We start from the raw sequence: 72,089 nt of genomic DNA, 5'->3' as shown, positions 1-72,089 counted from the left end.
GAAATGAGAGCTCGAGCGCGTGGGAGAGGAGGAAAAAGAAGAATAAAGAAAGAAAAGAAAGAAAAAGGAAAAAGGGAAAGAAAAAGAAAAGAGTAAAGAAACAAGGGAAAAAGAAAAGATGAGGAAAAAGAAATGAGGTCCAATCCTTATCTCCGAAAACCAAAAACTGACCCGACGAAAACGATTTTAAAAAACCATAAAACGACTAAAATAAATTAAATACCACATCAAATAAAATAAAACCAATTAAAATACAATAATTTAAAATAAAATAACTAATATATTAATTAAATTAAAACAACTCCTTCAGTGAAAATACACGTGAAAACGGGTCATCACAATATGTGTTTATTGGTCTTGAAGAAGGCACTTTTCTTGTGGTGGTTTCCTCAAAATTAAATCAGAAGGATGAATTCCAGTTGATTGAAGTCTTAAAAAAGCATCGAGACGCAATTGGTTAAACAATAACCGACATCAAAGGCATTGATGCTGCTGTTTGTACCCACAGAATCCATCTTGAAGATGATGCTAGACCAGTTTGTGATACTCAACGTAGGCTCAATCCTACCATAAAGGAAGTTGTTAAAGAGGAAGTGTTTAAACTGCTCACAGTGGGTATCATTTACCCCATCTCAGACAGTAAGTGGGTAAGTCCAACTCAAATGGTACCAAAAAAATCTGGTTTAACTGTTATAAAAAATGATAAAAATGAGTTGATTCCAACTAGAATTGTTACTGGTTGGAGAATGTGCATTGATTATAAAAAAAATTAATTCAACCTATAGGAAGGATCATTTTCCTTTACCATTCTTGGATCAAATTTTAGAAAGAGTGGCTGGCAATGCATTTTATTGCTTCTCAGATGGATACTCTGGTTATTATTAAATTGTTGTAGCGCCTGAAGACTAGGAGAAAACCACTTTCACCTATCCTTCTGGCACCTTTGCTTTTACCAGAATGCCTTTTGGTTTGTGTAATACTCCAGCTACTTTTCATATATACATGATGAGTATTTTTTCCGACATGATTGATGATATTTGTGAAATATTCATAGATGACTTCTCTGTTTTTTAGAAATCTTTTGATAGTTGTTTGCATAATTTGGCACGTATTTTCTAGAGATGTGAGAAAAAAAATCTTTTACTTAATTGAGAGAAATGCCAATTTATGATTACTCAAGGCATTGTCTTATGACAAATTGTTTCTTCTGAAGGTATAAAGGTCGACAAGGAAAAAATTGAATTAATATCTAAACTTCCTATCCCTAGGAGGATTAAGGATATTCATTCTTTTCTTGGTTATGCTGGCTTTTATAGGTAGTTTATTCAAGGGTTCAGTTCTATTGCAAAACCTTTGTGCACTCTTTTACAAAATGATATTGAATTTGTTTGGACTGATGAGTACCAAAAAACTTTTAATACCCTTAAAAAATCGCTTATCGCTGCCCCTATTATGCAACCCCCGCAGTGGGACATTCCATTTGAAATCATGACAGATGCAAGTAATTATGCCTTAGGAGCTATTTTGGGGCAGCGTGTGGATAATAGACATTTTGCAATTTATTATGTCAGTAGAACCTTGAATGATACCCAGTAAAATTGTACCACTACTGAAAAAGAATTGCTTGTAGTGTTTTTTACACTTGATAAATTTTGGACTTACATTCTTGGTTCTCCTATTACTATTTTCACTGACCACTCTACTCTTAAGTATTTGTTGGCTAAGAAAGATGCAAAACCACGCTTGATTCGCTGGATTCTACTACTTCAAGAGTTTAACATCAACATTAAGGACAAGAAAGAAGTTGAAAACGTGGTAGCTGATCACTTCTCTAGATTGTCATCATCCTCATCTTCAAATGTCAGCCTTCCTCTTGATGATAGTTTTCCGGATGAGCATCTGTTTGTGATTAATGGAACCCCCTGGTATGCTGACATAGTCAATTATCTGGTGACTGAGCGAATGCCTTCTGAATGGTCCACCCAAGATAAGTGTCAATTTCTCTCTGAGGTACGACACTTTTACTTTGATGATCCATACCTTTTCAAATATTGTTCAGACCAATTGATTCGAAAATGCATTATTGATGATGAGTTTTCTTCGATGTTGAGATTTTGTCATATGGGTGCATGTGGTGGTCATTTTCAACAAAGAAAACAATCGCAAAAATTTTGCAAAGCGGTTTTTACAGGCCTTCCATGTTTAAAGATGCTTATAATTTTTTAAAGCTTGTGAGTTAAGCTTCTTGATGCTTTGTGGGCTTATAGGAAAGCTTTTAAAACAAATATAGGGATGTCTCTTTATCGATTAGTTTATGGTAAAGCTTGTCATTTACATGTTGATATTCAGCGTCAAGCTCTTTGGGCTATAAAACATGTTAACATGTCACTTGATGAAGGTTCAAGGTTGAGAAAATTGCAGATCAATGAATTAAATGAAACTCTTCGGAATGCTTATGATAATGCTCAGCTGGCGAAGGAACGCATGAAAATTCTATATGATTAGAAAATTCATCCAAAACATTTTACTCTTGGCCAGGAAGTTCTTCTTTACAACTCTCACTTACATATTTTTCCTGGTAAATTGAAATCCCAATGGAGTGGGTCATACATTGTAAGGAAGGTTCATCCTCACGATGCAGTAGATATTGTAAATCAGAAGAATGAAAATTGCTTCATTATCAACAGACAATGTTTAAAGTCATTTCTGAAGGTTTTTGATCCACACGAAGAGATCTTGCTTATGTAAAATTCCAAGAAAGTGTTTTGATTTTTTCCCTCTTTAGAATTTTCTTTACTTGCATTATTTTTATTATTATTTGTTATTTTGCTTTGATTTTATATTTCATGTTGATTTTTTTTCCTTGCTTATTTCTGTGCACTTTGTTTTCTCTCATTTGATTCATTGAGGACCATGTCTCTCACTAATTGGGGGTAGCGTGTGTGCACAGATTTAAAATAATAATAATAATAATAATAATAATATGATGTGCATTGATACATATATAATTGACACATACTCCATTTCTGGTATTTTGTGAAATCTAAGCATTTTTGTGGAAAAGTTGAGTGGAATCATTTTGTGAAAATTTATTTTCAAGCTTAAGCATAGAGCATGATTTTTGATTCATCATATTTTGTTGATGTATGCCTTGAAACACCGTGGATGCTATACTTATTGAGATAAGACTTGATAAGATTTTTGTAGAACGAATGCAAATTTTGAAAGACATTTTGTACATGCTTACGCTTATAGTGTTCCTTATTTACTATTCACTGATTTAACACAGGAGAAGTAAACTATAGGACTACCGAACCATGCTTCAAAAAAAAAAAGAAAAAAATGAAAAGAAAAAAAAAAAGAGATTTGAAAAGATTAGAAAAAAAGGAATAAATGCGACTTAGTAAACTTTCCTAAGTAAAAGGGCTAGAAACAGTTACCCAAGACTTTGGGGGTTGAGTGTTCAACCTTTAAAAACAGAGTTGGCGTGAAAACTGCTAGTCCCTTGGGATTTGAGGTAGTTAGAATCAGCAATGATTAATCTTAAGGTTGAAAAAATCCTATGACAAATCATGGCTAGTAAGGAAGAACACAACCAATTAAGCTCCACACACAAATTTGAGTTCTGAGACATTTGCCTCAATTCTATATAAAAAAGATTGTTGAGATAGTCTTGGTGGGTATAGCTCCTGGGGGTTGAGTAGTAACGTGTCACTTTTACGAAAATTCAGAATTGTATTTGATTGTTTCTATTTGAATTTCGATCTTTATTCAATATTTATCTCAATAAATTTTCTATATTTTGCTCAAGGATTAGCAAAACGCTAGTTGGGGGGTGTAATTGAACTGAAATATTGCATATTTTATACATTTAGAACCAATATATTTTATTTATTTCATTACATTATTATTGGTTTTAGATGAAAAAAATGATTAAGATGCATAAATCTAAGTTGTGATTTAAATTGATAAATAGCATGGTTTTTGCTTAATATTATAACTTATGATTTAATTAGACAATGTTCCTTTATATGCATAACATATTTTTGATATTTTATTTTTTATTTTTATTTTATTTCTAATTTTTATTTTTATTCTTTTATATAGGCTAAGAAATGCAAGAGACTTAAAGGAGAATTCACTCTTTACTTTTGACTCAGAGACTTTTTGACTCATGCACCAACTTTTGACTTGGGATTAAAAAGGACTTTTGACCTTATCATTTGGGGAGTTCAAGACTTTCGGCAACTTATAATTCTCTTGGGCAAAATTCATGCCACGCATAATTTGATTGGAGACATTGACTTAGGAAGACCTTCTCTCCATTTTAATTCATTGGGCGTCGCACAGAAGCATAATAACTCTTTTCCTGGAGGCTACATGAATAAAAGTGATATTTTTCTTTGGGAGGATATATATGAAAAGGCCGCACATTGAAATTTGACTTTTTGGGGGGACGCACATAGCGCTGTTGAAGAACCTTGAAGGGTCCATTGCCGCTCGCCAGCTTCCTCCACTGCTTTTCAATCTCCATTTCCATTCAATTGGCTTGCTCTTTTCATTCTCTACGTTTTATTTAATTTTAGTTTAAAGTTTATGGAATATTTTTGAGATTTTTGGCTTAAAAGTTTGGTCAATTTATTTGATGTTTATTTATTTCATATTATTTATTTTTCTTAAAGAAGATTTCATTTAACAATGATTACAATTGCTATGGATTAATTTTGAAAATTTGTGATTTGAATACAAGGATAAACTCTAGAATCTTGATTTTAGGGTTTTTCAATTTTCAGTTTGTATTTTGTCAATTACTTTCTAATCTAGTTTAATTCTTAGCTTAGTTTTATTAATCTTTTAGTTCCATTGCATATTAGATTGATTAAAGTTTAATCAATACTTAAATAATTTCAGTTTTATTATTTAATTTTTAGATTAATTAAGATTGTTCAATTTAGTTGATTCTTTGATTGTTAATTTCAATTTGTTAGTCTTTTACATTTCATTTTGTAACTCAAAAATCTAAAAATATGAATTTAAACCATGACTAGTGCCATTTTTCATTCTTGTTACACTGTTCCATCCATTGCACATACTATCATTTTTATTTTCTGTTTGTGAATATTTTCACAATTTTAAACGAGTTTGATTTTAAGTAACTTTTCCTGAAGAGACGATTTAGGAATTTATTCCTAATTATTACGCGACATCCTCATGCACTCTATCACATGGATCTCATGTGACCATACCTTTAATCATTTGAGACTCTTTCCTCGCCTACTAAATATATTTATACCTAATAATTATCCCGTAAATTCTTGTCGCACATGTGTCAATAAGAATTTCTTCCTTTTTAAACTCATTTTTACCTTCTCTTTCCACTTTATTCATTACAAATTTGCTCCTTTTAATCTGGACACTTGTTCTACCCTTGTTGCACACACAATTTGTTTGTTCCTTATGTTTGATGGTTCACCTGCCACCCCATGATTCACCTCACTAAGTATCGTGAAATACGTTGGCTCGTCTGACACACGTCTCCTATTGTAGTGTAAAATACGATATTTGTTCGATATGTTCTATATGCTTTTGACACATGGCATATTTTCTTTGGCTTCAACCACTACTTTCTTTGTCATCCCATTGTCCCATAATCATCATTGTCTTTTCTCTTTAACCTCTTCCATTCCCTTTTCTTGCCCCCAAATGTTTTCTACATCTGATTAACCATCCTTCTCCTTTTACCTTCACGTTCTTCGTGCCTACTTAAATCATTTTTTCTTGCCTTTGAATATTTTCACTCCTTTACTCAAATGGCTCTTAAAATACTTTTTGCTTTGCTTCTCAGTCTTCTTAACCATGTAGGTCCCCAAACAGGTCCCATGATGATGAGTCTTTGCTACCAGTTGTTTTTAGAGAAGTTGTTGGACTACGACCACCACTCAGGTGGAGTTGGACTTCACAAGGGATTGGTATAGTATCCCCAATTTGGTGGATATGATCCTTCCCCACTCTTGCTGCGGCATTGTCAATTTTAAGGGAATTGCCGAGCATGTTGGATTGTACATAGGCATGTTTGCGACGTCTTTGGTTTTTTGGGCATGATCCCTACCCAACTTCTATCCAACACCTGGAGAATTATGTTGTCATGCTACATTGCTTGGAGGTTGTGGGATAGGAGAACCTAGACCTCAATGTTCACGAATTCTTCTATGTCCTTGATGTTAGATGGCATGATGGAAACTAATGTAGCTTCTATTCACGAACGGGCTATAGGGTTGTACATTTGGAGTCACGTTATTCCCATGTAAAAACTGAGATAGGAGTTTTTTTTATTATTCTTGGAGTTCAATTGTGACATGATCCTCATTCAAGAAAACATTGACCGTTTATAGATGTCACCAGATTGGTCACTATTTGTGGCCCATCAAATGCTTGGTTTAGTGGGTCCAAGGCCTCTCGTGGGCGGGCGAAAAAGGTCTGCTCTTTCTCCGTCGAACCCTTAAGGAAAGATGCCTTGTATTTGGGGTGGCAAAGTTCGTGATGGGTCACGAGCCTATCAAGACCCCGCTAGTCTAGAGAAAGGCACTAGGCATCCTTAGTCCTACCGCCCCTTCATCTGGTGGCTATTGAGAAACTCAACACTCACATCCACCGGCACATCTTGAACACATCGCAGATGTAATTAATCAAGGAGCCCAAACCTTTGATTTGATTACCGATGTCTTCCTCCCTTCTCAAGGCCATGTATGAAAGGTTTGAGTCATTGTCTTACTCTTTGACAGCGAGTGGGTCCTTTGAAATGTTGGACATTGGGAGGGAAGAGCTTGTTCCCTCCGCCCCTGAGACTGTGGCAAGGGATGTGAAAGTTGATGTTACTTCACCCTCATAAGAACAAGCCATCATTTCCAATAGGGAAACTCCTAAGATTGTTGGGGAGGTGGCTACTTCTCATGTGGATGAATCTTCACCCATCTCTACTCTTGGTGAAAAAGTTCTAGGGGCTTCTTCCCTATGGGTAGCCTCGCCCATCATTACTCCTGGTCAGGAAGCTCATGGTCCCATTGAGTTTCTGGGGAATCTACTCATGGATAGTTCACTAGGCCCAAGGGCATCTCCTGCTATGGCCTCTTTGATTGCTTTGTTAGCAGATTCCACTGAACAAACGGTCCATCCTAGTGGTGTAAAAAAAAATGATAAACTGGTAAACCAGACCGGACCCTCGGTCCAGTACCGGTTTTAGTTTTCTTAAAACCGGTCAAAATAGGTTCGGTTCTAATTTTTCTTTTTTTAAAACCGGACCGGACTGATTTATATATATTTTTAAAATTTTTATATTGTATATAATATTTATATATAATATGTAACTATATATAAAATAGTTTTGTATTATATGATAAATTACTAATTAATATAATATTAAATTTTAAAATCTTATATCATTTTGTTTATTGTATTAATAGTTATACTAGTATTATATAGTGCATATTAATAATTATACTAAGATTATATCACTATATATTATAATATACTATAATATATCATTATATTATATATTGTAATATATCATTATAGTCTATAATATAATTATAAGATATATTATAATATACTACAATATATTATCACTATAGTATTATATATTATAATATATTATATTATATAATATATAATATAATACATTAAAACCGGACTAAACCGGACCGAAAACAGGTAAAATCGGAGTACCGATTTAAGATGGTAACTGGTGCGTAATCGGTTTTGAAAAATACAAAACCGGTACATATCGGTTCGGTCCTAAATTTTGTCCAAAACCGGACCAAACCGGACCGGTTACACCCCTAGTCCATCCTTTACCTAGTGTGGCTTCTCAAGAGCGTGGTCTTTGCCTGGAGATGTCTGATCCCTTTCTGACTCAACTTTCTTCATCTATTCCATAGACCAGCGACTCTTTAGATCCTTTAGTCATCTGAATTGTTCAAGAATTTGAGTAGTTTCATTCTCTGGCACCTAAACTCATCATTGGTTTTGTTATTTTTTTTTTCTCTATGTGTCATCATCTAACCCAAGTTTTTCATCGCATGTTTTACACTCTTTGGCCCAATGGATTGCTCATCGCCAATCTGGTTTGGAGAGGCAAGTTTAGTCTTTTCGTTCATTCTTTCGACAAGCCATTTATGAGGCAATGGAGGAGAATGAAAAATTGGGGCCGTATACTCCCAATGGGGTTCTCACTCACGTGTCCAAGAGGTAGCAATTGTCATTTTGAAGGTCCAGGTATTTGGACCCTAGTGTGCCTTGGCTTTGGAGAAGTATTCTCTAGAAAGGGCATAAAGTGACGTGGAATGTGAGTGAGAGGCTAGCCGTGCCTCAGCACTCTTGCAAGACATGTTGGAGACATAATGCTATTCTAGTGATATACTATAGTTTGAATTGAAGAAAGCATTGAGGTATGCATTAGAGGCGAGAGAGCATTGCTTTGCGTACACGAAGAGAGTTTCACAGGTTGAAGATGCTTGCCAGCAACTTCATTTAGACCTCGATGTCGCTCGAGGGGAGTTTTGGCCTAAGCTGAGACCAAGTACTGGTTTGTTAGAGGGAGCCTAGCAAGGCCGACAGGTACCACTTTAAGCTCCAACTTAAAACTGAGACTTTGCAGGAGAAATTTGCATAGTCTTAGCAGCCTATTAACGAGATTGATGCCAAGCCTAGATTCTCCAGGGATGAGGTTGTTTGCCTTGCCCCCAACTCTTTGTAGCCCTTTGGGTTCGTGATTGAGCATGAAGGCTAGATACGACCTTGGACTCAAGTCATTAAGAAGTTCTTGTTAACTTATCCCAAGGAAGATTTGGGGACCTTGGGACTACAGACTCTCCTCCATAACTCGACAGCCTTAGTCTTCCTTGATTTTCTTGGGGAGAACGTGATGCATGATGCATTCTTAAACCAGGCGCCTCATCTTTCCCCTCCCCCAAATAGTGGCTCAGCTCCTCAGGTTGAGGCTCATTCCTTGCATGACTTTGTGTTTTGTTTTGGTGTTGATGGACTTATTTTGATCTATATTCACAGGTTTATAACTTGTAAGACACTTGCAATGTTATGTACATATTCCTTTTGTGCTTGATGTCTGCCACCTTTTGTTTGTATTGCCTTTTAAAGGCCTTTTTTCATTGTGATTGCTTTAGAATAATCAATAATGTGCAAAGTCTTTCATCATTTTCATTTTTCTTTTGTTGCTTTTACCCTGTCAGTTCGTTGAGCAAAGTGCCAATTGTCAAGTTTAGGGGAGCTTTGGTCACCAAGTTCATGGTAACCTAAGACCTTGATTGCTGAATTCTTGGTGGCCTTGGTTGCCAAGATTGAGCTAGTACTTAGGTTGGGCTCTATCGATTGGGCATATGTCGGTTGCTAAGGTCATGGTATCCTTTTGATTCGCCATAGTGATGCATTGGTTGCCAAGGTCATTAAGCTAGTACTTAGGCTGGGTTCAATTGATTGGGCTTAAGTGAATCCCCAGGGTCATGGTAGCCGTGGTTGTCAAGGTGATGCGTTGGTCACCAAGGTCATTGTAGCCTTGGCCACCAGGCTCGAGTCAGTACTTAGGATGGGCTAAACTAGCTGGGCGCACGTCGGTAGCTAAGGCATGGTAGCCTTGGTCACCATGGTCATAGTGGCCTTGCTCGCCAGGGTCAAGCCAGTACTTAAGCTGAGTCCAGTTGATTGGGCACACGTCGGTTGCTAAGGTCATGGTAGCCTTGGTCGCCAAGGTCGAGCCAGTACTTAGGCTTGGCTCAATTGATTGGGCACACATCAGTTGCCAATGTCATGGTAGCCTTGGATACCGAGATGATGCATTGTCCCGAATTTTGCTATATGAAATGTCATGAGCATTGTCATAGGGAAAAGCAATCTTTATTCATCATTTATTGGTTACATGCAATTTGTCCAAGAAGAAAATTCTCCTCAAGTCTTCTTCCCCTTTTTTAAATTCCTGAACATAGCATTCTCGTGCAAATACCTGCTCACACAAACCTCCCAGATACCTGCTTCTGTTGGAAATTTCATATTTAGATGGTAGGTAGAGGTAATCACTCTTATGTTGTTTAGATTCGGGGCAATCAACGATGGCGTTATATGATGAGCGAACTTTCACCACTAGAAAGTCCATCATTAAGGTTGTTGTATGAGCCCACTACCTATTGTGCTAGCTAATGCAATTAGTCTGATAGGCTGCATGAGTTCCCTTGTGAAGTCTTTGAGGAGCATGGGTGCTAGACTCAGCTGATCTTGGTCGATGCCCGTCTTCATGAATGCATCCCAAAACAGAACGTCGACCGAGTTCTTGCTATCGATCAAGACCTTCCATGTTGTATAATTGGCAAACAAAAGGATTACCACAAGTGTGTCCTCATGCAGGTACAAAACCCCTTCGCAGTCTTCGTGATTGAAGGATATGAGGGAGACTCTTTCTCCTTTGTTATGCTTTTGGGGCCTTTCCACAACAAAAATTTCCCCATACCTGCCTTTCTAAGAATGTTTTTTTCTGGCGGACGACGATGCGCTCCCTCAGCAAATTCTCCTATGATTGTTCAAGCCTTACTATAAGTTTGGCACGGCTACAGTGGACTATCACAAGGGTTTTTCCCACTCTTGCTATTTCTTTCCCTCCTTGGACTCTTTACGATGTCTTCTTGGTGATCTTTCTCTTCTTTTTCCAATTGCCAGTCCCTTGGACAGACAATCTTGATGGGCAACAATACGCCCCAACTTCCCGTCCTCTACATTCTTTATATGATTTGCTTGATATGGTGACAGTCTTCTATGTTGTGATTCCCTGTTCTATGGTAAGAGCAGTAATGATTGGATTCGTGTCCCTCGTTGCTCCTATTCTTGTCATTTTTCACCCTCGTTTCCTCGTCTCCCTACACACTCATACTCAAGTAGGCCATTCGGGTGCTTGAGTGGATCACATGTGAGCTATTTTCCTGCTTTTGGTCATTGTGCCTGCAACTTTCCCGCTTTCTTTCCTCTTTTCCTCACACCTTGCTTCCTTTGGTCTTTCTATCTGCCTCATTGACTTTTAGTTTTTGTGGGTCCTTCACCGCTCACATAGTGTCTTTCGCATTAACAAAATCATCTTCCCAGTCCATAAACTTACGCCCTGCTTCCTTTGGTTTTTCTATACCTCATTAACTTTTAGTTTTTGTGGGTTCTTCATTGCTCGCATAGTGTCTTTCGCATTAACAAAATCATCTTCCCGATCCATAAACTCACGCAAAGTTGTTGTTTTTTTCCTTGCTAACCCCGTCAAGAATAGACTTATTGACCAGATTCCTCCTAGGAGTGTCACTAGTGTTATTTCCTCATCTTGGTTGCTCACCTTTAGGCGTTCCTTATTGAACCGAGTAAGGTACTCCTTTAGGTTTTCCATCTTCCTGTTGTTTCATGGTTAAGAGGTATGTGGCAAGTCGTCTCTTGAGCCTACTGGCCATAAACTACATTAGGAACTATTTATCGAGCTTCTTGAAGCTTGTAATATAGTGTGGTAGTAAATTTCCAAACCACCCTCTTGATATGCCATTGAGGGTTAACAAGAAGGCCTGACATGTGATCTTTCTCAAAAACCTATACAAGGTCATATGGGTCTTAAAAGTTTCTAGATGGTCGACAGGGTCTTTAGACCCGTCATATAGGTCAATTTACTTTAAATAAGGGGAAGGGTACTACCATAAGCACGCACTGTACATCATATTATTGCTATTGAGCAAGTTATTGACTGATGATGATGTTCCCAATTGCTTCATCATCTCCTCATACTTGTCCACGTGGTTGCACATGCTGTTGTGACCCTCTTCTTTTTCTATTGGTCTTTTGGAGTATGCTCCCTTCACTTTGAGAATCCTTATTGAGTTGTTTGTTGCAATCTTGGCCTATGCCATCTTTAAACCCTAAATCCCTATGTTTTAAGGCTTCATTCTCCCTTTGCAGGGCTTCCATCTTCAAAGACAATTTTAGTATACCCAAGGCGTGCCCTAACGACTTGCAACCGGTAAAAAAAGCTTGAGGAGCCCATTAAGGGATGCTTGCGATGTATTAAGCTCTTACTATAACCAATGAAAATTGTGTCTCAATTGTACGTACTTGATAGGCTATTTATAAAGGTTGAGGTAACCTAATATGGCAAGACATCTCCATAGGTATAATTCTTAGTACCCAGTTTTGCGTATTATCTTCCAGAGTATGATTCGGCTGTTGATAGTGCCCATTCGATGCAGATATCTTGCTCTGGCATGGATATCACGCTTGAACTTATTTTTATGAATCTGTATCTTTTTGGAATATGTTGGTCAGGTTTTCATAATGGTTATGATCTTTTAGGGTGCATTTGATATGGTTGATCCTTTAATAGCCCTCTGTCAAGTGAATCTCACATGACCATATATTTAATCGCCTACAGCGCTTTCCTCATCTACTAAACATATTTATACCTAACAATAAGTTGGAAGTTCATGAGTGGTAAGAAAGTCTCACAATGTATTCTTAATTGACATTAACACTTACATTTCAATTGCACTAATATCATTTGAAGTTTATTCATTCTTTAATTCCATTTAATTACTGTAAGATCGAATCCAAATATTTCTATTAACTAAATCAATGCAAAATCATGCTCAAAAGCTTTCAAAGTATAAAAAATCCCTCAATGTAAATGGAAAGAGGAAAATAGATATTGACCCAAAATAGTTTATAAAATTATATATTCATATAGAAAACATTTATCAGGAATGATATTTAATCATTCAAATTATCAATCTTTTGTGCCTTGATAAGTTGATATCCAAACTATTAACTCATTAGTATCTAAAAACTAATAAGGTAATGTGTAACCTTTGTCCCCTTTTAAGGTCTAAAATGATCAAATTGCCTTCACATGAGTTTTTGTTGAGAACAATAGGATCATTTTAAGTCTTAAAAGAAGCAAATATCATGCACAATGCAGCAATTGAAGTTTCAAGTTACATTGTAAATTATCAAGACCTATCATCCAGAAGTCACATTGCCAAATGAGTGCCATCAAAGGTAATACGTGACCCAATCAGATGCTACCACGTGTCAACCTTAATTTATTTAAAAGATAAAAGTTCTTTAAAATAAATAAAAATAAATTTCTACAATAAAAATATATTTTTATAATAAAAATCCAAAAAATGTTTAAAAAAATATATATTATAGACACAAAGGAATCTCACACACTGATGTGGCACACTACCAATGTGTCACGTCTCGCCCCTATTTTTTTTTCTCTTTCTTTCTCCCCCACCCCCTGTGTCTGCCCCCTGCCCTCTCCCCGCGCCGACCATGGTGGTTGGGGACCACCTCATGGTGAGCAGAAGATGCCGGTGATCCAAACGGCATTGCTGGCATGGAGCTCAGGGCAGCTCGCCATGCACGTTGATGCACATTTCACCGTGTGCGTGGTCAACCCATTGATAGCTTGCATGGTGGCTGGGGTAGTCGGGATCTAAGCCGATGGTTTGCATGGTCAACGATTGTTGTCCGTTGGCTGTCTGTGGTGGTCGGGATCTAAGCCGACAAGGAGGGAAATGGGGCTGAAAGAGAGAGGAAAATAGGGAGGAGGGGAAACGCAAGGGGAGAATGGGAAAAAAGAGAGAGAAAAAAAAAAAAAAAAAAAGGACATGTGGTACACTGATGGTGTGCCACATCAATTATGGGATCCCTTTATATCTCTAATAGCTCCCTTAAAAAAATAGCCTGAAGAGGAGGGGAGGCCACTGTTGCTAGCCTTAGTCATGTTCTAGGACTTGTTGGTGCCAGAAGTGCACCAATGTTGTGGTCGTTGATTTTGGTCTCCTAGTGGTGGCCAGAAACAGCCACCATGTGGGCCACTTCGTTCAAGCTACCGCATGGAGGTTAGGGTGGCGATTAGAGTTGCTCCATAGGCTACAAGATTGGCCAGCAAGTCATCACGGTTTTGTTCACCTCGAGAGTGGTAGGTACGTGGTCATGTATTTCTATTTAGTAGTGATAGACATAACATTTAACATATGGTTTTTTCTCTAAATAACTCATATCATATGATATTATTTCTTAGAAAAATCACACTGAAACTTAATTTTAAATTGGCTAAAAAAGCACATGATTTTGACAAAAAAAAAAAAAAAAAAAGGCACATTCTCATCGAATTATAAGTTCATGGTTGATCTAATGTTGAGATTAAACTCTTTAAGTTGTACCATGGAAGTTTGTAACCAATCCAAAAATTTTCTCGCTAATAAGCTAAGCAATTATAAGGAAGGTCATTTTTTAAAGAAAAAATAATTCGGTCCTCTCGGTTTAGCAAAAATATCTACCCTTCACATATAATTTTCTACGAGACGATGTAAAATTTTATGAACAAAAATATAAAAATAAATTAAAAATGCAAATTATTTTTTAAAGTTATTTTGTGATTTTATTTATTGTAAAAGGTATTACTCTCCAGTTTTATGAATTTATCTCTTCAAAATTATCACTAGGGCAATTGTATTTTTTTAAAATATTTTTTAAATATCCTTAATTGTTAAACAAAATAAATAAAATACACAACTTTATTAATAACCACTTCCTTGAACTATAAAATAAAATAAAATATAGTGCATGTCATTTTCCTTTCTAAAACCCTCGTTTTCAACTGGTAATAACTCGTACTCGTAGCCGTAGGTGTATTTGTGTGTAGATAACGGGGCAACGGGCCTTATTCGTCAGGGGAATCCAATCCGCGAGATTCAACAACATCGTCTTAGAAAGTTGGGTCTGTAAGATTTGTAAAAGTAAGCCTTTTATTTCGAATGTCAGAATCGTACTGAGCCTTTTTGACATTCTTGTTTCTTTTTTTCTTCTTTTACATATCGTTCTCTTTTCTCAAACGGACGGTTAGAACTTTCACCAACTTCGTTTATGGTGTTTTGGTATTCGGCTTAATGGGTCGATTTTCTTGATGGGTTTTGCAGCACGGAGGCTGTTCAAATGGTTATAGCTTGGATATTGGGTACCTCTTACTTTCTTGGGATTGTTGATGTTTTATGATATATGGAGAGTTTCTAGAAGGAAATGGGGTTTATTCTTTTATAGGTTTCCAGGTTACCCCATTAAGCCTATTTCGGCGTGGTTGTTCTTGATGAGGTCCTTATAAGTTGAATATGGTCTTAATTGGAACTCTGATATTTGTTCACAGAAGTGCCCTTCAGTTTGTTGTTTTTGACATGATTGCTGTTCGTGTTTGGGTATAGTTTTGCGGTTTAGGATATTGGTTTCTGCAATTAATTACTACTAGAAAAAAGTTGGAATTTTAGTATGGTTCATTCTGAGCTTAGCGCATAATTTCCTGTTTCAAGAATGATGGCATCGTTAGAATTTTGTGCTGAAAACTGAGACACAGGAAAAATACGTTCCCTTGAATTGGGTTTTTGGTTTATTTCTGAGAAAGTGGTGGCTTTAAGTTTTCAGCACCTTTTTTGAAGTGCAAGTTTTGGAGGTTTTTTATTCTTAGATTCAGGGTTTTCAATTTTGGATTCATGGAAATTGTTGGCTTTGGGATTTTTATGCTGAGAATTGAAACGAAGAGGAATATTTCTGTTGTGGAATTAGGTTAGTGTTTTTTCTGTGGAAGGGAGAGAGGAAATGGATTTGTGGGTGGTTGCAGTTGCTGCTAGTGCTGGATGTTTAGCTAAGTATTGGCGAAATCTGTCAAAGAATACTAATAGCTTACCCGAGTTGTCTCCTGGGGACTCTAATTGTGGGAAACCTGAATCCCCTGGTCATCCCTTCCACAGATTGGCACATATAAAGAAACTGGGAGATGGTGTTTCAACAGAGAAGAAATGGATTTCTGATGAGAGAGTTTCAGATATATACCAAGCGGATGGTGCTTCAGCTGCAGAAGTGGCTTCCACCAGTGGGTTTGATGTTGAGAAGTTGGGATATTTAGACAAATATGAAGATCATAATGTATTAAGCATACTACCAAAAACCTCAACAAATGATGTTTTAGAGCATGAAGCTGGAAATGGGCTTTGTGGTGATATCAGTGATAATTGTGGTAATTCATTAGTGGGTCCTTCTGCTGGGATGGGTCCTTTTCATGGTTCTTCGAGGAATAGAAGCTCTCTTAGACCTAAATGCAATGAGCATTTTAGTAAACCCCTAAGTTCCCTGGAAAGTTGTCTTATGGCTCAGCTATACAAGGAACATGCTAAAATGGAAAATTATGTATTTAGTTCCCTTCCATCACCATCTGCACCAACTACGAGGCCACTACTTGGTACTGCTGGAAGCCAAATACTCGGCAGAGGAAATGATTGTTGTTTCAGTGCACCAATTGGATTTGTGGAAGATAAGGTGCTTGAAGAAGCCTGTTTGGTTAGGAATGAAAATGTGTCTGGCATTCCTCCACTACCGAAAATTGGCTCTTTAGAGTTCTCGAGTAAGATGAAAAGGACAAGAAAGGATGGAAATGGAAGATTGAGCAGCTCCATCAAAATGGCCGGTCTAAAGAACACCCTTTCAGAAGGTGGTATGGATCTGATTTCATTCACTAAATGTTTTTTCATTCAATGAGGAAAGCAATCTTCACTTCAATTGCTTCTTATTAATGCTAAGATTTTTCTCAGCTCTAAAAAAAACATGTTTAGTCTTTTTTTTTTTCCCTTTTTGTTGGTAAAACTCAGGTCCCAAAGAATGGCACGTCTGTTAAGTCTTTGTTTTTTTCTCTATGGTTGTGTAACCACCACCCCCCCAACACACACACACACAAAAAAAAAAAAAAAAAATGAAAAAAAAATTAGACTCTTTTATGCAAAGGAAAACAGTGGAGCTGTTTAGTACGCTTCATTGGTTGGCAAGCCCAAGAAATTAGGAAAAAATGCAAATGTAGAATTTGCATCCATCCCTGAAACAATAAATACTTCTGGTAGATTTTGAGTATCCAGTTTAAGTATAAATTTCTCCCTCACCAGGGAAAGGATTGTTAATGTTTAGAAGACCAATCCCATTTTTCCATTTTCACTTTTGGCAGACCACAAAATAATCCAGAAGAACATATTTGAAGACATAACAGAGATATTCAGTCCAAGGTTTTCTAGACTCTTGACTCTTGGTTGTGTCTTAGAATCTTAGTTTATGTCCATAAGTTTGTATGAAGCTGGTTCAGTTTTATTTATTTCTTTTTAACTTTTTACCAGTGGTAGTTTTTTAATTTGCAAACTTCATGGTATTTGCATTAGCCATAGCCCATGAGTTTTGGGTCTTTTTTTTTTTTTAATAAAAAAATGGTGTTTGAAGTTTCCTAGTTCACTAGTTTCCTGATTTGCAGAAATTAGGTACTGTCCTTAGGATGTTTGTTAGATTATGTAATTTTGCAGAAAAGTTTCCCTTAGCTAGTAGTCTGAAAATATCAGGTACACACTTTTTCTCTCTGACTTTCCCCAGTTCTTCCCCTATGGACCTATAAGCATCATCACTAAAGGTGGTTTAGAACTTGAAGCAACCTCCTCTCAAGATGAACTGGAAGTCCCCACAGTAAACCAGACACCTTGACTTTGACCTTAACTGCAATGCCACAGTTTTCTTCACCTTTGACACAGACAACATTGGGAGTCCACTGGGAAGAAGAAGCTCTAACCCTTGTGATTATCTGTGGAGATCAGTAGATTAGGACTTCAGAATTCAGACCTTAGTATTTTTGGTCGTTTTCTCTAGATATTTGAGATTATTTATCATTTTTTATTTAATATTGAGGGATTACGAATATGTGAAATCTTTAGAACTCAGCAAATCAATGCACTTGTGCCTTTTAAATTGTAAACTCTCTTTCCCTCATTTACTTCTCTGCAATTTGTTGGCAATAAAGAGGTAATGCTTTTGTTTTGATGAATCCATATTTTCTTTTTGAAGATCAAGAGCTGTCAATGAATGAGCGTAGGAATTTCTTTTTCAATACTTTACTCCATTGGTCATTTGTGATTGATTTTCATGTCATGACTTTTCATAAATTCCTTGTATTACTAAACTAGGATGCTTAAGCGTTGCTCTTGTATATGTCCCGTATACTTGGGTTCTTGCCTATTCTTATAGTCAATAAAATCTTGTTTACTGAAAAAAATTGAATCCATATATAGCTATGCTTGAAGCTGCTTCTAGGCTGTTTTTCTTTTCTCCCTTTTATTTTTTTGGTAGGGAAGATTGCATGCTGTGAAGTGAAAATTATGTAAGCAAGAAAGCAAGGGAATGGGGTTATTTATTTTATAAACTCAAAAGTTCACTTATCAAAAGAAAAGACAAAATCCCAGAGGCCTGGAAATGACATAGGTTCTGTCTCTTAGGTCGTGCAGTAGAATTGTTCTATTGTGCTGACCTACCGATGGTAGTACAGCTTAGTTCCTAAATGACAGCCTTTACAAACTCTTTTAGTCTGTCAGTTTATTCAGAGACAGAGTTTTTCCTGCAGAGTGTTTTTAAGGTGTGATTGCGTTTGCATAGACATTTGTCTATTTGTTCTTCTCTTTCTTTTCCTGTTTTAGCTGGATTTGTCTCCTAGAATCTTGGATTCAAACCTCCAAATCCCTTCAAGTCTTTTCCACATTTCTTCATATTTAACTAAAACCCCAACAATTCCTGAAGCCATTTTGCGACAAGCCACAACCAAATAAATCTAATCAGTTAAAATCAAATATTCTATATCAGATGTGGTGACAACAATATGTCCGGCATTGCTCTTCCATGTAAAATGCCTAGCTGTAGAATTTAGAAAATGTCTTGTTTATGCAAATATGGTCCTTGCTCTATCTGCAGCAAAGATTTGACATACCTTTCATTCATACTAGACAGTGAGTCTTCATCTGCCTTTGGCACACACATTGCTAGCTGATGGGAGCGAGCTAGTGTGAATGCTTTCTTTTATTGACATGTATCCTTTACTGACAAGGGTTTCAATAAAATATCTGATGGAACTCTCTATGCTAGAAAATAATTGTATTGGCCTTCCAGTGAATTAGGTTGCCGGTTATCACACTTATTGATTGTCTTCAATCTTTATTTTGTATTTTTATAATGCCATTATAATGAATGTCATTGGACTAAAACTTTTACATTCATCAGGGTCAAAAGATGGAATAAATCTTTTCTGTCTTGGGATTTATTTTGGTATATTATCTTCTTTTAAAACAAATAAAAGAGAAGTTGACAGCCTGAAAGAGAAATTGAAGCAGACTCAGAACTTTGTCCAAGATCTACAAGATGAGCTAGATATGAAAGACTCACTGATAGTGAAGGAGCTAGCTAATGAAAGCTATAAATCAAAGGATACTTGTGACAACTCCTGTGACAGGACACTAACTGCAGCTTCCCCTGAACTGTCTATAGATATTTCAACTAAATATGATGGCAAAAAATTATATGATCAGAGTGTAGAGGAGAGCTCAGAACCTATGAGTAAAATTGAAGCAGAACTTGAAGCAGAACTTGAGAGGTTGGAGCTAAACATGAATGCATCTAGTTTGGACAGAAGATTCTCTGATCTTGTTCAGGTAAGCCTGTCTCTTATCTTTAAATTCTTTATAACAGGTTGATAACTTGGGTTCACGACTCAATGGTGTGCAACATATGCAACAGACTGGATGTTTAGCTGTATTATTGCCTTTTTTTTTGTCTATTTGTTTTTATTCTATTTCGAAAAAAAGAAAACCCTTTTCAATATGCAATCATGGGAATGGACTTGATCTTTCAGTAAAGATATGTATGCCAAGAAACTTTTCCTTTGAAGTTACTTAAACCTGCATTCTGTCCATTTAATCAAAGTTTAGAAGCAAATGCATTATTATGCTGATACAATAAGCTACTTTCATCTTTTGAATCTAATACGTCTTTTTCAACTTTCTCTCTTTTGATTCATAGACTCATAGATATGATATTTCTAGCTTTTATATAAAAATTATTTTCTAGATTTCTTAAGTATTCAAAATTTCCAGAATGCTTAATGATGGGGCATGACTTGTCCAGTGTAATCGGATGGTCTCTGATTTTGAAGTTCAAGTAACAACTGCAAGTTTCCTTCTGTAAGTGATATTGACCTAAATTATAGGGTTAATAAATCACTTTAACTTGTCACTACAAAATCTGTTCAAAATTCATATTCCATTATATAGTAGCTTAATAAATAAATAAATAAAACAGAAGTGCAAGTCCTTAAGTCCTTATTGATTGGGTTCAACCGTAGAGCTCAAGTTTACCCTTAATGTTTTAGCATCCACTCTATAGCTTAGTTTCATTCGCCACCATATGCAGTCCAACATGCACTCCATCGATGTGGTAACATAAAATTAGCACTTGTAACTAGATTAGTGTTTTGACTTGATGAATGTCAAGTTTTATTATAACCATGGCCCCGTTGCTGGTTCCGGCCTTTGCACGATATATTTTCCTTGCAGAAGCAACCATGGTTCGCATATGGGAACACACTTAACATTAATCTTGAAGAATGGAAACACAAATCTAGAAACTATTCATCATCAATGCCATGGATATTGCACTTCACTTGCATAGATTGCACGTTTCATGTTATATTTTGTCTGCAAGTGTTGACAGAGCTTAATATATATGCAGCTTCATCCGGAATTTGTAGCAGATTTTGCTCAAGGTGACTTGAGAGCAGATATGATCCATGGCCAAGCTGTTGCACAACCTAAGTCAAATCAAGACGTGGGGGACACCTCCACCCCTCACTCTGGAAGCTATGCTGTTTCACCACGAGAATTGAGCCTGCGTCTGCATGAGGTTATTCAATGTAGACTCGAAGAACATGTACAGGAGCTTGAGGCAGCCCTTCAAAACAGCCAGAGACAGTTAAACCGCATGCAATCAGTGCAGACGAGTCCTTGGAATGAATTCTCAAGCTATGAACGAGGATATTCCTCTACCCCAGAAAGTTCAATTGCTCAAGAATGCAATCCTGTGGCCCAGCCTTTGATTATGAACCTCTCAGGGGAAACTCTAGATGCATACAATGAGGCTTGCATAGAAAAAATCAAGGCAGCTGATTCAGAATACCAGGATTTACCATCAAGGGCCAGTGAAAATAAGCTTCAAGAGAGCTTCAAAATGTCGGATCGACATGCATACACCCATCAAAATGGTGGCATGGATGGTTCCATGCCACATCTTGCAATCGAAAATGACGTATCGTCCATGGAGTTCTTTTCTTGCAAGAAGAGATCATTTGGAGGTCACACGACTGAGTTTCAGGAATTGAATGACGTCGGTGCAAGTGAAGATGAAAAAAGTGATTGGGATGATGAGTTCGAGAAGCAATTGATCAAGAAGATTGTGGAGAAAAGCAAGAAAGGTTCTCCTGTAATTCTAAACGCACAAAGAGTTCTGTTCTTAATGGACGAAAAATGAGCATTGAAATGAAATAAAATCAAGTTTTGCAGTGTATAGAGAATATAGGTATCTTTACATTGGCTGTTCTTATTCCCATATTCCTTTTTGTCCAATTATTTCCTCTTGTTACTTCGATTAAAATTCAGCCTTTACCTAGACTTGAAATCAAGCACTATTATCTGTGACTACGCGACACCCTGAGTTGTTTTCAACTTCCTATGATCTCAACAACTTGATGCTACTCCCAACCATCAAAATATTGTGTTTTATCAAACTTCGGAAACCCCTTTTGATTCTGTCCAACGTAGCAAAGAGAATAAACAGCTTTGCGGCGGTCATTTAAAACATCACTATCTCATTTCAACTATTTTTCAAACATCAATTAAATATAAATACTTTCAAATTAATTATTACAACTTGTTTAAACTAATTATTACAACTTTCTTTAACTTTCAAATAAAAAATAAAACAAAATAATATTAAAAAATAATATTATAATAATATTTTAACTTTATAATACTATGTATTCAACTTTTTCTCACTTTTCAAAATCCCATAAAACATTCTCACTATCATTATTTATTCAACTCAAACTATTTTACTATTATTCACAAAATTTTAATATCATTTCACTCCCCAAGCTTCCCAAGAGAAGTAAATGAGTGAAAATTGAATAAGAACACGCTACTTTCCTTCCAATATGACAAGGATAACAATAGGCTATATTTTATAGGTTGGTAAAATGAAAAAAAAAAAAAAAAAAAAAGACAAAAAGAGGTCACACAATAGACCACATTATTTTAATATTAAATCACCCTTACCTATCACAAATAACATTGTATTCTGATGACATTGTAAATTCTCTAAAATTGCATTCTGAATGGTGCTTCAACAAGATAGATCGATCTCAAAATTGACTTACACACTCATTTGTGCAATGGAAACTTTTTATTTGGTAACATTTCATTAGATTTTATCCTTCCTAATATTTTGCTTTTAGATAGTGGAAAAGACCCACTAGATAGTTTGTAATAAGTTATATTTTAGTAATATATGCATCTTGATTAGAAGAGAAAAAAAAAAAAATGGTTTGCTAAAGGTTTCAAAGAAATAAAACTGCAGACAAATGAGTGTCTACAGCACAAGAGTATCAAATTGCAGTTGCAGGCTTATTAATTCGCTTGACTACGTACGTTTTGAACATGGATCTCCTTTCATGAACATTTTTGCCTCCATGTGCAAGGCAGAAAGCATCCTTTCAGACAAATGCACATATAGAAACAAAAGCAGACGCACACAACAGAATTGAGAAAGAAAGAGGGTCCTAGAGGCAATTGCGAAGCTTAGGCTGGCAACTATTGGCTGGAAAGTTTCTTTTGTTTATCATTTGGGGAAACACAGTTGAGAATGCATCAAAGTCAAGATCTCAGAACCAAATCCAACAAGAATAAAATAAATTGTTCACTGTGAAGAACAGGGGAGGACTAAATTACTAATGCAAAAAACAGTTTACTCATAATACTGGGTAGAGAGCAAGTTCAAAGTCCTGCTATCAGAGACTTTTTTCAGGCTCTTTTGGCGAAATCACCAGTCTCATCGCCATCATCCCTTTGGTTTTCTTCCAATGGATCATCCTGGTTAAAATCTCCAGCTACATCACCCATGCTGCTACTCTCATTGCTACCAAATTGATTGACACCATCTGATCCCTGTCCAATACCTCCATCAAATCCACCACCACCAATGTTAGTGCTGTCAGTGCTAGCACTGACATAGTTATCACTACCACCATCACCACCAGCAACACCATAATTTCCACCGGTACTGCCATAGCCTCCACTGTTCACACCTTCGTAAGTGTTTCCACCTGCATAATTACCACCACCACTATAGCCAACGCCACTTCCACCAGCAGCACCACCTCCATAGCTGTCACTACCGTAGTTACCACCACCACCACCACCTTGATAATTCCCACCAGAACCATACCCACCTGAGCCATATCCACTACTACCAGCACCATATCCTCCACTGCCACCATAAGCACTGTTACCATAGCCACCACCGCCACCATATGCATTGCCACCATAGCCGCCGCCACCCCCACCATATGCATTGGAACCATATCCACCACCATAATTGCCACCTCCAAAGCTGGGGCGAGCCCTATCAGTAGCATAATTCACCCTTACACGACGACCATGAAGATCCTAGGAGAAAAGCCATCATCAATAAGAGTTAAAAAAGGGTCAACTAAAAATTTTCAACATATTAAAACGTGGAACTAATCCATAAAACATTCATAATTAGCAGGAATAAGAAAAAGTGGAGTTTGTGAACAGCATCATAATTCTTGTATTTACTATTCATTTCTATCCTATGGGTCCCCAAAAATAATGGGTAAATACCAAAATTAACATCAAACTAGAGGATGAAAGAATTATAAGTTAGCAAAGTTTCACAACAGTAACCATTAAGAGACTACTCACACTGCCTAGAGTCTCTCGATAGGAAGGAATTCTAACATTAGACAGATAAGGTCTTTTATTTTTACGGGGATTTTCAAACTTCAAAGATCTCCACGTCACAAACTCAAATTTAAAACTTGAAAATCCTATGACATCGCCTACAATATTCCAGGGTTTTCAATTCAAATATCTTAAACGCAAGTGAAGGTAGCAGTTGGAAAAATCTAGCATGCAATGAAAGTTTATTGTAGTACTACAAGTGAATAGGGAAAGTTAAGGTATAGCCACTAGATGATATCATTGGTGGCAACAATGGCTGTCAAGGAGTAATTTCGGAGATGTAGAGTGAACAGGTCGTGCCCACGCCAAAGAACCCAACTTCATCTGCTACAGTTCATAGACAAAGACACTTATAAATAAAGCGTGCCAAAGCACTAACATTACCTGTCCATCCAATGCCTGGATAGCACTGGAAGCCTCTTCACTAGAAGTGTATGTAACAAAGCCAAATCCTCTGGATCTACCAGTCTCACGATCCATAATGACTCTTGCTACAAAAACCACCAGGTTAATCAGCCTGTATTGCCAGTATTCAAGCTTGTCCACCAATAATACAGAAGATACAATTCAAAATACAATGGGGGAATTCAGAAGGGGAAACGGCAATCCACTACCAATTGCTCAATTTCATCCAAGCAAAGAGTACACGAGAAAAAGAAAAGAAAAACACTCACTGAAGCCCATAAGACACAAACAACCCCTTCAAAAAAAATATTTTCAATTTCCATAGTCATTCTTTATGGATTTCAAAAAATGCATCTATATCATGCACAATATTTTTTTTATCAGTGTGCGCAATATCCATATCACTAGTGCAAAAGGAGACAGGAGGAACTTGAACAATAAGTTTGAAATCCTATTTCCAGAGATCAGGGCCAGAATGCCATAAAACTTCTCTTAAAAAGTGAGAAAAGTACGGACCTTCAACAACTTCACCATATTTCGCAAAAGCTTCCTTAAGGCTTTGCTCATCTGTGGCATATGAAAGACCTGAAATTGACAGTTGTGAGAAATATTAACACAAAGAAACAACTTCACAATTACAAATACAAACGAAATATGGTTGCACCTCCAATAAAAAGTTTAGAACTTGACATGGACGACAAACATCGTATAGCTTGATAGACTGACGGTTTCAAAGCACAAAATTCAGAACTGATCTGCTTGCTCGCTCTCTGTCTTAGCATATTCCCAATTTTACTTAGGAAAGCCATTGTAAAAACCTACAAAAAACAGACGCAGTAAATTGATGCATCAGTATGGTAGAAAATCATAAAATGCTACTCTTGATCCATAGTTTATTACATAAAGAAAGATGGTCACAAGTTCACTTCAACTTGTCTGGGGAATATTTAGAAAAAAAATAAACACCAAATACAAATAAATTTTGGTTAAAAAAATAAATCAACATCTACATTTAGTGATGATAAAACGATTTTTACTACCACGTAAGCCTTTTCAAATAAGCATGCAAATGAAAAATAAAGACGTTCCCACAAGCCAAAACAGCCATACTCTGGAATGAGTCAATAGAAAATATAAATAGGCTCCATTTAGACTAACCATTAGAAATGAGCTCTGCAACTATATATACAAAAACCTTGAAAATGAAAAATCAATTGAAAAAAAAAAAAAAAAAAACAAAAGATATAAAACATTGAAAACCAGAGTCAAAAGCTTTATCATCTCCGCAAGCATACCAAGATTAGAAAAACAGCCATGTCAAATTTGATGAAATAGGGCTGATTAAACAAAACAACTAGCATCTCTGGACGACTTAACCCTACACTTTGGATCCTCAGAAGAGGAACGAGGGGCACATTGATCTCCACAAAGTAACTCGTTTCCTAACATTTTCCTTTCACCACAAAACCAAACAAGAAACACCGACGCTTTCGGTTGCGGAAAACAAGTTACCCAAAATCGTATCAATAAAAAAAAACAGAAGTCCACATATTTGTTCCAAATAAAACCATTAGGCCAAAACACCAAAGATTCAAATTGCCTGTCTTCCCCACATCCCCACAAGCCAAACAGAGCTTAATCCAACTTACACACTGTGTGTGGGTGTGTGTATATGCAAACACATGCATGGATATATGACTCGCACAAAGAGATTATCAAAAGAGACAGAGAAATTTAAGGTGAACTTAATCGATTGATTCAAGTAAACCAAATCGAACCGTGTAAAAGGGAACTGGACAACAGTAGAGGAAATCAGCAGCGATAGTAATAAGGAAAAGAAAGCACAAACAAGTGGAATAAAAGAAAACGGAAGAAATGGAAGCATAATCAATGGAAGGCGGAGTACGTGGTAGCGTACCTTCTCTGCTTCGCAGTAAGACTATAAAACCCTAAGGTTTAGATTCGGGGAGGGTTTTATGAGAAATGAAGTTTGGGAGAGAGAGAGAGAGAGAGAGAGAGAGAGATCATATAACGAGGAAGGGAGAGATCTGGACTGTCGGATTTAATGTGGGAGGGTGGTAGCCGTTGGATGAGGGATGAGACGGTGAGTGGGAGATATTTGAAGTAGGAGGGTGGACCGTGGAAGCCGCTGTTGTGCGCTAGGTCTCGTATGTGTGATGTTTAGATTGGATTGTGCTTTTGTGTTTCTGACAGTTCAGGCGCCCACATAGTTGTTTCATAAAATAATTAATTGTTAAGTTTGGAGAATTTAATTAGAAGAACTCTTATAGATATAAAGAGATTATACAAAATAAATTCATAAATTAATGTGAAAGTGACTTTACAATCTACGTACTATATTAAGTCATATCAGTTTGTAAATTTATTTTTGTGTAATCTATTTGTAACTAAAATATATTCCTTTCTCTATATCCAATTTTGGTTACCCTTAAATTTTTATTTTTTTTTAGAAATACAATTTTTTTAATTTTAAATTAATAAAATGTGACATTTTGTTAAAAATAATATTAACATAATTAAGGCTGTGCAAAACTTTCGACAACTTCAACTCTGACTAAAGTTTACTCAGATTTCGACTATGATAGAGTCAAAAAATTCGAAGTTATGAGTCGAAGTCGAAGCCGCTATAGGTTTTGACATTTTTTGATGTCCTTTTGGTTTGAATATATTTTTTTTATATATACAATTTTTATTTTTAATAAATCGTGCGGCACTATGTGGTGATGCCATACCAAGAGGATCATTTAAGCAGTAAGTTTCAAATGGCCTAATAGTAGTACTCAAACCAATTGTAGGTTTATCCTTTGTAAAAATAAGAAAAGTTTATCCCGATATTTTGTTTAATAATAAAATATGAATGGTTGAATGAAATGGTGCAATTTTTAAAATACATCCAAATTTTAGAATCTTTTTAAAAAGATTCATTATTTTTATTATAAAATTTCATATTAGAGAAGAAAAATTATACTCATTATTCATACACTACACACTACAAATAAATTTTTTTATATTTTTTCCCTTAGCAAGTATGTGGTGTAGTAATGATAAGTAGATAAACTCAATTAGTTTAGCATAAATAAAAACAAAAACAAATAAATAAAAACACTCGTGGTGTGTGGTGTGTAAAATGATGAGTATCAAAGCTCATTAAAAAAATATATGGTAGTCGCATCACCTATCAAAGCCTACAAGGGTGGTCGGAAAAATCTCATAATAGCATTTTAGATGTTTCTCGTTACCATGTAGATTTTGTTTAGTGCCACTTATATTTTGAAATAATAATAATAATAGAAAAATATATTCTATAGAAATCTTATATGATCGCCACATCGAAAGAACTATGGAATCTTATACTTTTACTTATAAGATTCATTTTGTCAGCATATCAATAACTTATACGTGGAGAAGTAACTTTATTATAAATTTTTCTTAAGAAAATAACTGTTCATTTTCAATATCTTATTTGGCCAATCAACATAACCTAAAGGAATTTTATTACCTGGGGTGGTTATTCTACCGCCTCTATTTGTGGTGCACGTTATTTTTTTATTATTGTTGATGATTTTTCACGCACTACATGAATTTATTTAATGCATTTTAAATTAGAAACTTTTAATCATTTGATGTATTTCTTTGCTTTTGTTAAAAATCAATTTAACTCCACGGTTAAATTTATTTGAACTAATAATGGCTAAGAATTTTTTTCTCATAAACTCTAAACATATTTTCATGATCACGACATTATTCATAAGCGTACTTGTATTGAAACTCTTCAACAAAATAGTGTTGCAGAGCATAAACATCGGCACTTTTTGAATTTTACTTAGAGCCTTCAGTTTCAGGCACGTTTATCCCTTAAATTTTGGGGAGAATGCATTCTCACTGCTGCTTATCTCATCCATAGAACTCCTAGTCACTCCTTCTAGAGTCAAACTCCTTTCCAACTTCTTCTCAACACTTAACCCGCCTACACCCATCTCTGTGTGTTTGGTTATCTTTACTATGCTTAGACCCTTACTGCTCATCACAATAAATTTTCACCCAGAGCATCTTGCTATCTTTTCAGTTACCCTAGCAACCGTTAAGCTTATAAGTTACTTACCTTTAACATCGACACCAATTTCTATTCACGTGATGTCACCTTTCATGAAGACCAATTTTCTTTCCAACATCTTGTATCTTCACACACACCTAATTCCGTCATTCTAACTTTACCTATTCCAGAACCCACTCCTCCTTCCACTCCCTCCCCGGCCATCCCTCCAAACCCTGCACCCTCTACCACTATTTCTTCTCGTCCTTGTTGCAACATTACTCATCCTGCATATTTTCTTGATTATGTTTGCCTACCATATCCACAGAGTTTATTGCTCATTTGACCATAGCACAGTCCTCAAGTACTTTTGACCCCTTATCTACTTTTATGTTATATTCTCATTTTTCCCCTGCTCATTATTCATTCTTAACTATCCTTACTGCATCTGTTGAACCTACCTACTACTGAGAACTCACTCGTCACTCTCACTGGCATGAAGCTATGGCGCCTTTGAACTTTGCGCACTTGAAGACAATTCCACTTAGATACTAGAACCTTTTCCTCCCGATAAGATAGCCATCAGTTGCAAGTGGGTTTCCAAGACCAAACTCTGAACTGATGGTATTGCTAAGCGCTACAAGGCCCGGCTTGTGACCAAAGGCTTCACTCAAGTGGAAAGGATAGACTATCATGAAACTTTTGCTCTAGTAGCCAAGATGACTATAGTTCGTTGTGTTCTAGTTGTTGTCAGCACAAAAAAATTGAATTATTCACAAAATGGAAGTTCACAATATTTTCTTGCATGACAAAGTTGATGAGGAAGTTTACATAATCCCACCACCCGGCTATTGTATTAAGGGGAAGACGCATGTATGTTGCCTCCAAACTTCACTCTATGGCCTCAAGCAAGCCTCTCGAAAGTTTCCTAAAACTAGTTTTTTAAGCTAACCTATGTTCTTCTTACTGCAGGTTTTATTCAATCTCAGGTCAATCACTCTCTATTTACCTTGCTCACTGCTACCAATCTCACAATTGTTTTCATTTATGTTGATGACATCTTGGTTGTTAGTAATGATCTTTCTAAGGTCACTTTCTTCATGTCTATTATTTCTACTCACTTCAAAATCAAGGATCTTTGACATCTCAAATATTTTTTTAGACTTGAAATTACTCGATCCCTTTCAGGCATTTTTCTTAATCAATAAAAATATGTCATGTCGATAGTGGCCAACTAGGCTCTCATTTTGCTCCCTTTCCTATGAAACATAACTTGAAACTCAATGACATTGATGGTGACCTTTTTCCTAATCATGCCTAGGGCTATACAGCGGTTGGTCTGGATTGGACCAGACCGACTGGTTTAGTCCAGACCAGACCGGACTGAGTAAGCAGGGGGTTCGGTTTCGATCCTAGATTAGTGAGGAATTCAGTCTTCGGTCTGGTCCACGATCCAGGCTTCCTCGAACCGAATTAGACCAGACCGACAGAATTCCTAAAATAATTTTTTTATATATTTATTTTATATGATTAATATGTCATTTTCATCTAATCTATTACCATTTCCAAAATAAAATTTTAAATATATAATTAAAAATTAATATTCTATTAATTAACTAAGGTATATATTATAATATTATTATCAATTAACTTATCACCAATTCACTATTAACTAATTACTAACATTTACATCTATATCTAATTAAAGTGTATAGATTAATTTTTTGTAAATTATCTAAGTTGTAAGTAAATATAAAACAATTGGTAAATTGTAAATTAACTAACTTAATGGCTAATACCAATTCCCCATTACTAATTAGTAACATGATAACATCTACAATTCTATATCTATGACCTAAGTTGCAAGTAAATATAAAGCATGTATGGTCCTATGGATGTGCTCTTAATTAAATTATTTATGCTTCTTGCTTCATATACAAATAACAAAATGTATTACTTAAGTTGCAAGTAAATATAAAGCATGTATGACCTAATTGGCCAATTCCTCAATAAGATATTAACTAATTACTAACATCTACATCTATGACCTAGGTTGCAAATAAATATAAAGCATGTATGGATAATTAAATTATTTATGCTTATTGCTTTCTGTACAAAATGTAAATATATAGCTCATTCTTCATTATGCATTAACTTAGAAGTTAGAACTATCACAATACATTGATATACTATAAGTTAGTATCAAAGTAACAATTAACATCATCAATATAATTATAATTATATTTTTTTAATGAGTTAATTAAATAATTATATTGAATAGTTTACTTAATTTTGATTTTACTAATTAAAATAATTTTTTTATTAATTTATGTGCTAAAAACATATAACCAATGAAAATGTACATAGTTACTAAGGGACAAAATGGCACCGTTTAGGTCCAGGGAGAAGGAAAATGATAACTGAGTTGCATGCAACTCATTTTATTTTTTCCTTTTCCCGTATGTTGAAGCGACTCTATTTAGGATTATTTTCAATCCAAACGGCGCCATTTCAACAATTCCCTCTGTTACAACCCACCCCTCCCCCGATTCCCTCCCATTCCCTCTCAACTCTCAGACTCTCTCACTCATTGTGTGAAAACTGAAAAGAAAAAAACCCTAGCCCCCCATTTCGTGAATCCGTGACCATCACAGCCTTGCAAGGCCTTCTCCATCCCATTTCGTCATAGCCTTGTTGGGCCACCCCCAGATTCCTTTGCAGTTCGCAGGGCTTCTATTTTTGTTGGTATGTATTTTTAATTTTTTATTTCATGATTTCGTGAATTTGGCCATCTCGATTTTTTCTTGTGAATTTATGATTCGTGAATCTGGGTTTCTTGTTAATGAATCTGTTATTTGTGTGATTTCATGGTGAATTTGAGATGACTCAGTTTTAAAATATATCATAATCTATTTGCTAGAATGAATAAATTTGATTTGAAACTCAAGATTTTGAGTTTTTAGAATCCTATTTAGATTTTATCCAAATTCAAACCTAATATTTAGTTTATGTTAGAAATGGATGTTTAGTTTGTTTTTTTGTAAGTTTTTTCCATCTTTTTCTCATATCAATGGGATGAAGGATTGTGTTATTACATTATTAACATCGTTACCATGTTTTCATTGTCTTCATTATTATTGTTGCTTCTCATGTTGTTGCTGTTGCTGGTAACATTTTTTGTTGATTCTATATTTGTATCGTGATGATCATCTATGTTATATATATTTAGATAGATAGATATTGGTCTCGATCGATGTTTTCCTTTTGATTAAGAAATAGTAAATCTTCTTGCATAATGCATAAACTAAATAATTTTTTTCCCTTTATTATTTTTACATTCTAAAATTTGTAAATATTATTTTTTAAAATAAATAATTAGATTTTGGATATACATGTAATTTTGTATCATTTCTATATTATTTGAAGAAAAAATTATTTATAGATATTTAATTGAAAGAGTTCCAAAATTCAGGTCTTGCTTTAAAAGTTAAAAAATGGATGAGTTCAAAGTCAAATGAAGCGGATGATCTCATATTATTAAAATTATTCAAAAAATATTCATTGAATTAATAAATATCATTTATTTATTTCTTGAATAAATATCATTTATGGAGAAATTATTAATGTTATGAAATGAAGGGTATATTTATAAAATAGAGTCGAGTATTTATAAAGGGAAGGGATAACTTGCACCCAAAGAAGAATCGGTTATTTGAATAATTTGGATTCTCTAGAATATTCTTTTGTGCTTCTCCATCTTGATTAGGTGATATAATTCGAAAGAGATATACATAGTTGTTGGTCTTATAACATTTAATATTGTAGACTTAGGGTTAGTATCATAAACTTTATAGCATGTGGTCTTTATTGATGCAAATCAATACACTATGCATAAAAATATGCATAAAAAAGTATGCTCTCCAATCTCCATACACTATGCAAATCAATACACTAATCCATTACACCGGCTTCTAGATATAAAGACAACATGATCATGCATGCAAGTTCATTTACTATTTTTTTATTTAGTTTTCATAAAATGATGATAAAAAGTATGCTCTTCAATCTCCAGACATTGATTGATTATTTTTGTAAATGAACCATATTCAACAAATGAATCCAGAAGACTCTACTATAGATGATGTAGAGTCAACCATGCCTACACAGAGTGTTGGAGGCATTCCTCCACTCCCACCCAATGTAAGTAGTGGTACTAAACCGAGTCTTAATGGTAGACCTATGTCAATGGTTTGAGATCACTTTACAAGAAGATCAAATGGTGATCCAAGTAAACATAGGGCTAAATGTAATTATTATACTACTTCGTATGCATGTGATACAAAGACCAATGGTACAAAGTCCATGAAGTATCACATTGAGAAACAATGTAAGAAATGTCCTTTTAATAGGACAGATAAGTCATAGACTACTCTAACTTGGAAGGCAGATGAAGTAAGTGGTAGTGGAAAACTTGTGTCCATTGCTTTTAGTGTTGAGGCTTGCAGACAAGGCTTAACAGAGATGATAATTCTTGATGAGTTATCCTTTTGGTTTGTTGAAAGGGAGGGTTTTAAGAAGTTTATGTTTATTGTTTGCCCTAAGTAGGTAACGATTCCATCCTATATTACGGTTGCGAATGATTGCTTTAGTGTGTATACGAGGAAAAAAAATAAGTTGAGAAGTACTCTTCAAGGACAATGAATTTTCCTCACTACGAATACATGGACATCTGTGCAAAACCTCAATTATATGTGTCTAACTGCATACTTTATTGATAATGATTGGAACATACACAAGATGATTCTTTTTTTGTGTTTGGTTGAGAATCATAAGGGGATACACTTAGTAAGGCCATTGAGATGTGTTTGCATGACTGGGGGCAACCAAAATATCTTACTATCACACTTGATAATACAAGTTCTAATAACGGTGTAGTTTCTTATTTGAAGAAAAAAATCAAGTATAGGAAGGATACTATTTTAGAACATGAATTCTTACATGTTCGATATTGTGTCTGCCCACATTTTAAACTTAATTATTCATGAAGGGTTGAAAGAATTTGATGAGTTTATTGCGAAAGTGAGAGATGTTGTGAAATATGTGAAGTCCTCACCCCAAATGTAGAGTATGTTTAAGAAATGTGTACAGTTGGAAGAAATTACAAGCAAAAGTGACATTTGTTTATATGTACCAACTAGGTGAAACTCCACCTATTTTATGTTGGAGATAGTTTCAAAATTTCGAAAAGCTTTTGAATGGTTGGAAGAAAAAGATTTGACGTTTCTTACTAGTATTGGAGACGATGATTTGGAGCATATAGTGAATAGGAGAACGTAAAAAAAGTTGGGGCCTCCCAATAACATCGATTGGGAGAAGGCAAGATTGTTTGTAAGGTTTCTTAAATTATTTCATTATGCAACTTTGCGCTTTTTGGGGGTTTGCATGCAACTTGAAACTCATTTTTTTGGAAGTTAACTATAATATTCGGTGCGATTGATTTGGAGTGTCAAAATCAAAACTCTGTGGCAGGATTAATGGTCACAAATATGAAGAAAAAATTTAACAAATATTGGAACAACTTGGATAATATGAATATGTTTTTTATTGGGATTCTTCTTGATCCTCAATACAAGATGTGATATCTTGACTTTGAATTGGAATGGATGTATGCCCATGATCCCACAAACGTGGTTAATTTGAGTTTTTCAATGAAAAATATTTTAACCCGTATGTATGAGGCATATCTTATAAATAAAGAAGTGAGCAATTATTTACAACAACAACATTACTCTACAAGTTTATCATGTGAGGATGTAAATCTTACAGGTGAAGATGATGCAAGTACAGACATGGTTGTTTGTGCACAAAGAATGATCATATTTAAGCAACAGTTGTAATCGGAGGACTCTTGAAATCAAGTCAGAGGTTGATATATACTTAAATGCAAAGTGTGAGACAGACAATGCAAATTTTGACATTCTAGTTTGGTAGAAGGTTAATTCATTTAGATATCGTGTGATTTCAAAAATTGCACGCGATGTACTTGCAATACTAGTCTCTACAGCTACCTCTGAATCTTGCTTAGCACGGTGGGTCATGTTCTTGATCCTTTCCGAAATAGTTTATCTCCGATGATGGTTGAGGATCTCATTTGTGCACAAAATTGACTTCTTTCTTCTTCTACTCCAATCAGTCTTAAGACTATAATGGATTATGTGGAAGATTTTGAGAGGCAGTTGGATATGGGTATGTTTATTATTTACTTCATTTTATAACTTTTATGATCTATATATGTTTTGTAAATTTATATAAATTATTATTTTTCCTTTATTGTATAGCACTTGCTCAGGAGGGTGAAAATTCTATGGAAGCGTCAAATACAATGTCTACATCCAATGCAAATTCATGAGGTGAGAACTTGAATTGTTTTCTTTAAAATTTCAGATTATTTTCTTAAATTGTGACTTGTCCAATTTAATTTTACTTTTGTATTGTCTCTCATTGAACTTTTGTGTTCCTATTTGGCATTACCTAAAAAATATGACATTTCATTTCATTAATTTATTGGTCTATGGCAGCATCTATATGACAACAGCATTTCATTTGGTGATGAAAGCTTTGACGAGATCAAGTATTTGTCATTTGAAGATCAAATTTTAGTTATTTTTTATTTGTATTAGTTATTATTTAGTCATTTGTAATATCACTTTATTAGTAGCTGGGTTATGGGCCTATGGCTAGAAGCCTAGATGTATGGATTGTAAATTGTAATATTTTTTATCTCATTTGCTTAACTTTTTTTGGTTTTTTAACTTTTTTTTTCTTTTTTTCGGACTCTTAGATGTTTAGTTGGCATGTGTAGTTAAAAATTAGATGTACTCTTAACTTTTTTTCTTTTTCTTTTGAAATATGGATGTTTAGTTGGCATAGAATTAGATGTACTAAATTTCATTTGACATAAGTATTGCTTTTGTGTATGTGAGGATCTGACATGAATTGTTGGATTTTTTTTTTTTTTTTATATCTAAAAGTGGTGCATGTTGAGATTTTGATGAAATCACGGGTCTTTTGTAAGCCATTAATTTAGACATTAAGTCATGAGTCTTTTTGCAGTTTTTCTTACTATTTTATTTTATTTAGTAAAGTCTTTTATTCAAATTTATTATATATAGATAATTTTCCTTTTATGATTATTTTTATTTTGCTTTCAAATCTTTTTTTGGTATTTTTTTACTTAAAATTGGATAAAATATTAGTGGGATTTCACTATTGGATTGAAATACATGGATTGGGCCATTGACCAATATAGTATAAGATTGGATCTGACCGATCCTTATAGCATTTTAGTCTAGTTTAGGATGGGAAAACCCTAGAACAAATTGGTCCGGTCCGCAAAACCCCCTACAGACCAACCAGATCGGACTGAATTCAGCCCTAATCATGCCCCTTACCGACTGTTAGTTGGGTGCCTTATTTATCTCACCATCGGAAGACCTGATATCATTTTTTAGGTGAATATTCTCACTCAATTCATGCATGCTCCTCGAATTCCTCATATGATAGCTGCCACAGGTGTTCTTCGCTACATTAAAGACACTCCAGGTCAAGGCATTTTTTTCCTTCCTCTAATAATCTTCATGTTAGTGCTCTACTATTGGTTTCTTCATCATACTTGGTTCTAGCCCTATTTCTTGGCGCACTAAGAAGCTGACTATAGTTGCTCGCAACTCTACAGAAGTCGAATTCTACACCATGGTTGTCACTACATGTGAACTCGTCTAGTTACAACAGTTTTTTCATGACCTCGGCATCTCACACACACTCTCATGACCCTCTATTGTGACAATTAGTCTGTGCTCTACATTGTTCACAATCCTCTTTTTTATGAACACACTAGACATATTGAGATCGACTGCCACATTATTCGTGATAAATTCTGTTTTGGTCTCTTCACCACTGCTCATCTTCCCTCGATATCTTCACCAAAGCTCTAAGTTCTGATCTCTTTCATCATTTGTCTCACAAGTTGGGCATTATGAATTGATTGAACTGAAATATTGCTTATTTTTATATTAGAACCAATATATTTTAATTCTTTCATTACATTATTATTGATTTTAGATGAAAAAAAAATTAAGAAATTTGAGTTGTGATTTAAATGATTAAATAGCATGGTTTTGCTTAATATTATAACTTGTGATTTAATTGGACAATATTCCTTTACATGCACAACATATTTTTGATATTCTATTTTTTTATTTTATTTTATTTTATTTCTAATATTTTTTTATATATATAGCCTAAGAAATGAAAAATCAACTTTTAATTGGCCGAGAGCATTTGACTCACGCATGAGCTTTTGGCATTGGGACTTCAAGACGGCACGACACACTAATTGAGATTGAAACTTTAACTTTGACTGTTTGACCAAGGGCTATATTAATTGGGATTGAAACTTTGACCTAAATACCACATGACTTGAGGGTTTTTTCTCTTTAGCCAATTCATGTTCAACACTGCAACATTTAATTATTTTGGGGGCATGCATTTTTAGCCGCTCACAATATTATTTTTCTCTGGCATTCACTCAGCACCGCACGGTACTTGAGATAATAAAAAAATTCATTCTTTTCGATTGGGGCTTTAATGCAACAGAGAAATATAGGGTCTAGAACCATTGAAGAGCTCCTTGAGGGGTCCAATTGCTGCTAGAGTCTAGCCTCCTTTATTGCTTTCAATCTCCGTCTCTGTTCATTTGACTTGATTTTTTTTATTTTTTATTTAATTTCAATTTGAAATTTATGGTGTATTCTTGATATTTTTGACTTAAAAGTATGAGTATTTTATTTGCTATTTATTTTATTTTATGTTAATTATTTTACTTATTTCTCTAAACTTCCATTAAATATGCATTACAATTACATTTTAGATTAATTTTAATTTATTATTTAATTTTTAGATTAATTAAAATTATTTAGCGTATTAAGTATTTAATTGTTAATTTCAATTTGTTAGTCTTTTACGTTCCATTTCGATACTAAAAAAAATCTAAAAAGTATGAATCTAGTCTATAACTAGTGCATGCTTTTATTTTATTTTTATTTTTATTTCCGTTACACTCTTCCATTCATTGCACACACTACCACTTTTGTTTATGAAAATTTTCACCATTTTATATGAGTTTGGATTTAAGCAATTTTCTCCGAGAAGACGATTTAGAAATTTTATTCTTAATTATTACACGACATCCTCCTACACTTGAGATAACTTTTGTGCTACTTATTTTTTGAGTGAGTCATGAATCTTCATGACCAACTTAAGGGGGAGTATTACAGCACCAAAATCTCTTAATTTTAGCAATTCCACCGATTTAGTCAATTGACAGTTACAAAATTTTTGTATAGCTAATTTGCCTTTCTTTTTTTGCATAAACCATCCACTCATGTTTATATATTTGTATACAATATCAATGAGAAATATAAGATATTATTCTACCAATTTATTTTCTTAACAAAAAATTGAAGTCTATAGTCGATCAACCAAAAATTTTCATGTGGTAGTATGCTAATCTTGGACATTCTCACTCAATGGAACTCGACATACACAATGTTGGAGATAGCATAAAAGTATTAGAGAACTTTTGAGAAAATGGAGGTCGAAGATGAAGTTTTGAGACATGCTTTGTTGGAGGACACACCTGGGAGAAGGGGACATGAACCACAAAAACTTTTTGACTCGAAAAATGTGAGGTACTTTATTCAATTCTTGAAAGTATTTGATAATATCACTATTTGCATATCTGGTAATTTATACTATACTGCAAACATGTATTTTAAGGAGCTTTCAATGTTTTATGACCATATGCGAGAGAGTTGTGAACACAATATTGAGTTGTTGAATGGTATGATTATAAGGATAAAAACAAAGTATGATAAATATTGGGGAGATGTTGAGAACATAAATAGATTATTATTTGTGGTTGCGATTCTTGACTCCCGATATGAGTTCGAAGCTGTAGAGTTTTGAATTAGGGACATCTTCACTAATGAAAAGGCTAAGCAGTTCATTAGAGTTTTAAAACATGATATTGATGTCTTGTATAGCCGTTATAACAATAGTGATGGTTAGCTCCTCAAGATTGACAAATTCGACATTTTTAGTGAATGACACACATTCAATGAGTTCAGTAGTTTTGATGTGAAAGTATTATTAAATCTAAATATCGAAAAATATTATGCGGTGTAAATTTGAGGTTAGAAGATATTTTTTATAGAATGTTGAGGCACTTAGTAATACATTCCATATCTTAACTTGGTGGAAGGTTAATTCCACCAATGTTAACTTGGTCATTCCTATCACTACTATTGCCTTATAGTTGTCGTTTAGCACATCCGGACATGTGTTTGATGTTTATCGAAGTTTATTGACTCCGAGAATTGTAGAGGCCCTCATAATATACAAATTTGGCTAAGGTCAAAGCTTATTAGAGTGGATAGTGTTGATGATGCCGAGAGTTATATACTTGAATTGAGTAACTTTAGGCTTTTAGCCTTCATTTTTAATTGACTAATTAGATATTTAAATTTTTTAACTTATAATTTTTATATTTTTATAGACTTATTTGCGAACCCCACAAAAATTGAGGAGAATTGAGACAGGCGCATCAAGGGAGGGAGACTGGTAGATGAATCATGAATTTAATTCTTTAACTTTTATGTTAAGTTTAATGTTAGTATTATCATTTTACTTAAGTAATGTAATGTATAAAATTATTTAATTTCTAAAACAATACAGGATACTTATAGTTTGAGTTTTTACTTCGTGCCTGCTAGTGGACTGTCATGTTGGTTGAGACTATGAATTTGGATTTGTTGAATTTGTTAATTTTTATGTATTTGGAGGAGTTGAATTAGGAATTAGTTGTTAATTTAATATTGATACTTTATAACTTTGGTTGTCACTTTCTTGGTGGTAGTGTAAGTCTATATTAATGTAAATTTGTAATATCTGTATAATGTAATAAGAACTCATTTGTGTGTGTTCTTGTGTGATGTTTATTATTTATACTTTGTAAGAGTGTGTATTTAGATCTTGTGTTGTTGCATGCATAATTGTTTTAATGCATATGATTTTATGAAACTAGTTGTTATTGCTTGCATGATAATGTCTTTTAATTTACATTATAGATTTAGGTGCTTTTTTAATAATTATTCATTATGACTTTATTATTGTTTGTTGGTTCTATTAACAATCTCAAATAATCATCCAATTTTCTTCCTTTGTTGAGTTTAAATGTATAAATTGTACACATTTTTTAGTTTATAGATTTAAATTGATTCCATTGTTTTATTTAAATTGTATTTAATTCTTTTTAAAAAAAAGTTTTAAGTTTTTTTCAATTCAACCTAAAATATTAGTAGCCTAGTAGGCCTTTGAGCAAGCCCAATTTTGATTGAAGTTTGACTTCTGATTCTAACTCCAATTAAAGTTTGGAGTTGGAGCCCAACCCTAATTGAGTGCTCATTAGATTCAAAGATTGGATGACAATGAATCTCATATTTTGATATTAGTAAAATGTAGAGATGTTAAGTATATATAGTTGTTACCAAGTTTAATAGCTTGATAGTATATAATTTGGTTTTCCAAATAAAAAATCTAGGTTCGAAATCCCCTACCCCTGTATAAAAAAAAAAAAAGTATATATAGTTGCTAGTTATTAGGTTTTGATTAATCCACATTTCAACTATGATCGTTATCAATTATTTAGTTGTTGTGAATAATTATATTATTGGTTATTTTATAAGTTTAAATTTATCGAGAAGAAGTAAATATAATTATTTAAATATATTTTAACTTTCCACATGATAAATGGGTCCAACATATTAAATTAATATGTGTCGCTATCTACATTTATGCGTGTGATATTGCATATCTTCATAATAATGAAGATCAAAAGTTTTGCTAGAAGTCTTAAGGGCAAATTATATTGATTCTTGGTGATGAGGGTTGAGGTTCATGATATAAAATATTACATTTAAATTGTCTTGCTTACAAAAGCAATTTCTTTTGATACTTATGGAGCAAGGAAGAGACATATAGTTATTTCCTTTTAGGATATAGCTAGCAATTTAAGTTAGCTTATTAGACTTTTGGTAGTTGAATAATTCTATAACCCATACACTCATCTCACTTTCATCAATATTGTATAAAATGTGTTATTTTTATAACCCTTAGGTCCTTTTTTATTTTTAAAAAATACAAGGGTTGATGGATAATGAAACATCGTTATAGCGGATGAAAGTGAAATATCAGTATGGTTTATAGATCTTTTCTCGATAGTTTTATGCAAAAAAAAAAATAGATATATGATCTAATTCTTTCTTTTACTTTAAAGTGTATATTTATTTATAATTCGATGGAGTGATCAAGAGATGAATTGAGAAACGGGAAAAGATTCCCTCAAGTCTTTATCAAAATTTTAGGTCTCGATTGGGAGAAAGGTAGAAAAAATCATTTTTTTAGTGGAGTCCAATTTTATAAATGGCTTACGTGAGACGTGGACACCTAAGACACAAACCTAACATTACTCATGAATAAAAAGGGAACGCAAAAAAGGTCCATTCAAAAGGAGGTAAGATTAAAAAAAAAACATATATATATACATATATAGAATAATAAGTTGCAACCCATGTTGTGGAAATATGGAAAGAATACAATTTAATCATCAAAGTGAGTATGAAATGTATATTAAAGAATACAATGAGATATTAAAATGAATACATTTTACAAAATAAGGATTCAAGTCAGGACTTTTGGGCAACTTTCTGTAAAATTATTATGTAAGATTCTTAATTACTTAAATGGTCATTTGATATGCATTGTGACATAAACATAAGTGTAACCATTTGTATGGTGAAGCTAATGCTATACTATTTTACCTTCGGGATTAATTTTTTCCTTTTTTTCTACTTTCTTTTCCTATGTTGCTTGGCACCCAATATAGTGCATATATTTTATGTCTAGCTCCTTAAATGTGTTTGGAAAGATCAATGACCCATTCTATTGAAAGCTCCCTTTAATCACAACTACAAGTCATCAAATAATGTTATTCAACTAGTATCATGACTGTGTTTTATCATGCAAAGATAATAAATAATACTACTATTCAATCTTTATTTTGTCATCACAAATAGCATGTTTAGAAAGAGCAATGATCAATTCTCTCAAAAAGCTCCCATTAGCACTAATGATCTGCGACCTGATGGCACAATACCCATATCTCCAAAATAGAGATCATGGGTTTGACCCCCCTCCCCTAATGTTTGTGTGTGTATATATATATATATATATATATAAAAGCTCCCATTAGCTACAATTATAAGTTGTCAAATGCAGAGTTATAACCATGCATACTTTTGACTACAATTATACAATAAAGTCTAGGTTTTTAGCATAAAAAAGATAATGACACATATAATGTTACTCTTTATTTTCAATTTCATCATTCCCGGTCACGTTGCATTTGGAAAGAACAACAATTCATTTTCTTTAAAACTCGCTTTAGCCATAGCTACAAGCCAAATGGATGTAGAGTTATAACTATGCAATCTCTCTATTATCATTTTTCAACCACAATTAGGATAAGGAATGATACAACTCTTCATCTATAATTTTGTCATTTAAAATAATAATTACTGATACGATACAACATATTTTAAATGATTTCATATGTCAAATATTTAAATAACAACCAATTAAAAGTTGTCATATCATAAAATATGATTAGGATAAGATAATTTAGGATGAAAAATAGTATTTTATAGAAAACTTGTCTTATCACTAGTTTTGTGAAGACTCAGTGGTATAAGCTTCATTAATAGATAGAAACAAACTTGGCTTTAAGAAAATTAAGTTATTCTCACATGCTTATATGAGCAATTAAATTTTATTCATGTGATTCAAATGTATATTGCCTATCTATGTTTTTATTTTTATTTTTAAGTGTGCGACCTCAATAAGGACAATACTGTTTATAAAAGTTTAAGGGGGTTGTTTGGATGATGAGATGAGAATAGATATTTTTAAATGAAAGTTGAATAAAATATTATTAAAATATTATTTTTTTAATATTATTATTATTTTATGATTTAAAAAGGTTGAATTGTTTATTATATTTTATGTAAAAATTTGAAAAAGTTGTAATAATGAGATGAGATAAGATTAGATAAGATGATTTTTGAATTCAAACAGCTCCTAAGTATTCGTTTGGACACTTAAAATATTTCAAAATTCAGTAAATAATAGTGAAATAGTTTGTAAATAGTAGTGAAATGGTTTGAGTTAAGACGTTTTATTGAATTTTACGAAAAAGAGAGAAAAAGTTGAATAAGAATATTATAAAGAAAATTGTTTGAATATAATGTTTGTTTTGAAATTTAAAATTATTTTATTGTTTTGTTTAGAAATTTGAGAAATTTGTATTAGATTTTGTATTTAAATAATGATTATGTACTAATTAAATGAAAACCTGAAAATTAGAAATTGAAATAAGTTTTATACTTGAGTAATGTTTGTGAAGTAAAATATAATAAATTTTGAAAATATTTGAGAATACCTTGTTAACCAAATAAGCTATAAATTCCGCTCATGATATGTTTGTAGCTTATTCATTCTAGCTATCGTATTTGATTGAATTATGTATTTTTTGTAGGAATAATGATGATTGACTCATTTGAGAGAATTATAAAGAATGTTCTCTTGGCACAAAAGATTATAGCCCAAAGCTTGCTTACTTACTAGTTTTGTTGGGATCATATTTGCTTGATGCCATTTCCTTTTCAATTAACTTGCTGATCACTTATCACTTAGTACATTTAATAGGTAGGAAAACTTAAAGTTAAAAAAAACATTTGATTGTTGATGCATGTTTTTTGATCATTTCTCGAAGTGGTGGCATTACAGTCATTGAGAATTTGAGGAATTCTCTCGATATGTGTATTTTTTTTCCATGTCATTTTAAACATTTTAAAAAAATTCACAATATTATTAGAAAATACTTTTTCAATCATTAAGTTAAAAAAAAATATTGTTGGAATCCATTATTGGGATTCCTATTATCGTTTTGCTTTCTTAAAGAGGTGGTCGCAATTTCGCTATTGGCATTAGGGATCTCAGGTTAGTCCCTAAACACTAACCCCTCTCGCCTTGGTTCTCCTTGTGATGACTGAAGATGCTAGCCCTCTTGCTTGGTCTTGATCAAATCATGTCAACGATGAGTCCCTAGGTTAATGGAGATTTGGGTGTTTAATGATGGAATCGTGTATGATGGCGATGAAAAAAGGGTGATCTAAGTGATGAACTCAAGGACTTGAGTAAGAGGCATGGCTGGTGTTCTTGGAGTTGGCACCACTTGTGGTGTAATTAGGGTTTGGATGATGATTGAGGATAGGGTTTGGATGGAAGAGTATTTCCTAAATTGTAGGAAACAATTGAGGAAATGATGGGTTTTGACGATGGCAAGATGAGGGTGATTTGATTGATGAATGAGTAATTCTAGGATGTTCCTAGAATTAAGGAATTATCTATGGAAGATATGACTGGTTGGCAAAAGGGAATACGGTAAGTAATGGAAAGCAATTAGGATTTCTAAAGCTTAGGAATCCTTATATGGAAAGTAGGTGAATTTGGCTAGCGTTATTGGGGAATTGTAAGAAGGTAGTTTAGGGTATAGCCGAATATGGAAGATATGGAGACATTATGGTGGGCGTATGATGTGTTTGGGAGATGGAATTTATGTAATAAAATATATGAACACCAAGGAAAAATGATGAACACACATGAACAAGTAAGAACACAATGAAACTCAACTCAACATTAATTCACGAATTGCACAATATTGAAAGGAAACATTTCATATATTAAATAAAATGAATCACGCATATTCACGTATTGCAAGGTAGTGATCCTCTCATTGAGATTCATAAATTGTACCCAAGTATCCCAAGTGCATATGCACCGAAAATAAGAACAAGAACAAGATAGCTGTTCGCTAGAAGAATTGTCAAAAGATGTAAAAGAAATGACTAATGGTCATATTTATGGAGATTACAAAGTGGAAACCTTCAAAAGATCACGTGAAAAATAACAAAATAAAATATAATTAAAAATTAATGAAAGCAGTAAAATAAACTTACATAGACTATGGTAGTCGTGGCATGTAATGGCCCATGGATGGCCTAGTGTGAATCATGGCCCACAGCTGGGCTGGTATGGCTCATGGCTGCTGGTGGGCACGACATGGTGCAATGCATAGCTTGCTGACATGCATGGCAAGGTGCCATATGTTGGTCTGGTGGTTGGCACAGCATGGTACCGTGCGCTGATGCTACATGGCCAAGGCAAGTGGCCTGGGCATTGACTCCGCATGTCCCAGGTGGGTGGCCTAGGCATTGGTGCTGTAAGGCATGAGTTGGAGCCGTACGCTGGATGTCATTCCTGTTGAGGCATACTAGCAGCCTCGCTATTGAGTGTCAAGGATGTGTTATAACTTGTCAAGGGTAGTGTTGATGCATGGCACTTTCCTTGGGGTTCTAACAGGGTAGTTGTCGTCACCTCAAAAGATCATCGAACTAATCATAAAAATCAATAATTTGGCCATCAGTGTCAGTATTGCCGAATTAGGTGCCACTAAGTGCTAGGATGCTCGGTTGCCGAGGTGATAACAATTAGGATTGTAAAAAAGTCAGATCAATCGGTAAAATTGACTAAACCGATGTGTTTGGTATGGTCCGAAACCGGTTTCTAATAATCAAAATTGGTTAGAAATTGATCCAATTCTAATTTTGATATTTAGAACACTGGTTTAAACCAAATCAAACTGGTAGATATATTATATATATGTTAGTTTTATATGTTATATATAAAATATTTTTATATTATATGCTAATTTCTAATTAATATAACTAAATTTTTAATCTTATTATTCATGTCTATTAATATCATAACATAAAATTAATATAGTATTTGATATAACATAAAATTAATCTTATAAATTTTAATATAACATTTGAATTTTGATATAACATATAAATTTTAATTTTATAACATAAAATTAATATAACATCAATATAACATAAAATGAGGGATATGAGTCAGTCACTTATTAAAGTTGTATTGGAGTATGATTTTGTTTACCCCTAAAATTGGAAAAACCGGATTAGACCAAAACCCAAAAATTGAAAGTTTTTATTTTGATAGTAAATCAGTCCGATTTGATTCTTAAATTTTAAAATAGGTATATATCAATTCGATTATAAAAATATCCAAAATGGACCAAACCAGATCGATTCCATCCCAAATAACTTACATTTTTCTTATTTTTTTATGGGATTAATTCAATTTAGGTGTGTTTATTTTACAATCAATTGAAAAATTGAATTGTCAATGTGTCATGTCTTTACTGGATGATAAGAACTCGATCAAGTGAAGGAAGAACTTGAAAATAGAGAAAAAAAGAAAAGAATTTTGAATTGTATTGATGAAAAGAAGTACTTTACAAGTCTGCTATTACACTCTATTTATACTGAAAATGTAAAGTAACAGAATTAACTAACTATATTGTATTGACTATTTTAGCATTTTCTAGTTTAGATTTTAATTCCATATTATCTATATGTGATGCAATACTCCAACACCCCCCTCAAGATGAACATGAATGTTAATAATGTTCATCTTATGAAGAGTATGGTGAAATGGCAATGATCCAAGTGGCTTTGTATAAATATTTACAAATTGTAGTCGAGAGGGAATATAGAACAACTTGATGAGCTTTTCCTGCAGCTTCTCTCGAACTAAATGACAATCAATTTGTATATGTTTGGTTCTTTCATGTTGTACTCGATTTGTGGCAATCGACATAGCAGATTTGTTGTCTGTGTATAAAAGGGTTGGTTGAGAGTGGCCAATTTGTAAGTTTTGTAGTGCATAGATTAACCACTGTATTTCACAAGTTGTAGTTGCAAGAGTCCTATACTCAGCTTCAGCAGAGGATCGACTAATAGTGGCCTGGTTTTTAGACTTCCATGAGATCAAAGAATTGCCCAAGAACATTGCAAAACCTGTTATGCTTTTCCTAGTATCAATACAGCCTGCCTAGTCACTGTCTAAGAAGGCTTTCAACTGAAGTTCTGAAAATGAAGAGAAGAGTAAACCCTGTCTAGGTGTGGCCTTTAAGTATCTAAGTACCCTTATTGCTGCTTTGTGGTGATTGATTGTCGGTTTAGATAGAAATTGGCTCAAAACTTGGACAGAGTATGCAATATTCTAGTAATTGTTAAGTATAACAATCTGCCAACCAGTTTTCTATAAGCTGATGGATCATAGGGTTCTGAATCATCAATAGCCAATTTAAGATTAGATTCCATAGGAAATGCTGCAAGTTTGGAACCAATGAGGCTAGTATCTTGTAGAATGTCCAGTGCATATTTTCGTTGGCAAAGAGAGATCCCAGTGTGAGATCTTGCTACCTCTAGTCCAAGAAAATATTTCAATGGCCCAAGTTTTTAATTGTAAATTGATCATCTAGAAACTTCTTCAATAGTTCAATATCTTGTAAACTATCACTGGCTAATAATACATCATCGACGCACACTATTAATGCCATAAAATAATGTTGCTGACTTTTTGATGAATAATGAACAATCAAATCTACCTTGAGAGAAACCATAGCTGATGAGAGAGTTAGACAGTTTTTCAAACCACTGTCTAGAGGCCTGTTTAAGACCATAAAGACTTTTTAAAAGTCTACAAACTTTGTTGTTTTGATTTGGCAGACCAGGAGGCAAATCCATGTAAACCTCTTTATGTAATTCACCATGTAAAAACACATTGTTCACGTCTAATTGGTGAATATGCCAATTCTTAATTGTAACAACAGCAAGTAGAAGTCTAATAGAAGTAATCTTAGCAAGAGGTGAGAAAGTGTCAAAGAAATCTAGGCCTTCTTGTTGAGTGTAACCTTTTGCTACTAATCTTGCCTTATGTTTCTCTATAGTTCCATCAGCTTTGTATTTGATTCTAAATATCCATTTACAATTAATGGTCTGTTTATGTTTAGGTAAAGTAACAATCTCCTATGTTTTGTTTAACTCTAAAGCATTAAGTTCATTTTGCATAGCTTTTTGCCATTCTGGAAATTGAGTAGCATGTTTATATGTTTTGGGTTCTAATGAAGTTGTGATAGAAGCAATGAAGACTTTATGAGATGATGAAAGTCTATTTGTAGAAAGAAAAGGAGAAATAGAGTAGAAATTACTTTGTCTAGAACCATCAGCAGAAGAAATTGAAGGAGCTGCATTTGAAGAAACTTGACTACAATAATAATCCTGCAGAAAATGAGGTGCTTGTCTAAGTCGAGTGAATTTTCTGAGTTGTTGAGAATTATTTGAAATATGATTGTTCTGAGGTATAGGAGAATTTTGATGATCATCATTATGGTCATCATCAATATGTGGATTATTTATATGTGAAGTTGATAATGTAGGAGGATTAGCAATTGGATTACTATGGAAAATATCATTATTGTATGAATTTTCTAATGGAGGGAATAGAAATGTGTGATTTTGAGGATCAAATGGTACAACTGTAAAAGGAAGAATGTTTTTATAAAATATAACAATTCTAGAGAAGAAAACTTTCTTAGTATGGAGATCCATTATTTTGTAGCCTTTTATATCAGAGGGATACCCAAGAAATATGCACTTGACAGCTCTAGGATCAAAATTTTGTCTGTGATATTGAAGTATTGAAGCAAAGCAAAGACAACTAAATACTTTTAGATGAGCAAGTTTTGGTGTTTTATTAAAAAACATTTCATAGGGAGTTTTGTTTCTAAGAAGAGGAGTAGGGATCCTATTAATAATATGAGCTGCTGTGAGAACACAGTCACTCCAAAAAAATAATGGAATATTTGCATGAAACATTAAAACCCTAGCTGTACTAAGTAAATGTTGATGTTTTCTTTCTATTATGTCATTTTGCTGTGGGGTTTTTACACAACTTCTTTGGTGTAAAATTTCATTTTCATGATAGAAATCTGTGAGTAGGAACTCGGGTCCATTGTCTGATCTTATAATTTTGACAGCAAAATCAAACCGTGTTTTAATCATTTTAGAGAAACCTTTAAGTATGAATGAAACTTCAGATTTTGTTTTAAGCATATAAACCCAAGTACAACGTGTAAAATCATCAACAATTGTTAAAAAAAATTTATAACTTGAATAAGAAATGGTTCCAAAAGGACCCCATATGTCACAGTGAGTCAAATTAAACATTTTATTAGATTTGCTATGTAATACAGGAAATGATAGTTTTCTTTGCTTTGCTAAGGGACAGATATCACATACACTTTGACAATCCATAGAGATAGAATGATCAAGATGTTTAAGAGAAGAAAGTCTAGAAAGAGATACATAGCCTAATCTGTAATGCCATAAGTCCAATGACTTTTGAGATGTAGCAGAAAAATGAGTTGGATTAGTCTTAGAATTTTCAAAGGCAAAATTGAAGTAATATAAGCCTTGTTTCTCAAATGCAATCCCAATCATCTTCTTTATTAATTGGTCCTGTAAAAGGCAATGAGTACGAAAGAAAAACAAAGAAATATTAGAATCTTTGGTTAGCTTAGAAATAGACAAAAGATTAAAGGTAAAGGATGGAACACATAAGACATTTTCCAAGAAAAAATTATTAGAAATGCAAATTGTTCCTATGTGTGTTGCTGGTATAACTTGTCCATTGAGTAAATTGACAGATATATTTATTGGTTTAGGAGGAAAGCAGTAGAATAAGGGTGAACAGATCACATCAGTGTCTAATATCCAAGAACAATTAAATTTTGAAATGGTAGAAACTGAATTGCAAGAAGAATTACCAGAAAATTGAGAGGAAGTAACAAAATTGCAAGTTGATAAATTTTGGGTGTTTGAGGGGATTTGAGATGACAGAGAGGAATTGGCAATAGGTAGCAGTTTATTGAAATCTTTAGAAGTCAAAGAAACCATGTGGTGAGACTCATTATTGTTTTGTTTACAGACATCATCAGTTACAATTGCAGCATGAGCAGCAGAATGAATTCTCTTTCCTTTCGGTCCAGTCCACCCAGGAGGGTATCCATGAAGCAGGAAACACTTATCCATTGTATGTCCATTGTATCCACAATGTGTATAATGAAGAATAGATTTTTTGGATTTTTCTTTGGAAAATCTGTATTGATTTGCTGTAGGAGTCGACTGTTTAACCATCAATGCATGAATTTCAGTAGAAACTGAATTGGTTAGTTGTCTTTGGCTTTCTTCTTAGAGTAATAAATAGAAGACCTTGGCCATAGGTGGTAATGGTATTGAAAGAAACAACTGACTTCTTATGGATGCAAAAGAATCATTTAAAGCAACTAGAAACTTCAGAACATAGTCTGATTGTTGCCTTTGTAGTAAAAAGGAGAAAAGATCACATGTACAACTTGACATTTTTCCACAAGTACATATTGGAAAAGGACGAAAACTTACATTTTCATCCCATAATGTTTTAAAAGCACTGAAGTACTCAGTGACAGAGGAAGAACCTTGGTCGATGCAACTCAAAGATTTTTCAAAATGAAAAACCCTTGGTCCATCACTTCTTAAGTATCGAGTCTTCAATTATTCCAAAGATCAATAGATGAATTTACATATAGCAAACTGTTTCGAATATTTTTGAAAATAGTGTTTATAAGACAAGAAAGTACCAAGTTATTTGCCCTTAACCAAGCTGTGTGAATGACATATTCAGAAAAATGTGGAGGTCGAATTGAACCATCGATGAATGCCACTTTATTCTTGACAGATAAAGCAATGGTAATCAAGCGGCTCCAAGCAACATAGTTATCTCCAGTAAAGATCTCTGAGACAATAAGGGCACCAGGGTTATCACTAGGATGCAGATAGTAGGGACTTGATGAAATATCTGATGGATTTATGTTTGGGACAGAATCAACAGAATTTTCAGAACCCATTTCAAGAAAGATCAAGAATCACGATCTTGGAGTTTGTAATGTAGAAAAATTACTACAAATTCTTGAGGAATTTATAATACAGAAAAAATTGTAATGAAAAGAGAAGAAAGAAGATGGATTGAATCCCAAAAGAGAAATGTGCAGAATTTCTAATCTGATACAATGATAAGAACTTGATCAAGTGAAGGAAGAACTTGAAAATAGAGAAAAAGGAAAAGAATTTTGAATTGTATTAATGAAAAGAAGTGCTTTACAAGTATGCTATTACACTCTATTTATACTAAAAATGTAAAGTAACATAATTAACTAACTATATTATATTGACTATTTTGACCTTTTCTACTTTGAATTTTAATTCCATATTATCTATATGTGATGCAATACTTCAACACTGGAAGGGGTAAAAGAGGAATTTACGCTTTGTCCTTATTAAAGTTGAGTTATTTTTACTTTTAGTGTTTTTTTAACTTTTTTTTTTAATTTTTTTTTATATTATTTTTAAAAATATCTAAAAAACTAAATTGTTTAGCAAATGATGTATATGAGGTTAGCATTTCTAACAAAATTAATAATATTGAAAATATCGGATGAAGAATTAATTTGATGGATCTTTTAAATCATAATACGAGATAAGACAGAATAAAATAAAACTAAAAAAAGAAACAAAAATTATATAAAGTGGAGAAAGGTATTTATTTAGGTGAAGCGTTTGGACCGTTAGATTTCAACGCGTGCAAGGTATACGGTTGAAAGCTCATCCCCATCATCACGGTTTGAGTTGACCATGACACCAGTCGGTCAATTAGCCAAACCCTGGAAAACCTTTTATACACCTTCGCATACCTGCCAAATCTCAAACAGCCGTGAAGCAGATCACCCCCAAGAGCCAAAATTAATTCAATTTTCGACACCCAATGGCCCAAAACACAAAACCCACAAGCATTCTAGATTCTCTGGGCGAAGAGATTATCAGAATCATAGCACCAGTCTCAATCTGCATGTTCATGGTGGTCATTTTGGTCTCTGTCCTCGATTCAAGTTCTTCATCTTCCACTTCAGCGTCGGTCACCTCCATAGCCACCATTGCATATTCTGAAACCAATTCGGACTCTTCCTGGGATAAATTCGTAGGTGCCCTTTTGAACTCCCTTGTGTTTGTGGCTGTTGTCACTGCTGTCACATTTATTTTGGTGCTGCTTTTCTACCTCAGATGCACTAAGTTCTTGAAACTCTACATGGGTTTTTCTGCTTTTGTTGTTTTGGGATTCATGGGTGGTGAAATTGCATTGTTCCTGATTGAAGATTTTAGTATTCCTGTTGACTGTATTACGTTTGTGGTGGCTTTGTTTAATTTTGCCGTTGTGGGTGTTTTGGCTGTTTTCATGTCAAAAATGGCAATTCTTGTGACACAAGCCTACTTAGTTGTTATTGGGATGTTGGTTGCTTATTGGTTTACTCAATTGCCTGAATGGACTACTTGGCTGCTATTGGTTGCCATGGCATTGTATGATCTTGCTGCAGTTCTGTTGCCAGTTGGGCCCCTAAGGCTCTTGGTGGAGCTTGCAATATCAAGGGATGAGGATATCCCAGCATTGGTGTATGAGGCTCGGCCGGTAACTCATAACGACTCAGGTGCAGTGGGTCGAGTAGCACAGAGGAGAGTATGGAGAGGTAGGAGCGGTGAGAATTCAGATCATGGGTCAAACAATAATCCAAATGCCAATTCCGTGTTTGTTGAGAATGTGGATTCCGGGTCAAACTCCACCTCAAATGCCAGTGTCGTTCCAGATTCAAGTACAGAATCTAATACCTTAGTTAGTGGGCACAACGATGCTACATTGGTTAGAGCTGAAGAAGGTTGGGTTCCAGAGAGGGACGCAGAGCTATCTGCACCATTAATTGACCCTAGAATGAACATTCAGCCACAGCAATCAGAACTTGAAGGAATTGGGTTGGGGTCTTCTGGTGCAATCAAACTAGGGTTGGGTGACTTCATCTTCTACAGTGTATTGGTTGGTAGGGCAGCCATGTATGATTTTATGACAGTGTATGCTTGTTATCTTGCAATTATAGCCGGTCTGGGAATCACTCTGGCACTCTTGGCACTATATCAGAAAGCTTTGCCTGCTCTTCCTGTGTCAATAGCATTGGGTGTATTGTTCTATGTCTTGACTCGGTTTTTACTTGAAGTTTTTGTTGTGGAATGTTCTTTGAACCTCTTGATGTTCTGAATATAAACCACATTGTAAAAGTTTGCTACTCAGTCACACAATATATAGCATTGGAAAGTTTGGTGTGTGAAATCCTTTTATGTTTTAACTTGAATTTGCTTCTTCCCATAATTGATTGCTCATTATTTTTTAGTTTGGTTTCAATTTGATGGTAAGTGATTCTGACAAGATATGTTTGCTTGAGCCTGGGATTCTCTGACTTGACACTTTGTTTTGTAACTTAAGATTCTACATTCTGTAGGAAAGAACCGAAAATAAGATACACTATAAGGTAGGAGAATTTGTGAAATGTAAGCTGGTTTCTGGTTAAATAAGTGAATATGGGACACAGGTTGGAAGACAGAAGGTTGCAAAGTGAAACCATGATTGGTTAGAAACTGGAAACTGAGGTTGGTTGTTCTATTGATCAAAGAGGAGGTGTTTGAAACGGTTACATGGCTAAGAAGTCTGTAGTGGTGCTAGCTTGTAAGTGACTCATGCTTTCATTGACTACATGCAGCAGGTGCACTCCGTGCAGTGTGGATGCAGAATTACTAAAGAAAAAGATTTTGTTTAGGACTTTGAACTAGGATTTGTGTCTATCTTGCTTGTTGCTGGTTTGCTTATTCTTAGGAACTCTTTATTATATTAGTAGTGGGAGTCCAATCAGTATCCGTATTATTAGCAGGTTGCTTTTCATTTACCTCCTGTTTCAGAGAGCATATGTGGTCCAAAATCGCTCACTGCTTTTCTAGCTTCTGGTGGCCATAATCCCCAGATAATTGCCACTCTCTTGTTGTCCCTATTTTCTCAATCATCATGTCCACATGAAATCAAGAATGAGAATAGCTCTTGATTGAAATCAGTATATGGATTCCATAGAAATGCCTCCATTCCTCAGTCTGCTCGAATACAATCAGAAAACCCGAGCTGAATTTCAATCTTTCTGCATGATTAGAACTCAGTTTGACTTCCATCAAGAAGACCACATTGGCAACCTCCATCGTACAAGTTGATGAAGAGCGGGAACTCCCAGTCGGTGGAAAGAATCACTTTGTGCATGTCTGAAGTTTTGTAGCAACAGTTGGATCAATGGATAAAGCAAGCTTTGGAAATGTACAGAAACAACTTCATAAAAAGAGGAAGTACTACTACAATTATTAGGTAAACAACTAAATGAGGAGATTATAAATGGTTGGCTGGAGAAAGTGGAGATAATGTGGAGTCAAAGATCCAAAGCTCTATTGCTGAAGGAGGGGGACCAAAACACTCTGGTTTTTCCACACGAGGCCTCACACAAAAGGATGAAAAATCAAATAAAAAGGATTGGATACTTAAATGCTTCATGGTATGAGGGAAAACATAACGGCTGAAGAAATAGTAAGTTATTACGGGAATTTTGTTTTCTTCATCTGGACCTCAAGATTGTTAGGAGGTTCTTAATTCACTGGAGATTCTTGTGACGACAAAAATGAATGAAGATCTGCTCAGAGCAGGGCTGGAACAAGCAGAGCACTCTACTTGGAATAGACAAATGCAAATAAAATCAGTCAAATGGCTAATAATGGACTAGGCAAGTGTGGATTAGGCAAGTGCTGATAATAGTAACTTTGAGGTATTGTAATTCCATGCCTTCGGGCATATTTGATTGGTAACTGTAGCTTAACTAAATTTATTGTTTAATATTTTCTTCCGTCCAGAAATACTCTCTTTCCTTGAATTTTCCTCTGTTTCTGCTCGTTGCTTTTTCCCTCACTTTCTTGCTCTCGTGTTGGACTTTCTCTTTGTTTCCCATCGTCTCTTCTCTCCGTTTCCCCCTCGTTTCCTTTTCCTTTTGCTCTCTCGTCATTTCCAGCCCAAAGAAGCATCACTTTGCTGGTTTCCTTTGCACAAAAGCTGGTTTCCTTCCTCCTTGTTTCCTTAAAATCCCCCATTTCTTTCAGATTCAGAAAAACATTCCCATTTCTCTTCTGCCCAGCTCTCACCCTCTCTCCTCCTCTCTGACTCTTTGGTCGGATCCTGTAATTTCTTCTTCACTGACTACGGTTAGGGTCAGGAGGTTTATACGTTTACACCTTTTTTGGTTCTCCCTTTTGTTCACCACCTTTTTTATTCACTTCTGGGTTTTCGTTTTTTCTGAAGTTACCGAGGTGGGCGTTTGTTAACTGGATCTGGGAGATTCACTGTTGTTTGCTTTTCTGATTCTGTATTAATTTTGTGAGTGGTGGATTAACATTGAGCTGAATGTGGCTTTCAATTTGGCTCTTAATTTATTCCGCTGCTTGTTCATTTTTCTATATGCTTGAGCAAGGCTTGAATTTGTGGAATTCTTTGTTAATTTTGGTGAAGTCCAGTGTTTGAAGCGAGCTCCTTAGGAATTTTTTTCGTTTAAATTTTTTTTACAGCAATTCTGCTTCAAATTTGTGTTCCTGTTTCTGGGTTGAGCAAGGCTTTTAGGATTTGTGGGGGTGTGGGTTTGAAAATCATCAGTCTCTGATACCACTTGTTTGAGCTCTGCAACTCCAGCAGTCTTCAATATTTCAGGTAAAAATGAAAAGAAGCACATTTCTTGCCAATTCTGTTCAGTATCATTATTAACATCATGTAACACTCCTTCTTGTATATCAGAAATGTCACATACATTCATAACATAAAGCCCGGTAAAGAGATTCGAGATCATGAAAAAATATCTTATTATTGAATCATAAAACTAACTTATCATAATAGAGTTTCATAATACAAAAGCTAAAACATACAAATAACATAAATTAGTTCTATGTATCAAAATCCTTTACTCAACTGCCTAATCATTACTAGACCCATGTGATACGAACAATTATTCAAGGTCAAAGTCGCTGGAAGAATAATCTACTCCTAGCACTCATACTTTGAATCCACGCAATCATCATCCGGGACAAAAACAGAGAAATGAATGAGTTGAAGACTAAGTAATAGCACACCATACTGTAAACTTAACTTCAGTTTAACATTAGACTTAATTTTGAAAACTTATGTCATCATACATACACATAGCATATAGATCTTATTAATAATGTAAGCGAAATCAAACATAATTATGGCAATACATAGTAACATGGATGCATGAATGATTGACTTCGTGCATTTCCTATTATTCGTGCGTAACTCATCCATCTTGTCTTTCACTTACTTAGTGGCCATCATAACATACATGCATTGGTCCAGTTGTTGTTAGTTACATAAATCATATCGTGATCCACTCTTAGGTCCGTGGCACCGCATAATCATAGTATAATTCATATGGTGACCCACGGTTAGGTCCGTGGCACCATATAAATCATATCATGGCATATTGTGAAGCATGCTTAATCTGTGTCACCGAATACATAATAGCATATTTACAATGGACTACACTTAAATCCGTGACTTACACATCTACATTTAACATAAGGCCAATTTTAAAACTCATCATTCATAAATTCGTACTTATCTTTTCTTATCCTATCATGATTCATTTTGACTTCATGGCTTTCGTGGTGTGTAATACTCATGCATGAAATGACATCAAATGAGGCATATTGACATAAGCTTTATATGACATAACATAACATAAGCTCTGCATAGCCTAATCTAAGCATTTCACAACATAACATAAGTATTACATGGCATTAAGTGTTATTTTCACAGGGACCTTTATTTATTATTAATACATTTGAATCAATTTGTAACACCCTTTCCTGTAGTTACGGAATGTATCGTACATTTGTAGAGTAATGCCCGGTAAAAAAATTCCACATCATAAAATAAAATCCTAAAACCTTAATAAATAACCGGGTGTTACAATCTCTCGCCCTAAAGCAAATCTTTTCCTCGAGATGTAATGTCCTCCAATCCTTTCCAGCACGTTGGGAGGTCCTAAATATCTCGGACTCCTCAAGGCGCGCATTGCTTCTTGTTTGGTGCCATTCTAAACTAATATCACACAATACAATTCATACAAATCAGCAAGTAATAATACAAATATTTAATCAATCACACAATCAATCAAGAACATGGCAACAACATCAAACATGGTAGTAAATAACTTCTCTTGAACTATCCAGCTGGCCATCATTCATCCTAGCTATTTATGTCCTAGAGTCATTTCTTCTAAAAGTCTACAGAATCTCTTGATCTGGCTCTAATACCAATTTGTAACACCGCTTCTTGTAGATACGGAATGTTACGTACATTTGTAGCGTAATATCGGATAAAGAGATTCCGTATCATAAAATAAAATTCCAAAATCCTAATGAATAGCCGGGTGTTACATATCATCTTTTGCAATTTTATAACGATGGGACTTATATGGGGCCCTTTCTTATTCATAGTAAGGTAGGTTGTTATTATTATTGTTATGATGATGACGATGATAGCACCGATCGAAACAACAATGATAATAATGATAGCATGTCGTTATTATTCTTGTAGCAATTGTTGTGGTTGTTTGTGAAATTAATGAATCTTATTCCTATATTTGGTGTTATATTTTTCCTAAGTTGGGGCTAAGAAACTCGAAATTTTCCATGAACCTATAGCTACTATTTAATAGAAGCCAGTAACTTCAGCATGAACCGAAAAGCAAAAATTTCATTTCTTTAATGTTTCTTTTGATATGAGGATTATGCTATAAAATGGCCTCATATCTTTGTTGAAGTTATTCAAATGCGGTTGAGTTCAGCAGTAAGATCTATTTTCAGTAATTGAGAACAAAGTTCCAGATACGTTTTTTGTTCCTTTTTCTGTAATCCCCTCCCCCTACCCTCAGCTGGATTATTGCACCAGACTATTTCAAGTTTAGGAGAGATGGGGTGAATTAAACTTCGAGGTGCTCCTATGGGTTTTGCAAGTTATCCAATCTTGTATTCAATTTTATGGGCTAGAAGCCATTGCTGGAACTGTTGGTTGTTTTGTGTATGATACAGAAGAATGTTTGCCTGAGTTGGGTTCTTAATTGGGTAATGATTTGCTGATTCTATCGTGTCATCTAATTGAGTTGATTGATTTGGTCAATTTGAGATTTGGTTGAATTATGTAATTATTGTCAGTGTAGGATTGATGTAATTATTTTTTCCAGTCTTTCCCTCATCAAGTCGGTGGCCTGGAATCATTTTTTCCGGTCTTTCCCTCATTAGTTTTATGAAATCAATTCTACTTATCAAAAAAAAGTTTTATGAAATCAATGCTTTAGTCTTTCCCATAATCATTATTTTTTGTCTTTAGACCTGGTTTGAATAGTTAGATGAAATGAGATAATTTGTGAATAGTAATGAAATGATTTGAATTACGATATTTTATGAGATTTTGAGATAGAAGAGAGAAAGTTCGAATAAAAATATTATAAAGTTAAAATATTATTAGAATATCACTTTTTAATTTTTTTTGTTTTGTTTTGGAGATTTGAAAAACTTAAATTATTTTCTCTATTTGAGAAAAAATATTTGCAACTGTGAATTGTGCAACCGTTGTGTAATTCTTTTGAAAAAAGTGAATAAACATAAGATCTACATGAAAAAAACTAATTTTTGTAATAGTGGACTATACTATTTTTCAAAACAATTACACAGTGTTTACGCCCATTATGATTGTATGTAGAATTACTCAAGATGAGAGCATCTTGCAATCCAAACGAAGCCCGTCTTTCCCTCATCAAGTCAATGGCACGGAATTTGTAACACTGCATTCTTGATTTGCATATAGATCTTATAAAAATAAATTTACAAATTGATACGTAATGATGCAGTACATCAGATGGTTGAGATTTTTTAAAGCAAATATAACGTTTCATATCAAATCATATCAGTATATAAATTTCTTTTTATAAAATCTCTGCGTAGATTTAACACTTCTTCCCTAAAACTTTGATCTGTAATAATTTTACCCCCTTACTGATTCTCCAGTTCCGCCCCCTGGCTCAGAGCGTTCAAATCTGAGGAGGTAACAAAGGCTCATGCACAAAATGAATCCCACAATGGTAAATGTGTTAGTAGGCTCTGAAGTTGTGATTGTCTCATTTTATGTCCAAATCACCGTGAATGAACTTCCTTACAATCCAAAACATTTTCCATTCTTGCTTTTAGCAACATTTGCTGGTCACCAATAGCAGAAACACCCAACTCAACTGAGTGTGCATTAACCCTAATTATCGGCTTAACGCTTCCAACTATTCGAAACCTGATCACTGATGTTGCTGCTTCATTTGGCATCACCCCCAAAATGGATTAGCCTCTCTCTACTCCTCAAAACTCCTGCAATGTGATTCCAAAATATGCTTACAGGTATGTATCAAGAAAGTGTAAATTTTGAACTTGCTCTCCGATGTGTTGTGCAAGAGTTCTCTACATGCTACCCAAAAAAATAAAAAATAAAAAAATAAAAAAATTAGTCTCACGATGCACATGTTTGGTACATACCCTTTAAAATTTAAAAAAAAAAACAAAAAGAAAAAAATCTATTTATTATCTATTTTCTTATCAACTTTTCATCATCCCGTGACGTGTTATTAAATGGTAAGTTCATAAATAAAATATAACAAATAGTCTATAATTATCTAATACTACGGCATGAGATGATGAAAGAATGATGAGAATTGAAATGATAAGTAGAATTACTCTATAAAAAAAATAGAATCTACTTTAAAAAATTTACATTTTTATGTTGAGTTTCACTTTTTTTAAAGGGGCTGAACAAACCATACACATTAAACCAGTCTTGTATCCTGCATTACTATGGAAAAGAGAGAGCACGTTTCTTGAACAAGTTCAACGTAGCAACTAGTCAAATGCAAACCCAACTGGACATTATTGAATTGTCGAGGTCTTGAAGTCTTGCTTCGTACATTTGAGAACGCCATGCCAATTCAAAGGTTGCACTTTTTGCATTTATTTTGCCCCCCACGTGAACTTTTTCTAGATGCCCAATGTTTGTTCATGTATTGTTCAAACTAGTTCCCCATTTCAGAAAAAACTAGTCCCCAACTCGCGCAATTAATGAGAATAATATCTTGACTATCATATATTAATTGTCTATAATTTTTGTCACAAATAATTTAAAATATAAGAATATATTTATAATGAAATTTTTGGGCTTTGGATTTGTTTTAGGGATTCTACAGAATGTATAATTAAATATTAAAATGATATATTTTAACTTAATTACTAATTGTTATTTAAATTAACAATATTTTAATTTTCTTTTGGACATTTGTTTTTGGGTTAATTACACATTGTCTTCTCGAACTTTCAATCAAATTATAATGTGTCTCAAAAACTACTAATTGCATCGAAGTGGACTCTCGAACTTTTAAAATTTTCCAATCCCCTCTTCTATCTACTAGCAGCATTAAATCTAATGAAAATTCACTGTAAATATATAATTTTCATTTAACTTATTATCATTGATCATATAAAATATAAAATAATATATGCTATCAATTAATAATAAATCATTAATCATTAACCATATATAAAATTATTTTATACCTAAGTTGCAAGCAAGTATGAATAATCTATGTACACAATGAGATTATTTGATATTCATTAACTATATAAAAATTAATATAAAATTCTTTTATATCTAAGTTGCAAGCAAGTATGAATAATCTATGTGCACAATGAGATTATTTGATATTCATTAACTATATAAAAATTAATAAAAAATATTTTATGATTTATTATTAATTGATAGCATATGTTATTTTATATTTTATATGGTCAATGATAATAAATTATATAAAAATTACATCTTTGCAGTGAATGTTATGTACATGAGCAACACGTGCAGTGAATTTCTATTAGATTTAACGCTTTTGGTAGATGAAATGGGGGGATTAGAAAGTTTTGAAAGTTTGAGGGTCCACTTTGATGCAATTAGTAGTTTCAGAGGCACATTGTGAATTGAGTGAAAGTTCGAGAAGACAAAGTGTAATTCACCTTTTTTTGTTTTGTATGTTCAGTTATGCACATTTTTTTATACACTACATAAATAGTTCTTGGGGGTCTATATTCACTCAAAGAAACAGGAAATGCTAAAATCAACATGTTATTTTAAATTTATAATCCAAGAATTTGGCAATATTCATGCCTAGGAAATTAGCCCAATTATCCCAGCAAACCAGAAAAATTTACAGGAAAGAAACTAACAGCCAATTTAACTTGGACTATAGGCAGCTTTGATATGGTACAAACATTTACATCGATTACATTCGTGACATATCTATGAGGAAAAGAATAGAAATCTTCAGTTCCTGCGGCTGCGTGATCTCTGCAATGATTTTGGTGACCCTTCAAAGAGATCCAAGATATATTTCTCCAGATCATCAGTGGTGTACTTGATGTACTTCTCACCAATATCAGCAGAGTTTCTCCCAGTGAAATTCCTATATGCAAGGACTACTTTCTGTGAAGTTGAAATTTGCAAGTCTTCCCGGAGTTTAGGATCTGGGATAGACCACCCTGTCTGGCTCTTGTATACCTCCTCAAAGGCAATAATGAAACCTCTGCACTTATCTTTGAGAATTGTCTTTGAAGTAGAACTTGACCCTGCGCTACCAACCCTAAGCAAAGAAAGAGCTGAACTCCAAGTGGCTCTTTCATAGCTTGTTGCATGCTGCTTGAATTTAACAATATGCTCTCGGATCCATTCGTCACCAAAGAAAAGTTTGAGTTCAGGGCTCTTAGCCTTTTCGACCATGTAATGATAGTTGTTCATTAAGAAAATATGTTGCAGAGCACAATCTTTGTATAACTTGGATTTGCTATCAAGTTTGGCTTCCAGAATACATGTGATGGACCGAAGGTGGCAAGCCATTGGACAATATGCCATAGAAGAAACTTCCAGCCCATTCTCCAGCTCAGCAACTGGATTTGAAGCAGCTGCATTTTGGTCCTTGAGAAGCACATTAAGGATACTGCAGTAAATGGGAAGGGTCTTGATGTAATTCATGACATACCTAGTTAGGGGGTGTATTTCACCTCGAGGAACAGGGCTTGTTGATGCATTAGCCGCAATGGCATTTCCAAATGTGAAAAGGGTTGCCCTTGCAGAATCAGCCAATCTCCTTAGCAGCTGGTGGAACTCGATCCTAACACAAGTACCAGCCTCTTCAGAGAATAAAGTGTCAATATACAGAAGATTATCTGCCACAACCTCGTACATGTCAAGCAAGCGAAACAACTTTTGTGGTTCAGGTGTACCCATAGCAATGGCATCCCCAAAATTCAAAAGGTGCAACAATGAAACCTTTGATATCTCCACAAAGCAAAATGGATTAAGAAATCCCAGGTCCTCAAAAACTTGGCCACAGAGCCGTTTCTCACTTGCAAGATAGCGGATGATGACATTCAAAGCACGAATCCACTTTTGGATTTCAAAGTTCAAGCAATTCCAATCCATTTTTAGCACATCCTCGATGCTAAACTTTTCCACTTTGAGAATGACCAAGTACTCCTCTAATGCATCTCTGCGCACACTAATGAAAGCCTGGCAGAACTCCTGATCATAACTTGAAGCAAACATGACAGTTGCAATTGACTTGAGATGCGGAATTACTTGTGGATGGACCAAATCTGGAACACAGTCCACAGATTCGTTGCCACTATTATTTCTCTGGGATGCTTCTTCAATTCTCATGTCCTCGACTGAAACGAAGGATTCGTCATAAACAACATCCTTTCCGCAATATTGAAAAGACATGTTTCCAAGCTCAAAGTATTGCTTGTGCTTAACAAGAATGTGAACTAGCTCTTCCTCGAGCCTTGACATTGCAGTCTGCAGAATGCTTTCAGCTCGGTTAAGAAGTTCCTTCTGCTTCCTAGTGCCGCTCATGGACAACCTTGGTAAACCTTCGACCAGTGTCTGAATTTCAACAACGGCTTTCAAATACTCGGACGCTTCCAGAGGGTCAGAGTCCCACATTAGTGATTGATTCGACTCCCAACCCCTGATCTTCTCCTCAGCCCATTTGAACTGCTGCTCAACCTCTCTAAATCCTGTACCCCTGCTTTCAGGAGAGAGAATAGTCATGGCAGACAAGTGGCTGTCAAGCTGTGAGAGGATTTTTCTCAGATCATCATCAAGGTTTTTACTTGCCCCTAATGCCTTGACCAAGTGCTGAGTTGCAGCAATCACATGCTGCTCTCCTTCACAAAGAGGGAGTATAGATCTAAAGTCCCCCATACCAACAAAGATTAAGTAGCAAACAGGGCCACAACAAATCAAAACCTCAAACTACCACCAAAATGATCACTGAAGGGAGCTCAAACCACGTTACAAGTTCCAACTCATTATTACAGTCACCAAGAAAGGTCCAGTTGTTTCAGATTATAAAAACCCACAAGGGAAGGAATAGATGAGGACTGAGAAGATTACTCTTACAAAACCTCAAACCCTAGATGTGATGTTCTACAAAAATGATTGGAGGATAGAGGCTCTAGAAAGCAAGCAGTACTTCAACTGTCTTAAACAACAAACAAAACTGAAGTAAATTGAGAGAGACAGAGACATGACGGGTGTACCAAAGGCAATACACGATGAAGACACGATGACTGAAGCTTCCTGGAGCCACGAAGTTCAACAATAGCTTTCAATAAACTTCAGAAGAACATGATCAAGGACTTGAATTCTGCCAAAATTTTTATACCGCAACTCACAAAAATTTCAGTATTTCTTTTCTCTTGAGCCGTCTCATTCCGTTTCCTAATCCAAGCCTAGAGTTTAGCATGATCAAACAAGGATAACCTTTAAAATCAAAGATCCCAACATGGATTTACAAGAAATAGAGAACTCTAAATTCAACTAAAAAGAAACTTTTAGCTCCGTAGTGAAAATAATAGTCACAAACTTTAACCAATAAAACTCACAGAGAACAACAGAAAGTCAAACCTTGCATTTGAATTCTGATCAAGAAGAGCAGTAGATCATTTAACAGACAACAAAACATGCGACCTCAGATCCGAAATAAAGCAAACAACGCCGATTAACGCGTTTTATTTGAGCAGAGATTATTATTCTTTTTTCTTCTTTTGCCTGTGAAAATGAAATGAGAGAGAGAGGGTGAAACCGACAGAAGAAGAAAAAATGGTCGAAAAGATGGAGAGAAAATGAGCTCGAAGCTTCGGGGGCTCTGAATTTGGAGTCTTGTTGGCTTAACTCCTTCTCTGCAACTTCTATCAGGCTGGTTCTCGTATCACTTGCATATCTTAAGGCGTGCTTTGACTTTTGACTTTTAGTTTTTGACGAACACCCTCGGAAAACTTGACCAATCAGAAGATACAAGTGGTCTCCCTGCTAATCTGGCTCGTTCAAATGAAATTTGTGACGTGGCGCTCTCTCTCTCTCATAGATTTTTTTTTTTTTTTTTAGAAAGAACAATTTCATTCATCAATAACAAGTATTATAAACATATATCAAGTCATATGACTTGATAAAGAAAATCTAGAAAACAATCTCATCACATTTCAAGTTTGTCAAAAACATGCCTAGCTAATCTATGAGCAACTTCATTGTCTTGCCTGCTACCATACTGAAATTTGTGTTCATCAAGCAAAACCAGCAGCTTCATAATTTTTGTCATCAGAATACCAAGTCTCGATAAAAGCTCATCAGCATCTTAAAGATCTTGAATCAATAACAAACAGTCATTTTCGACAATAATTTTTTGAATCTTAATGTTAGCACATAGTTGAAGGCCTCTAAAAATTGCTAACAGGTCAACATCCTTAGCCTCTACAACTTCATGCTTGACTTTGCTTTCTGCCATGATGATTGGCCCGTGTTCATCTCTTAAAATAGCCCCAACCTCGGCTTTATGTAAATTACAAAACATGGTTCCATCTACATTTAACCTTAGAAAACTTGGCTTAGGAGGCTTCCAGTTACAAAAATTTTTCAATTCACTACCAGTAACCTTTTGAACTGCAGTAAAATCATGCTTTAAGGATAAAGCATGATCAACAACTTGTCGTGGCTCAATAATGATATGCTCATTTACAAACTTGTTTCTCCTAAACTAGAATTCCCAAGCTAACAGAAAGAACACAACCATGTCTTCATCTCTTCCAAGTTCATATATTCTCATGGCTATATCCATTATAGACATCTCTCCTTCCATCTCACTAATCAAAGGAAATATGCTACTCTAGTGTTTATGAATATGAGAGCAATACATTGAAGCCTAGGGTAGAGTTTCAACACTTACGTTGCAGAAACAACATGTATCTTGAGTGAGGACCTTTATTTTTCTAAAATTGGACAAAGTAGGGAGAATTTCTTTACATGCTTTCCAATCAAAAGTTTTAACTTCATGTGGGATTCTCATCTTCCAAATAGCATTCCACAAAGACTGTTGCCTTGTAGCAGAAGAGCACACCAACATTAGCCTGTTGTTGCCCTCTAATCAGTCTGTATGCACTTCTCACACTAAAAGGCCACTCCTTTTATATGCCCAAACCCATCTATCTGGCTGTCTATTTGAAGCAATAATGATCATTAGAATATCTAAGGTAACTTTTGGATTGAAGAAATTTCAAACCTTAGTCATGTTCCACCAACTTGTGATACCATGAATAATAGTATCAATGTTCAGCAGTGCTTACATTCCCTTCTTGTAGCAAGCTTTGATACCCTGCACTACCCTGTAATATGTTCCTCAACCAATTTCAAAGTGTGACTACTCAGATTTTTGTATTTTGATATGGACATATAATACATCTAGATGAGTTTGCACTACCTTGCGCAAAGTTTATAAATTCCTTAGTGACGTGTGCATATGTTTTGTAGTCTACACCATGTCTCTTTTTGAGAAACATTCAACTCTTATCCATTGGTAATGCCCTATTATACTATCATTTAAAATAAGTAAAACCTTGAACATGCAAAATAATTCTCTTATTTTATCCACACAGCCTCTAGGGTAATTGGTCCTATCCTATTTGAGATTGTATTATATATATATATATAAATATATTTATCTCTATCTCTCTGTGCTTCTCATCCTCCCTCTTGATTTCTATGTATTTCTCACCCTTTCCCTTATCCCCTTTGCATCTCACTTTCTCTCGCCCTCTCAACCACCTTCCAGAGACCCAAACAAATGGGTTTGAGAATTCTACCCATACTGAAATCTGGTGCATTTATTTATTTTTAATTTAAGATATTACAACAACATGGGTTGCCTTAATAAGTTTTAAGTTATTAGAATAGTTCAATTTTGGTCTAAACCAATATATATATGACAACAACACTTTCCGATCTCTTCGCCATGATGAATGAGATTACGCTCAAACATTCACTTACTCGTTTGGACACAAAATATTTTCATAGCTGTTTGAACTTAATTGCTTTTACGCTTGGGCCAATATAAAGGCATATTCGTATGAATATTCCATTCGAGTTGTGCATTAAAGTGGATAATCTCCTTGTTCATGCAAGAAATTTGGCACCAGATGTATTTTGTGTTTGAAAGAAATCAACGAATCATGAAGATTCATTGGTTTTTGGTTTAGCAAGAGGATAGAAGCGAGGAACTCGTGAAGTAGACAATAACAGAGGATGAGATGCCCGATGAAGAAGTGCTTGTTGATTGTCAAGGATACAACTCCTTGTCATGGTAGTAAGGCCATCAAATAGGTTCATTGCAAAACATTCTGTCAGATGTTGGCGCTTATTGTTTCATACAATGTTGATCCAAGGAAGCATAAGATGGATCTTAGTATAGATCAAGCAAGGTTTATTTTAGGATTGGAAAAAGGCTATCCGATTGGTTTGCCCTTGTTTTATATTACCTGAATTTGAGCTGATTCATGGTATCTAACTGGAAGTAGTTTATCATATGTGTTGATGATCTCTAAACTACTTCTGTCTGCTAAAATAGAGTTGACTCTGCCTGAGCATTGACAATCTTGGATCGAGCCACTTAACCTCATGACCTTTGGCAAAAGCTAGGGCCACTTGCGTAGGCAGCAACAGTTAGAGGCTGGTGAGGGCATGGGTACTCCATCCTCAGTGAGACCTACTACACTAACAACAATAGTTGGACATACAAATAACATCGCTAATATTATGATCATGGATAACCGTGCGACACTTGTTGAGCAATGAATGAGTTGATTGATGATTTGGAGAGGATCATGATACCTATCGTTGGTCAGTTGAGCGACATGTAGTGTCGTATAGCTTCTATGGAGGAGAGTCTTAGGGTCTAGGAATGTAAAATGGACAGCATGTTACTTTCGATACTTCTGTATATTTTGCTATGTTTCTAATTCTAGTCCATGGTATTATACAATGGGCAACATTTAAAAGTGTTTCTACATCTATTTTTCGTTTTTGGAATGAACATTTAAATTATAATCTTCGGCTTGCAGTCAGTATGTTGTTATTCACAATTTCTCAAAACAACTTTTTAATCTTTGTTTCCCAATTAATAGTAATTTTAATAAATTATATTTCATCATATATGTCCTTTACAATAAATATAGCATAAAATCTCCTAGGTTTTGTTCAATCAGTGTCCTTATCATTTTAAAGATTGCTAGGCGAAGTAGTTACATTTTTTTTCATTGAAACTTTATCATACCAGTCAAGTCAAATTAATTAGTGAAATACATATTTTTTTCAAAAACTAGATCAATTATCTTGTATGAGTAGCATTTTCATCTTTTTAGAAATAGTAAATGATTAAACTATACAATATTCACAATATAATTTTTTAGTAGCATATTTTATTATATTGTCAAGAAGTTCAAACATAAAATAAGTATTGAAAACTATTACTTTAAGCATTAGTTAGAACATTGATGCTTCATTCAAACTACCTGATTTCTGATTGATTGTTTTTTTTTTTTTCCAAAAACGAAAAAAAAAAAATTCCAGCCAAAAAATTATACAACTCTCCCTCCAACATATCTATTCAGACTACTATTAGATGTTGGAATGGAAAATAGCGTTCATTCCAATGAGTAACGATATGTTCGAACATATAACCAATTTGGGGTGATATCGTCCTAGATAAAACTATTTGAACAAAAAAAAAAAAATAATCATGTTTATCTGAATGAAAATTCTATACACCATACTACCATCTTATTTTCATCCTACTAAGTAAGATGTGGTACATTTATCACTATTGAACGATCATTTATTACATGCTTCTTTATCATCTAATATTAAAGAATGATGAGTCAGCTGTCACACAAACAAGAGCAAAACCGAGAGAGAGCAACACCACTACATGCCTAACAGATTCCCAACAGTTTTGATCATTACGTTTGTGCTGCACATATGCTTGAGGGCACTTTTGTATATTCCATCTCTAATATTGTATATTCCTTTTTTTTTCCTTTTTCCTCTTGTATATATAGGCTACTGTACATTTGCTCAAATTACTTTTCGGTAAAGGAAATAACAGAGTAACTTTTTTCATCTCTTTCACTACTCTGCTGCATTTTTCTTCCAGCAAACCAGACCTTTACACATTCTATCATGGCATCGGAGAGCCAGGTTGAAACTCCAACTCTCAACCTCACTGATCTCAGCAATCCAAATAACCCATACCGTCTAGAAACCTCTGATAATCCTGGCACCATTCTGGTCACCGAACATCTCACAACCGAGAACTTCTCCACTTGGTCCCGATCCATTCAGCGAGCACTGAGGGCCAAGAATAAACTTGGATTTCTGGATGGCACTATCCAAAAACCCCCCAATACCTCTGCACTCCTTCTCTCTTTGTGGGAACGATGCAATGACATGCTTGTGTCCTGGCTTCAAAATGCTATCAGCCTACCTCTTCGTCCATCGGTTGCCTTTGTTGATGATGCTCGTGCATTGTGGCTTGAATTACAGGACCGGTTTTCTCCTCAAAATGGCCCCCGCATCTATGAATTGAAGAAAACTCTTGCCAATCTATCACAAGAATCTGATACGGTAAGTAACTACTATGGCAAACTTAAATCAATATGGGATGAACTCTCCATCTATGACCCATTACCTGTTTGCTCTTGTGCCTCAACGAAAGTCATCTCTGACCGATACCAGCGAGATTGTGTGATCCAATTTCTGATGGGTCTCCATGACTCGTTTACAAATGTTCGTGACCAGATTATGTTAATTGATCCTCTACCACCTGTCAACAAGGTATTCTCCTACATTCAACAACAAGAACGTCATCATCTCATCACCTCCGCTGCTCCTCCAGTTGAGACCATTGCATTGGCTGCACGTCGACCATCTCAACCTTTTCCCAAGCGTGACAAGCCATACTGCACCCATTGTAAAATCACAGGCCATACTTTGGCCCAATGCTTCAAGTCTGGAAATGCTACAGCCCCTGTTTGTACTCACTGTGAGATGACTGGACACACGGTTGAGCGTTGCTACAAGCTTCACGGCTATCCCCCTGGACACAAGTATTACAAGTCACGCCTCAATGTTGTCTCCATGGACAATCATTCTCCAGCAACAATCACTGATCCAAGCAAGATGTTGACTAAAGAGCAATATCAAGAGATTATAGCCTTGCTGCACAAGACAAACTTGACTACTTCTCCATCTGCAAACCAACTTCAACTTATTCCTCCAACTCAAGCCCCCATTTCATCCGCTGCTGGTATCTCTTTATGTTTGTCTTCCTTTTCTTCTACTTCTCAAACTTGGATCATTGACACAGGGGCTACAGATCATATGATCTGCAGCCCCTCTCTCTTCACCACTCATAAAATTTTCCTCTCAAGGGATGTCATCTTTCATGAAACACTATTTCCTTTCCAAACTCCATCCATTCTTCCTAAGTCATCCACATTCTCTCCTTCTACATTTTCTCCCAACCTCCAGTTACCTGATCCAGACTCCACAGCAGCCGAACCTTCACCAATCCAGCACAACACAGCCACGTCTACACCTGCATCACCTCCCATAAATGCATCCATCACACCACCTCCTCCTTCTCCACCTCCTCCTCCTCCTTTACTTCGTCGGTCTACTCGCTCCCGTCGTCCTCCCCCTCATTTAAGTGACTTTATATGCTCTCCACCAATGGTCCCTCCACCTCGTCAAACCATGCAGCCTCATCCTTTGAATGAGACATGTAACAATGCTGCCTCCTCATCCTTGTCCACGGCGAGGCCCCGCAACTCAGGTGAACCTTTTCCTCTCTCTTCTTCTATTTCTCTCCATAAACTTTCCTCATCCTATCATGCTTTTATTTCTACTTTATCTGTCACACCTGAACCTCAGTCTTTTGGAGAAGCTGTCAAGTATCCTCATTGGTGCGAGGCTATGAATTCTGAAATATCTGCTCTTGAACTCAATAACACTTGGTCACTTGTTGATTTACCACCTGGTAAGCACACCATTGGCTCCAAATGGATTTTTAAAGTCAAGCATAATTCTGATGGCAGCATTGAGCGCTACAAAGCTCGTCTTGTCGCCAAAGGATTTACGCAACAAGAGGGACTTGACTACAACGAAACCTTTGCCCCGGTAGCAAAACTTGTTACTGTTCGGACATTGTTAGCAGCTGCCTCTATCAAAGGCTGGTTTCTTAAGCAATTTGATGTTCAAAATGCTTTCCTACACGGTGACTTGGAAGAAGAAGTTTTTATGCGGAAGCCTCCTGGTTACTTCAAAGGCTCACCAAATCAGGTTTGCCGCCTACACAAGAGTCTCTATGGCTTAAAACAAGCCCCACGCCAGTGGTACTCAAAGTTTTCTCAAGCCTTACTCACCTACGGTTTCCATCAATCTAAGGCTGACCACAGCTTGTTTACTCGACTGCACAATGGTTCCTTCACAGCACTTCTCGTCTATGTTGACGACATCATTGTGGCCAGCTCAAGCATGGACTCCATTGCTGCCCTTCAGTCCTTTCTCAGTGAACATTTCCGGATTAAATGTCTTGGTAATCTTCGTTACTTTCTTGGGATTGAAGTAGCTCGTTCTTCCAAGGGTATATCAATTTGTCAACGAAAGTATGCCCTTGATATACTATCTGATGCTGGTGTTCTTGGTACTCGACCACTCAAGTTGCCCATGGAACAAAACTTGAAGCTTCGCATTGATGATGGACAACCTCTCTTGGATCCTCTCCCTTATAGACGGTTGGTTGGGCGATTAATATACCTCACCATTACTCGCCCGGATATCAGCTACGCTGTCCATGTCTTAAGTCAATTTATGACTTCTCCTACTTCCTCTCATCAGCATGCAGCTCACCAAGTTCTCCGCTACATCAAGAATGCCCCTGGTCAGGGTCTTCTTTTCCCCCCCAGCAGCTCTTTTCACCTCAGAGGTTATACTGATTCGGATTGGGCCTCCTGTCCCAATTCTCGCCGCTCCATTACGGGCTTTTGCATCTTCCTTGGATCCTCCTTGATTTCATGGCGTTCAAAGAAGCAAACTGTGGTTTCTCGCTCCTCCGCTGAAGCTGAGTATCGAGCCATGGCCACCACTTCTTGTGAGCTACAATGGCTGTCCTACATTTTACAGGATTTGCACATCTCGGTTTCTCTTCCAGCTGACTTATATTGTGACAATCAGGCTGCATTACATATTGCAGCCAATCCGGTGTTTCACGAGCGCACAAAACACATTGAGATCGATTGTCATCTCATTCGGGAAAAAATTCAAGCAGGTTTTTTACGCACATCTCATGTTAGTTCTTCACTTCAGCTTGCGGATGTCTTCACCAAGGCACTTCCTTCTACTCAACTTAGCTTTCTTTTGTCCAAGATGGGAATAGAAAATATCTATTCTCCATCTTGCGGGGGGATATTAAAGAATGATGAGTCAGCTGTCACACAAACAAGAGCAAAACCGAGAGAGAGCAACACCACTACATGCCTAACAGATTCCCAACAGTTTTGATCATTACGTTTGTGCTGCACATATGCTTGAGGGCACTTTTGTATATTCCATCTCTAATATTGTATATTCCTTTTTTTTTCCTTTTTCCTCTTGTATATATAGGCTACTGTACATTTGCTCAAATTACTTTTCGGTAAAGGAAATAACAGAGTAACTTTTTTCATCTCTTTCACTACTCTGCTGCATTTTTCTTCCAGCAAACCAGACCTTTACACATTCTATCATCTAATGATGATGAATGTATCATATCTTACTTAATAGGATGAGAGTGTTGTGTATAGAATTATTCTAGACCCAAAAATTCTAAATTTTTATTATGATACGAAGTCATAGTTGTCTTTTTTTTTTCTTCTAAACAAGCAATTTCATAGATAAACTATGTGGCTATATGATACAAGACTCCATGGGTGGGAGTCCCCAACAATCATCCCAAAATAAATAAACGCAACACCAGTGGAATAAAAAAAGAGGGATCTAGAGCAAAAAATTGGTTCCCACCCATTTCCTACTAAGGGGAAACCGCTAAAAGCGGTTTT

At 35.0% G+C, this 72,089-nt stretch overlaps 4 protein-coding genes across 6 annotated transcripts; 2 read left to right on the top strand and 2 right to left on the bottom strand.

Annotated features, from left to right (window-relative positions):
• The first annotated feature begins 14,671 nt into the window (after window positions 1-14,671).
• LOC122281461 lies at window positions 14,672-21,490 on the top strand. Of its 2 annotated transcripts, XM_043092944.1 has the most exons (4): window positions 14,672-14,825; window positions 15,006-16,567; window positions 19,150-19,577; window positions 20,653-21,490. In XM_043092944.1, exons 2-4 carry the CDS (start codon window positions 15,676-15,678, stop codon window positions 21,445-21,447), a joined length of 2,115 nt encoding a protein of 704 aa, XP_042948878.1. In that variant the 5' UTR covers window positions 14,672-14,825; window positions 15,006-15,675; the 3' UTR covers window positions 21,448-21,490. The 2 variants fall into 2 exon arrangements, with proteins under 2 accessions (XP_042948878.1, XP_042948879.1); XM_043092945.1 differs by lacking the exon at window positions 14,672-14,825 and having other exon boundaries at window positions 14,838-16,564.
• A 1,297-nt stretch (window positions 21,491-22,787) lies between these two features.
• On the bottom strand, window positions 22,788-26,434 carry LOC122281832 (glycine-rich RNA-binding protein 3, mitochondrial-like). Its single transcript, XM_043093637.1, has 5 exons — window positions 26,281-26,434; window positions 25,027-25,180; window positions 24,879-24,947; window positions 24,342-24,448; window positions 22,788-23,639 (listed from the first exon to the last, which is right to left on the bottom strand). The coding sequence occupies exons 2-5, from the start codon at window positions 25,169-25,171 to the stop codon at window positions 22,995-22,997; spliced, it is 966 nt and encodes a 321-aa protein (XP_042949571.1). The 5' UTR covers window positions 25,172-25,180; window positions 26,281-26,434; the 3' UTR covers window positions 22,788-22,994.
• Window positions 26,435-51,228: 24,794 nt separating this feature from the next.
• On the top strand, window positions 51,229-52,767 carry LOC122281862 (presenilin-like protein At2g29900). Its single transcript, XM_043093679.1, has one exon. The coding sequence runs from the start codon at window positions 51,379-51,381 to the stop codon at window positions 52,693-52,695; it is 1,317 nt and encodes a 438-aa protein (XP_042949613.1). The 5' UTR covers window positions 51,229-51,378; the 3' UTR covers window positions 52,696-52,767.
• A 7,949-nt stretch (window positions 52,768-60,716) lies between these two features.
• LOC122281790 (exocyst complex component EXO70E2-like) lies at window positions 60,717-63,906 on the bottom strand. Of its 2 annotated transcripts, none has more exons than XM_043093571.1 (2): window positions 63,574-63,906; window positions 60,717-63,398 (listed from the first exon to the last, which is right to left on the bottom strand). In XM_043093571.1, exon 2 carries the CDS (start codon window positions 62,866-62,868, stop codon window positions 60,931-60,933), a length of 1,938 nt encoding a protein of 645 aa, XP_042949505.1. In that variant the 5' UTR covers window positions 62,869-63,398; window positions 63,574-63,906; the 3' UTR covers window positions 60,717-60,930. The 2 variants fall into 2 exon arrangements, with proteins under 2 accessions (XP_042949505.1, XP_042949506.1); XM_043093572.1 differs by having other exon boundaries at window positions 60,717-63,387.
• Between the last annotated feature and the right edge of the window lie 8,183 nt (window positions 63,907-72,089).

This window comes from Carya illinoinensis, chromosome 11 (genome assembly GCF_018687715.1).
Source record: "Carya illinoinensis cultivar Pawnee chromosome 11, C.illinoinensisPawnee_v1, whole genome shotgun sequence".
Classification (NCBI taxonomy): Eukaryota; Viridiplantae; Streptophyta; class Magnoliopsida; order Fagales; family Juglandaceae; genus Carya; species Carya illinoinensis.
The sequence above is the reverse complement of the archived record's forward strand: the minus strand, read 5'-3'. Positions and strand labels throughout refer to the sequence as shown.

Coding starts and splice junctions, on each gene's coding strand:
- LOC122281461 (XM_043092944.1), top strand. CDS start 15,676: ATGGATTTGTGGGTGGTTGCAGTTGCTGCTAGTGCTGGATGTTTAGCT. Junction 16,568..19,149: donor GAACACCCTTTCAGAAGGTG/GTATGGATCTGA, acceptor TACATTCATCAG/GGTCAAAAGATGGAATAAAT. Junction 19,578..20,652: donor GATTCTCTGATCTTGTTCAG/GTAAGCCTGTCT, acceptor ATATATATGCAG/CTTCATCCGGAATTTGTAGC.
- LOC122281832 (XM_043093637.1), bottom strand. CDS start 25,171: ATGGCTTTCCTAAGTAAAATTGGGAATATGCTAAGACAGAGAGCGAGC. Junction 24,948..25,026: donor TTCTAAACTTTTTATTGGAG/GTGCAACCATAT, acceptor TGTCAATTTCAG/GTCTTTCATATGCCACAGAT. Junction 24,449..24,878: donor ATATGGTGAAGTTGTTGAAG/GTCCGTACTTTT, acceptor TGGTTTTTGTAG/CAAGAGTCATTATGGATCGT.
- LOC122281862 (XM_043093679.1), top strand. CDS start 51,379: ATGGCCCAAAACACAAAACCCACAAGCATTCTAGATTCTCTGGGCGAA.
- LOC122281790 (XM_043093571.1), bottom strand. CDS start 62,868: ATGGGGGACTTTAGATCTATACTCCCTCTTTGTGAAGGAGAGCAGCAT.